This window comes from Plectropomus leopardus, chromosome 18, assembly GCF_026936395.1.
Source record: "Plectropomus leopardus strain MGB_pleo_1.0 chromosome 18, ASM2693639v1, whole genome shotgun sequence".
NCBI lineage: Eukaryota > Metazoa > Chordata > Actinopteri > Perciformes > Serranidae > Plectropomus > Plectropomus leopardus.
Window position 1 is genome coordinate 1,145,809 of NC_142193.1, and position 57,936 is coordinate 1,203,744.

General features: G+C 39.2%; 1 protein-coding gene and 1 pseudogene across 1 annotated transcript; both read right to left on the bottom strand.

The window, feature by feature from the left end:
- Positions 1-583: 583 nt before the first annotated feature.
- On the bottom strand, positions 584-12,253 carry LOC148186408 (uncharacterized; annotated as a pseudogene).
- A 680-nt stretch (positions 12,254-12,933) lies between these two features.
- On the bottom strand, positions 12,934-17,562 carry LOC148186409 (uncharacterized). Its single transcript, XM_088069031.1, has 4 exons — positions 17,050-17,562; positions 16,345-16,500; positions 15,478-15,625; positions 12,934-12,953 (listed from the first exon to the last, which is right to left on the bottom strand). Exons 1-4 carry the CDS (start codon positions 17,560-17,562, stop codon positions 12,934-12,936), a joined length of 837 nt encoding a protein of 278 aa, XP_087925157.1.
- Between the last annotated feature and the right edge of the window lie 40,374 nt (positions 17,563-57,936).

A 57,936-nucleotide genomic window follows, 5' to 3' on the forward strand; every position in this document is an offset into this window, starting at 1 on the left:
TAAGGGTTTTTTCCTTAAGTCTAAATTCTTGCTTGTGTTGTATGTCGCTTTGGATAAAAGCGTCTGCTAAATGAAATTGTAGAATTGTAGAAAAATGTTTTGATTATATAAAATCCCCTGGAAAATACCACTAAGTGACATTTATTCATAACTATTACACTAAATAAAGATTACATGCAAATTCCAGGACCACTCTAACCACACTGCATGCCTTACATACAGTCAGTACAGGCAGGGTAGTAGTGGTGACAGTGGCGGTTCTAGACCAATTTCACTGAGGGGGCCTGGCTGGGGCCAGGGGTTTTGATAGAGGGGCACATTAAACCCGCGGCAAAAAAGACAAAGATTCGAAATCTTATTTGACTTTTTATTTTCATAAAACTTGTTAGACCATTGCAGTCATAACGTTACAGTGACAATGAAAAACAGTATAATAGTCACAGTAGTACTGAATTAAGTGCTGCTAAGAGATTCATATAGGTGCAGGTCTTGTGGGACAGTCTTAAGCTGCCCTACTATTACAGCAACTGTATTCTGCGGTTTTGGTGATTTCTGGCAAACCGATCAACAAATGAGTCAAGATTCAGTGCTTTTGCCTTTTCTTCTTTACATTTGCTGATGTCTGTGGAGAAAGATAAACCGAATATATGTAAACATAAGTTCTGCATGAACACAACATATAGACTAAACTGCTACACTTACTGCTTAGGCACTCAGACACACACAATTGTCTAAACTGTATTTATTTATTAATGCTATTTATTAATTGTATTAATTAATTAATTAAATGTTTATTGCATTCAGTAAATATAAATTAATATATTCTAAAGCCTGACCAGGGACTAAAATTGCAAATACACTGAAGCTAGATGTTTTACATGCATATAATTTTCCCAATTTTAAAAAGCAATGTCTTATTTATTGTTCCTGTTAAATAAACATTAAAATAAAAAGGGTTATAAAAAAAGTTACACACACAAAACAGGATAGTGTTCTTTTCAGCATCACATACCTGATGGTCCAGTGCTTGTAGATGCACATATATTCTCTGTCTGTGTCTCACCCTCCGCTTGCATCTCAGTCTCAGCTTCCTCACTCTCAGGATCTTCATCTGTCTCTCTTTGCTGCTCTGTGCCCTCTCTCTGAAAATCAGTGTCTCCCATGTCCTCTGACTCTCCCTCTCTGTCGCTCTCAACTCCTCTTCAGCTCTCTCACCACCATCATCTGGCTCTGTCTCAATGTCTGCATCATTTTGTGTCTTTTTCATGTAGAAATAGGACGTAATGTCCTTTTTTCTCTTCACTTTTAACTACAGACAAAAAGCAATGAAGAGGAATTACACTTCAGCAACCCCACTGTTGCAGGCTTGCTTGGTTTTGTGTTGTGGTAACGTACGTTAAGGGTAACTAACGTTAGCTAGAACCATACAATCAACTTAAGCTGGCATTAGCACCTGGTGTTCTGGCACGCTGCTATTATAATTCATAAGGTTAGCAAACAACATCTCTTTACCAGAAGTCTTACCTTGACAATATAATAGCGTTCGTTGTCGTGGTAATCTTCGGACAGCTTCTCTACGGGTTGTTTTACGTGTTCGCGCTCGTCTGTTTTCAGTAGTGCAGCGCACTAAAGGGTCAGACTAGAATGTTAAGCCACGCACTTTAGTTCCACCTTCGGCGTCGGCGACTCAGCGCTACTGTATAATCTACGTTCGGAGGGGGGGCCACAGGGGGGTCCAGAATCAGTGCTACAGGGGCACTGGCGCCTGTTGGCCCCTCCCCAGAACCGCCACAGAGTGGTGAGGACACACCGGTCCTGCCTCGCCTGTAGGAGTGCCAGGGGTAGGGATGTCACACATGCTACAGATAAGGATTCTGAGCTGACGTGACAGATTTGAAGAGGGGAGCCTCTACTCTGCCCATGGCTTGATGAGTGCCAGTGCCAAAGCCTGCATACTGTATACTGCTTCCTCTTCATTTGGTTGTCACCTCTCTTCATGGCATTCTCCTTGTGTATAACAATTGCCAACATAAATGAACCTTAGCTATGTTTTACTCACCTGTTGGCATGCCAGAGTCACCAAGCCTGTGACAGGATGATAGCTGTGCATGATATGGGGCAATAAATATGGCAGGCCTGAATGTTGTTACCCATGAAAAGTAATGACATCACCTGATTTAATACACAAACACTTACGTAGGGAAATCCACCCAAAAAATATTTTACTCTCAATCACTAACGTTGGTTGAAAATCACCCAAACAAGTGCCTGTAGAAAAGAACAGGGATGGGAACAGGGAAACACGCATACCTTCGATGATGTCAGTGAGCAGACTGAAGCTACCCGAGGACCCATGCAACTCACACATCAGCAACACAGTGAAAATCACGTGACCATAATCGCGTGGGTGAAAATCACCCGACGTTAGTGTTTTAGGGTTAAGGCTCAGTTCATTAGATATGTATACAGAGATGGACAGCACCCTCTGTTCGTACTCTAAGTTAATGTTGTCTGTATTTGAACATGGTTTCTAAAAAGCGCTTGGATGCATATGAAACAAAGCAGTACCATGGGAAATCTTGGTGGCAGTTCAGCCAAAAGTTCAAGCAAGACATGACCATGGGAAACAATGAAGACATTTTAAACATGGTGAAACTTTTTGAGGAGAGGCTCTGTAAGTTATTCGAGTTATAAACATCTGTATGATGTTACTCCACCCAAGCACAGGGACAGACACTTACTACTTTTTGTTCTCATTGTCTGTGCACTGTCCTATTTAAACAATTTAATGGTCTTACTTTTTCATTCTACTTATCTTGTGGATTTTACTGGAACCTGTTTTATTTTAGACTTTTAAGTAATTTATGGTGATGTGGTCATGTTTTACTGTTTTTTGTGATCCATGATTAAACCACCTCAACTGCCAGCTTGTTGTCATTCCAAACTCTTAAAATACCACCACTTTGACAGTGCCATGGTTTGGGTGTTATGTCTTGGTTTTGTGTTGTATTTCCTGTTTTATTTTGTAGTTTGTATCCTCGTGAGTCACGTTTGTCTTCCTCTCATTGTGTATTTTCCCTCCTTTTTTGATGGTCCTGATTAGTTTCGCCCGTATCTGATTAGCTTCTTGTGTTTTATACCTAGTCCACAAATACATTGTTATTTTTAAAAACATAGCTTTTGGTCACTGAAAACAGACATTCTGAAAAACTCCCTCCAGGATGAAGATATTCAGAAGTTTTCAGTGTTTATGTGCAGACAGGAAAACCAGGGGTTTTCGGCTTGCCTTTGACAACATAGTGTGTGTCTTTTTCTCCACCTGCAACATCCTGCATGCCTGAGCAGTGCATGGTGGCAACCTTGCCGAACCCCAGCGTTGTTGCTGTGACGTTTGTAGAACTGCCTGCTGCTATGAGCTCTGTATTTCCATATTTATGAGCACATATTTCACTCATTTATGAAATCTTGCAGCTCCTGCATTGTCAACAACACAGACCTGCAAATGTTTCACAGTAAAATGCCTTGTTTCAACAACTAATGGGATTCTGTAAACAAAGACGTTGTCAGAGACACTGCAAAGACTGTAGCCAACAGCAATGAGAAGGTAGAAGAAGGTAGAGGGTAGAAGGTAGATTTATTAGTCATTTTTTAAAGAAAGTTTAAAAAACTGAATTACATTTGTCCTTGACCCTACTACATCTCTGGAGTTGAAGGATGAATTCATTAATATCTGCAGCTACTATGAAAATTCCATCCAGTTGCTTGAGCATGTTGCTACTAGTGTCATCATTCAGTTCTTGCATTTTTTGAATTTCCATCAGTCTTGTGTCCTTATGGACGCTGATTTCCTGTTGCTGAGTGAACCTCAATCGTATCTCATCCACTTTATTCTCCTCTGACCGGACATTAGCCAGAGGAAGGCTTGGTAGAGCAACAGCTCTCGGTCCAAGTCGGATTGGCCTCACCCCGATGCCGGCTCTCCTCCCTCTGTCTTCATCCGGCGCTTTCGGTTTCATTTCTCCCCTTTGGTCTGACTCACTGCTCTGCGCGTGCTGCTGGTGGGGATCCTGTCGTGGTCTGCTGCATTCAGTCCAAACCCCACACAACTTTTCCTGATGTTGATAAGTGCTTCTCTATCAAAGAAAAGTCGTTTCAGTAGAAGGGGCCATGGAGTCGAAAAAATAGAATAATAGAATATAAAAAAATAGCTGAGGAGGAGAAAGGAGAAATATTCTGCACCTGTGTGAGAAAAAAGTAAGTTTCCATACCAACAGGGAGTGGACAATTGCCACTGAAGAGCTCAATGGCCAAAAACACAAATGGTGGTTTGAGTATCCTGTGGCGGTTTGGAGCACTGGTTGTGCACATCTCAGAAATTGATTGAATCTGCATGATCCGTTACTTATACAACTGATAGGGGCAGTGTAGTATGGTGACACGATTGGAAGCTATAAAGTCAGGGGTCAGAAAAGCACATAAGAAGTGGCAACAACAATGGCAGAAAGTTTTGAAGACAGGTTAACAGATCAACTCCGCAATTAGCAAGATCTCTACGATGTGTCATCGTCGTTGCACAGTCACAAACATATTTATCAAAATAGCTGGAGACAAATCAGTTCCATTTAAGAAGTTGACCTGGAAACCTGCTAAAATAAATGGAAACAAATCTGAGACAGTTATATCCATGCACGGAGGAAAGTGGTGGAGAACAGAGTGAGGACAGTGTTGATAGCATGTTTTTTCCACTATTCATCAGATGCCTGAGCTTGCTGAATAATTTCATCAATCATCGATCTACTGAGACTAATTTCCCATAATTTCCCATATTGTAATACGATAAGATAACATCTACTTGTAGCATCCAATTAACCTAATGTACTGTATTATAAACAAAATGCAAACAAAGCCATTCATAGCTTAATATTGATGCCAGCAACAACTGGCTTTGAGATTAGGAGCCAAATACTTTAAATTTGACATTTATCAAGTATGAACATTTTCAACTATATATTCTACTATTTACTAAGCACTTTTCTAGATTGCTAGTTTTTTATGATTACTATCTTTGGATGGTTTGTGATTTATACTTGTAACTTTTGATGTGTTGTATTCCATATAATCTTTTATTATAATGGTTTCTTTTCATGGAGACATGTTTGTCCCCCACATAGGAGTGCTCTGATTGGCCCAATCTGATTGTCTCTACCTGAGAGTGGATTGCCAATCAATCAAGCAGATCACAATCACCTGAGAGATGAATATGCTGATGATTTGAAAATGCCTGAGGAAGATCTCTGTTAGTTTGAAACATCGCACAAAGAAAATTTACTGGGAGCTTTTCATACAGTGTGCAAATCCTTTTGATTCTTGCCTTAAATATAAACACTCTACATTCACTTTGCCTGCCAGGCTTGACATCAGACTGTGTTTTAGATGCCAAATGACTCCACCTGCACCGACCCCTAAAACCAATCCAGGACAGTCACCCAGCCCGTCTACCCCAACACCTGATCCCTCCCCAGAGCCCTCCACCTCAAGATCATCAACAGTCCAGAGAAGGAGGAAGTGAGCGCAGGAGACGGATGCTGTGAATGCTGCCATCCTCCAGAGGCCGGCAGAGGTGAGAAAGGAGGCACATGCGGGCCAGAACATTTACAGCAGCTTTGGAAACTACCTCACCATGTTCCCTCAAAATCGGACTCAATTTTACAGACTGATGAAGCAGATTAAGCAGCTCATGGAATCATATTCATAGAAAAATAGAACACCATTTGTGTTAATACAGCGTATTATTACAGTGTGTAGCTAGAATGTTATGATGCAACTGTGGAATGATACAGTTCTAGAATGTTATGATGTCACTGCAGAATGATGCAGTTCTAGAACATTTTGATGGAACTGTGGAATGAAACCATTCCAAAATTTTATGATGGAACTGCAGAATTTAGAAGGTAGATTTATTGGTCATTTTTAAAATCAGTTTTGAAAAACGAAATTACCTTTGTCCTTGATCCTACTACATCTTTGGAGTTGAAGGTTGAGTTGATTAAAATCAGCAGCTACTATGGAAATTCCATCCAGTTCCAGTTTGAATTGGCATCAGTCTTGTGTCCAAATGGCTCCCACAAGGTCAGTCCATCCAGTGCAACAGCTTGATCCGGGATGTTAGGGGTTTAACAATGTCTCTGTGAACATGTGCACAGAGCAGTCTCTGATCTCCCGGTGCTGAGGGAGCCTTAATTGCATGTCATCCACTCCACTATCCTGTGACCGGACATTGGCCAGAGAAGGCTTGGTAGAGTAGAAGCACTCGGTTCAAGTCGGGTTAGCCTCACCATAATGCCAGCTCTCCTCCCTTTCTTTGTCCCACACTTTCAGTTTTGTTTCTCCGCTCTGGCCTGACTTTCCACCACTGGGGATCCTCTCATGGTCTGCTGCATTCAATCCAGAACTCACAGAACTTTTCCCGATGTTCTCTATCATAGAACAAGTTGTGTTTCAGCAGAAGGGCTCATGGTGTTGAAAACAAAAATGGAAAATTATAGCAAAAATGTAGCAAAGATTTGAGGAGCTACTGGCTGCTGCATCTACATGTGCTGCTGCTCTTAGAATGTTATGATGGAACTGTGGAATGATACAGTTCTAGAACGTTATGATGGAACCGTGGAATGATACAGTTCTAGAATGTTATGATGGAACTGTGGAATGATACCATTCTAGAATGTTATGGTGGAAATGTAAAATGACACCATTCTAGACAGTTGTGATGGAACTGTGCAATGATACAGTTCTAGAATGTTATGATGCAACTGTGAAATGATACAGTTTTTGAATGTCATGATGTGACTGCAGAATAATTGTAATGGGTGTGTTTAGGACCCAGATGCAGTACACAACAACGCTCTGGCAGTTGGTAATAACTTTTATTAATACCAACACAATAGAAGTTCAGCTTACAGACTGTGAGTTCGTTCTTCGGGCTGTGAGCCCTGGTAATGTCTCTGGGTGTCGCACGAAGCGAAGAAACGAAGCTTGTACCCACTGTGGCTGATGATGAGGAAGCCCCGTAGCACCACGAGCCGACAACACGTGTGGGAGCGTTGTCAGGGGTCGAGCGGAGGAGTGGTCGGGGGCAGGCAGGGATTCGGTCACCGGGAAGTCCGTCCGCGGAGACAACAGCACCAACAGGGATTAGGCAGAAGAATCGTCGAAGCCGAACAGAGAGGTCTTTACCAGCAGAACCGTCAGTTTTCCGGAACGCCGAAACAGAGCACGTGGTCAGGGACAGAAGGCAGGTAGGTTGATGGGGAGTCAGGCAAGGAGAGCAGGTCGGGAACAGGCAGAGTCGGCAACGGAAGATCTGGCAAGTAAGCGCTGGAAAGACATGCATGATGCAGAGGACGATCTGGCAATGAGTGAGCAGGCTGGAGTGTCTTAAATACTGGGTAGATTGGTGATGAGCTGCAGCTGTGGGGAGAGCAGGCTGCAGCAGTGGGCGTGGCTTGCAGGTAGAGCAGGTCAGAGGAAGGTGAGGGGGAGGAGGAGAATGCAGGAACCATGACAATAACGCAGTTCTAAAATGTTTTGATTGAACTCTGGAAAAAAAAAAACGTTCCAGAATGTTATGATGGAACTGTATAATGAAACCATTCTAGAATTTTATGATGGAACTGTGAAATGATACAGTTCTAAAATGTTATGATAGAACTGCAGAATGATGCCATTCTAGAATGCTATGGTGGAACTGTGGAATGACAAAGTTCTAGAATGTTAGGATGGAAATATGGAATGATACAGTTTTAGAATATTATGATTTAACTTGAATGATACAGTTCTAGAATGGTATGATGGAACTACGGAATGGTATAATTCCAGAATGTTATGATGGAACTGTAGAATGATACTATTCCAGAATGTTATGATGGAACTGTAGAATGATACCACTCTAGAATGTTATGATGGAAGTGAGGACTGACACAGCTCTAGAAATTTGTGATGGAACTGTGGAATGATACAGTTCTAGAATGTTATGATGGAACTGTGGAACGATACAGTTCTAGAATGTTATGATGGAACTGTAAAATGACACCATTCTAGAAAGTTGTGATGGAACTGTGGAATGATACAGTTTTTGAATGTCATGATGTGACTGCAGAATGATGCAGTTCTAAAAAAAAAACATTCCAGAATGTTATGATGGAACTGTAGAATGAAACCATGCTAGAATTTTTTGATGGAACTGTGACATGATACAGTTCTAGAATGTTATGATGGAAATATGAAATGATTCAGTTCTAGATGTAACTTTTGAATGATACAGTTCTAGAATTTTATGATGGAACTGTGAAATGATACAGTTCTAAAATGTTATGATAGAACTGCAGAATGATGCCATTCTAGAATGCTATGGTGGAACTGTGGAATGACACAGTTCTAGAATGTTAGGATGGAAATATGGAATGATACAGTTTTAGAATGTTATGATGTAACTTGAATGATACAGTTCTAAAACTGTATGATGGAACTACGGAATGACACAGTTCTAGAATGTTTTGATGGAACTACGAAATGATACCATTCCAGAATGTTGTGATGGAACTGTAGAATGATACTATTCCAGAATGTTATGATGCACTGAAAAAAAATAACTCATAAGATTTACTTAACAAATATATTGTAAGTATTTGCACGCAAATGATTTAAGTAAAATTTAATGCTGCAATATCAAGTAACATTCACTTGCCAGTATCAAGTAAAATTTACTTATCATAAAACATAACAGTTGTGAAGATATTAAGTAACATTTATTGATAACATCCAAGTTTTAAGTTATATTTATTTAAACAAATTAAGTAAAGTCTACTTGTTTTTCATAGACAGGAACATCATTTTACTCAAAATTTTAAGTAAATTTCATGTGTCTGTAGTATTTGGTGTTATGAAGTAATTTAGTAGATTTTAATTATTTTCTCGTGCTTGACATTTTAATTTACTTGGTTGCATTACGTTACATTACTCACTAAAATTAGGTAATCATTGCCAGTTTTCTTTTGATAAATGTTACCAAACAAATTTACTCTATGCATTTAATATACATTTATCATATATCACACAACTAAATTACAATGCAATTAAAGTGTGTATTTTTCATTTTAAACAGTTCAACAAACAAGTACCGTCAAAGTAAATATACTACTATTGTGGATTGAATTGCCCAATCTTTTATGGGGCAGCCATGAATTTAACATTGGCATGACTGACATAAATTGAACAAATAGACAGTATTACACAGTATACACTACATCCAATATACACTATTGTGGCAAAATATTAGGAACACTGATTCTGTGCCCCCCGCTCGCCCTGATCGTGGTCTGGTCCTGGTTCGCCGATGCCGTGATCTTGCCTTTGGACAACTCCCTTTCACATATGCATGAGACTGTTATCATCTCTATCAACATCATCATAGAGAGCAATTACTAATTTCACACCTACCATTATTGTAATATGACATGCATCTGTTTCTATTGTTCTGTTCCCTACCTCCTCTCTCCCCTCTCCCCCCTCTCTTTCTCTTTCCTTTTTGCCATGATTGTATTTCACTTGCTATTTACGACATCTATTGCTCGTCTGTCCATCCTGGAAGAGGGATCCCTCACTATCCTCTACCGCTCTTCCTGAGGTTTCTTCCTCTTTTTTTTCCCCGTTACAGGGGTTCTTTTTGGGGAGTTTTTCCTTGGGTGATGTGAGGGTCTAAGGGCAGAGGGATGTCGTACACTGTAAAGCCCTCTGAGGCAAACCATGTTGTTTTGTGATAATGGGCTCTATAAATAAAACTGACTTGACTTGACTTGACTGTCGACACTGTCACTGTCAATAGCATTAGATTGTGCAGGTTTCCCAATACTTTTGTACATACAGTACAGATCTGGAATAGTACTTTTCAAATATGCAGTGAAAAAATTGCAACCCTCTGAAACAGATTTTCAACATTCACTACAGAAATATAATACTCAGATAGTCAAGAACGTTTAACACACAAACATGCTCAGAACAACTTCTGGGGTCAGGATAGAAACAGCCTCTTAAGCTTGTATGTATACTCCTATTTAAATGGAGAAAACAGAATGTACAAGTACTGCATTAATAGTAAAAGTGCATTGTATTGTACTGCATTAGAATTTCTACTAACAGTAAATTAAAGATCTATCTACAGCAAAACGTACTGTATTTAAAGAAAGACTAAGTATAATTTTTTTAAAAGAAAAATATCCAAATTTGTATCATACTACTTAAAGGTTGGTATGACTGGTACACAGAAAATACACAGTACTACACATTATACACCGCATCCAACATAGATCTGGTAACATAGTCACTTCTCAAATATGCAATTAAAATCTTACAAACCTACACTCTGAAACAGTGCAATTTCAACATTTAAACCAGTCCTCTAGACTAGTGCACTTTTAAGAATGCAATTAAAATATTAATGAAATAAAATCAACAGAATCAATTAAAAATGAACAGCTTAAGGTGTCTAACCATTATAGATGAAGAATAAAATCTTTACTATAATTAACAGAGACCTTATTTGACACAAAATGAAAAACATTTATGACAGGCAACTTCCCACTAGTAAACCAAGATGAACTGGAACTCAGTGCTGATTCTTGGCATTTCTTGGTCCATGCATGATGATACATCCTCAACAAAGGTCCATGCATGATGCCACATTTTTCTCCTCTAGGATGACAAAGTCATGACATGCATTTAGGAAAGCAACTTCAACTTTAAGGTGTTTACTTTTGGGGACAGTTTAAATCCATCCAGCTCCAGCAAGAGTTTTTGGAAGACCTTAAAAGTGTAGCACAAAGTGGGAGGGTATGCCAAGTTAAGGGCATAAATCAGTCCCATGAGCAGTGAGCAAGCTCTTGCGGTGCTGTTGCACCCTGGCAAAATCTCATGGCCTTCGACAAGGATGGAGACATCAACTGGATCTTCATCAGCACCATGGACGACGAGTATTTTGAGGATGTGGTTACCAACATCACTCCGACTGTCCTCCTGCATACAATGTACAACAAAAAAGAATGTTATTGAGAAACAAATAATAGAATTCATGAATCATTCAAAAGTAACTTCATTATCAGGGAAGAATGAACACAAGAATATGTCTGTTCCTTTGTCTGCTTTCCTCTCAACATTAAATTAACCCGTTTCATTAAATTTATTTTTTAAATGATTAAAATCATGCTATACCAAGCAGTCTTCAAAAAGTTCCTCATCCTTCTCGCCAAGGTACAGTATAAGGCTGCGGATAACGGTTTCACGTCTCATCTCAATGCTCTGTTTCTGTGAACAGATTAAAAACATGAACATAACCATCATACATACACAATGAACTGCCAAGTGAAAACACAAGTGCATATGTTTGCTCTTGTGTTTCAAGTGCATGGACCCAGAGCGTGCAGGGGCACTGAATCTATCAAGTGTGAGACTTGTGCAGTATGTGTGTATATGTGTGTGTGTGAGTGAGAAAAAAAGTAGGCCCATCTCCCTGTAAAACATACGAACAAACAAAACAAGCACACCTGACTCAGTCTGTCCAGGAGCAGCCTCATCTTGACCCCCACGGCACCTCCCTTGGCTTTCATCAGCGTAATAGGTTTTGGTGTGTACTCGTCAAGTTTGCGCATGAAGGTTTGCTCCAGGGGAATGGTAGTTATTCTCCTGAATTCCTCCTTGATCTGGAATGACAAAAGATTCACAAGTACATCAATATTTTTATATAAATTTACATGTTCGAAAAGAAAATTTATTAGTTAAAAAAAATCATTCATTAATTATTGTTGCAGCTCAATAAAGCAAGTAAAATGTTTAAGCGTTATAGATTTACCTACCTCAGCTTCACAAAACAAAGCAGGCCACCTCTCTTTGAAGTCAGCAGCAGCAGGACTATCACTCACAACCTCGAGTCTTCGATAGGAAAATGTGTCGGCCATTTTTTTTTAATTAATTTAGCATTGTTGTTCTTCTTATACTCATGAAGGAGCTCTTGTCTGTCCTTCTCCAGACTGTCATTGGTTTCTCCACTTGGATGTGGAGGAAGGAAGTTTACCTCTGCTCTTTTCGGTTTCTTGCATTTTTTTGCAGGATGTCTCTCGTCTGGGGCCTTCCTTTTCAAGGAATTGATGTGAAGCCCAGGACAAGGGACATTGAGTCTTTTCAGTTTACTTCGGTAATTGGCCATCTTCATTTTGAGACGAATCTGCCACCCATATGTCCCTGAATATGATGTTCCAGGCTCCCTCAAGCATGGGTGCTTGTTAAGTAGAGCTTCTACAACTTCCAGTTGTTGGAGAGCACTGGGATAGGCCTGGTAGTGGTAGATTGCTTCTGCAAGTTTCTCTAGAATGTCAGAGTAGATACTTGGATCCTGAAGGAGTGAGCCATCACGTTCATAAGCTTGATTTCCAGCCTCAAGAATAATTTCCACACCATATGAAAAGATGGGTATCACAAAATTGGTTGGCCAACGCTCTGATCGATACTCCACTGAAGGTTGTAAAATGATGGTGTCTGAGGAGCTAGCTGAGGAACTCTCATCTTGAGAAGGCTGATCCAGCGGCACTAGAGTGGAGGAAGCTGAAGGCTCACTGATAGGAGTCATTGTCAAAATAACAGATGGTTCTGTTTGAACTACTTTGATTGTGTCCTTGTCATTAACCACATCGGTTGATGTTAGTGTGACGAATTGATTATCGAAATCTTTGTCCATGTGCATTACAGTAAAACTCCCTTCAAGTTGAAAATGATTCTGCGCAGCTGCCAAAAGTTTGTCTATAGTGCTAGGAATTCCATCTGGTAGGGTTAACTTGTAAACTTGTATCTCTTCAATAACAACACGTAGTTGAATTGGGGCAGACATGATCACAGTCTTGCAAGCAGAACTGCAAGAGAGAAAAAAAGAACAAAGACATGGTGTGATAAAACAACAAATAATAAACAAAATACATTACTAAAAAACAAATAATATATTTTCTCCCCTGATTAATACATGACTTACACAAACCAGACAAAGTATAAAATAAATATATTTTTTAAGAGGAAACCATTAAAAAAAAATGTAATGATTTTGGATTTAATCAAACATTGTCTGAAAGGTGATAATTCTATCTTATGTTGATCATTTAGGCTGTAAAGAAAGAGTGGTGCTGGTATGCACTATGACATCAATAATAAACTTAAGTAGAACTTTGGGGCAACGTCAACAAAAACAGAAAATAATATTAATTTGTGTCTAATGTTTTTGTTTTGTTTTGTTTTTTTCACAAAAATTCAGTGTGAATACATTAACTAAAGTTAATGCAAACATAAACATAAACTTCATGTGTTTATTCAGTTAAAGGTAAGGTGAACTTTCACATAAACTTTATATGTTCATTCAGTTAAAGGTAAGGTGAACTTTCACATAAACCTTATGTGTTTATTCAAATATAGGTAAGGTGAACTTTCACATAAACCCTATGTGCTAAAGTATACAATAATGATGTATTTCAAATATGTTTGCGTTTAAAATCACAAAGCAACACAGCATGGATCTGACAAATTTATTGGCAGTATCTTCAAAATTACAGTAACTTTTAAATGTGTCTACACCATATGGATGTCACTGTACACCTGTGGCGTTGGCACTTGAACATTGTTTAAAGACACGTCACAGGCACCACATGCCCTGATCAATTCAATCAACACGTGTTTGCCTCAACACAAAGAAATAAGTGAAAGATCATTAACAGGACGCTATCCAGACACTGGGTGCACCGGCACAGTATAACACTATAGCATGAACTGATCTTTAAAATTCAGCACTTTACAACTTTAAAGAACAATCATTTTTGGTATTTTGCTATTAGAAAAACTCAAGGCTGTTAATACTGCATGACAATGAAAGCGGTGGCCATTTCATCAGGTACATTTGTAGAATTTATTGCAAGTAAATGCAACAGCACTGCTATAAATTCCAGCTTGTGAAATTAAAAATGTTTCCGTTTTGGGTGTCCTTCTTAGACTTGTACATTCAAACATGACAAATGAGGACAGTCTGGACTACAGTAGTGGACTACATTATATTAAGTGCTTATAATATTCTGCCTCCCTCATGAGTATAGGAAAAACTATTCTAAACATTTAATTCTATGCTGATGTCATAAAAACTGATCATGAGAGGCATTATGTAAATATTCTTTGGGTCAACATGTATTGGACTGCATTAGAGTGTACAGATGTACCTAATAAAATGGCCACTGACCATAACACTGCATTACACCAGGGATGCAACCACAAAATACATCCCATCAGGAATATTCAAACGCCACCATTTCAAAGTTCAATGCAGTTGGCCTCATCTCATTTAAAAAGGTCAAACCAAAGAAGCTATCATGAAAAAAAGAATAAATCATCCAAGGTAAACTAAATAAATACATAAATAAAAAAATGAGGACTTAAATCCTGATTTAAGAACTCTTTTTGGCGTTACCATGAGAGAGGGCCAAGCAAGCTTAGCAAATTGGCTTTCACATTGAGGTTTAGACAGGATAACACGTTGCAGTTACAATGTGAAATTACAGCAGAACAGCAGTTGAGCTTATGTGGGGTAGGGGCAATCCAACAAAACTGTACACATCCACACTGTATGTGTGTCCACCTGACCCCCGGGGATGCAGCTCCAAATTAACGAGGAGGATTGAGGGAGAAGAGAGCTCCACATAACTATTTAACAAGCTTTGCACACATCAATATTGGGAATGTGATGTAATTTGGTTTACATCGGTAATAAGAAAAGGCATCTTCACATGCTGGATACACATACAATTGTTACACACATAAGAATTGTTTTGATGAAATAACCTGTGATGACTTTAAATAGTCAATTTTAAACATCCTTCAAAGCTTCCAGACTAACGTCGGCTGAAATGTCACAGTCAAATGTCACTGTAACATGATGTCATCATTTTAACAATATTTTCAGAGAAATGCAAGTCTTTTGCTGCTTTCCATCACTAATGACCAAATAACATTGATCAGTCAGTTTTGGTGTCTCTCTTCAACTGGAACATGATAATAATAAATAATGTCAATGAAAGAAATGGCCAAAGGGTCCAGAAGTAGGTTCGTCCAACAAATGCTCCATCCCATCCAACAGCACATTATATGAACAATCCACAATTTCCACAAAGTCAAAGTGGCTGTAAAAGATGAAAAATGTGGCTGGCTCAATTGTTCAGCACCTTAACTTGTGATTTCACTGTAGCATCTTTATTTTAAGTGCTTGGACCTTTGGCGACAGTCGGTTACCATCCAAGTTCATCAGCACTTTTTGGAAGAACTCAAATGTGAATTTAAATTCGTGGGGATAGCTGAGGTTAAGTGTGTAGATGAGCCCAAAAAGCAAAGCACATCCAAAGGAAATACTTCCCAGACTGCATACAAGTTCCACGCCCTCAATCACCAGTCCAACATCTTCTGGCTTTTCCTCATCATTGGCACCCTCTTTTTGGATCATGTAAAGCCCCATGGTGGTCTGTGCGATGTCTCTCTCAGCTTCCTCGGTGTTGACGTTCTAATGGTGAAAAACAATGAGCATTTTGAAATGCAATGATAAAACATTGCAAGACTTAAAGCTCACAGTAAAATGCAATTACTGACCAAGTACACCTTGAGTGTTGCTGTCCTCACTGAAATATGCACAAAGACCTCTGAGTACAGAGTCCCTCTTGACTTCAATGTCCTCACTCTGCAAAGGAATTTATATGAAATATTAAAGCTATTAATTTTTCAAGACATTTTCCAACACTTATCAGATCTTTATCACAAATAACCCCCACAAGAGGTGGAGAGGAAGGTTGTAGAGGTAAACATACATGGACATTGGGAAGTGGAAGGAGTAAGGAAGATGAAGGAGAGGAAGAGAAGATTCAAGAAATAGGGAAGATTGAGAAGAGGGGTGGTCATGTAAAGAAAAAGAGAAATTTTAAGAGATGAGGGGAAGAGTGGAAGGGAGAAGTAGAAATATGAAATACAAAAGAGAGGAGGTTAGAGGAAGATGAAGAAAAGTCAAGTATGGAAGCTGAAAACACCAAAAGATGGGAGGGGGTCGAACACCTCACCCATGAAGGATATACTGTAAAGGATGGAAAAGGAGGGAAAAAAAATTAAGAATGACAGAGTGGAATTGAGGAGGGAAAAGATTAAACATATGAAGGTAGATGGGAAAAGGAGATCTTACACGGGGAAAAAAAACTTATTTGGCTAAATAATATAACAGTTAAATGCACTTGCCTTAGCTGTCGGAGCCATGAGGAGGCGGATCTTCCTTCCAGCAGCCCCTCCTCTACTGCTGAAGACCTTCGTCAAGTTAGGTGTGTATTTTTCGAGTTCTGCCAAAAACTTGGCTTGAAGTGGCAACGTTGTTATTCGCATGAATTCTGCATTTATCTGTAAGAAGGAAAAAATGAGACAAGGTGTTAATGGGAGAAGTGAGAAGTAATAACTTTCTGGCTTTAAGAGGTATCATTTCCTGGGCTAAAAAAAGGACAGACACTTTGTGCCCCAGTGCCAAGTCCTCAATCTGAAATCCAGATATATCACATCTCAATCCAATAAATCCATATTTCAAGGCTTTGTCAAACGTGTAACATTTAAAGTATGTTAAAGTCTTAAGGAACCTGCTCCAGCTTACATCAGGCTCATTGTCAAGCTATAGAGAGCAGTAGCACAAGCCATCAATACCAAAATTGGGCAGCTATAAAAAAAAAGTCTAAATAGTGGCAGCTGATGGCATGTCAATACATTGATATGCCACCACTCTGCATTTTAAAACTTCCCACTGGAAAAATCAGTGTACAGTCTCTTGAGAAATTCTATTGACAAAAACTGCTTACCGTTGTTTTTACTGTATAAATAGATATGTTTATATAGAATAAAATAAACTTTTCCCCCACTCAATTACCTTAACATAATTTTGATGTCATCAGTAATGCTTACCTCATTCACTGTGAACAAGGCAGGCCATCTATCCACAAGCTCAGAGACTAAAGGTGAGTCCTGGACAATCTCTTGACGTCTGTAGGAGAAGGTCTTCTGCATTTTCTCCTCGACCACAGCCGCGTTGTGTCTCTTTTTCACCTCTGTTAAGAGAGCTACTCTTTCATTCTCAAGACTCTCTCTTGTTTCGCCGCAAGGGAGGGATGGGAGAAAGTTGACCTCTGCTTTTCTTGGTTTTTTGATGTTCGCAGCTGCTCTTTCTTGACCTTTGCGCTTATTCTTGAGAGAGTTTACACTGACTTCTGGGTGTCCAATCTTGCACAATTTTGTGCGAAAATTAGTAACTTTTGTCTTTAGATACTGTTTCCATCCTTCATGGCCACCTCGAGTTTCTCTTTGCCTCAAACATGGATGAACATGCACCAAGACCTGAGCAGCCTCCTCAATTTGGGAGTCAATGGGGCATGCTGTGTATTTGAAGATCTGTTCAGCCATGCCTTCAAGGATATCCATTCTTAGCTTTGGGGGAGGGGTTAGATTAGCGCCGTTTGCTCTGAATTCTGCATTTGCTCTTTGAAGTTGAATTTCAGCAAAATATGAAAAGTTGGGAACAATGAAGACTGAAGGCCATGAAGACGTTCTTGACTCTGGAGCTGGATCTAAAATGATAGTGTCTGCACTGCCAAACGAGTGATCAGAGGAAAAACCACCCTCTTCCAAGGATGGAGAGCTGAGGGGGGTTATAGAGCTGCTGCTGTGAGATGTAGTGGGAAAAGTCAGTGGGGTACTGGTGCTGCAAGATGGTAGAGTCCCTGGGATGCTGGAGCTAGTTTCTTCACATGCAAAAAATACCAATTTCAAAGTATCCCTGTCTCTCATTTCACTGGTTGACATAAGATTGACATATTCATTTCCAAAATCTGCATCTTTATACTGGAGTCTGAACTGCTGCAAGTCCAAAAGCAGTCTTTATCTCATGGACAAGTTGATCCACAGACGCTGGTATCCCTGACTACGTTTTTTGGCATCATCTCCTCCAAACACAACTCTCAGGAGGACAGGACTTGACATCTTTCGCTTCATGTATTCTAGGGAACAAATACAGGACACAAAAGGTTATGAAAATAATTACTGCAACTTCATTTAAAAGGGATAGTTCAGCTTTTTTGAAGTGGGGTTGTATGAGGTACAAATGGCCATTAAGTGTACTGTCTGCAGTAGAAAGGTCTCTGCTTCCCCAGCTGAGAAACAACGGCACTGTTGTGAATAAGGGACAATTAATCAGCGTATTTTTGCTGCCAACGAGAAGTCCCGTCTCAAAATAATACACCAGTTCAAGAGTATGATAGAAAGAAAATATTCACAACGTATCAGCAGGTTGAAAAAAGTTTATCTGGAACTAACCAACTCACTCACTCCTCCACATAGGCAGGCTCCACTTCTTTCACACACTGCTAATAGAAACAGCTGCTAAGCGAAGTGATACAGCACATTGTGGTGCCTGCCTGCATGGAAGAATGCTGAGTGAGTTGATTGGTTTCAAATAAACTTCTTTCTGACCAACTAATGCATTGTAATTTTTTTCTTTCTATCGTACTCTACAAATAGTGTGTTATGAGACAGGACCTCTCGTAGGCAGCGAAAATACACTGATTAATTAACCCTCATTCACAACAGTGTATTGCCTGTGTCTCGGTGCAGCGCGATGCGACAGTGTTTCTCAGTTGGGAGGAGCAGAGACCTTTCTACTGAGGACAGTACACTTAATGGCCATTTGTACCTCATACAAACCCACTTCAAAAAAGCTGAATTATCCTTTAAAGAACTTCAACTAATGGCCATGTTTAGTAGTTCATATCTGACTTAAAAATCATAGCTCATAGACAGACAGATGATAGAGAGATGGAGACAGAAACAGAAAGAGATACAGATAGAAATGGAGAGATGTATAGATGTAGAGAGACAGATGTTAGTTTAAATCACATAAAATCATCTAACATTTACATTATTTAAAAAGGAATACAATTTATCAATTTTTCATATGACAATTGATAAAGGTTTTATGTGTTATAACCCTACTTCATGAGACAGTGAGAAAGAAGTTTCATTATAGATCTACCTTAAACAATAATGTGCCTTTTCAAAGTAACCATTCGTTTCACACCCACAGAGTAATCACAGAGTGGATAAGCACCGGCCAGGTTTTCAAGATCAACTAGGGCAACCTCTCTATTAGGAGATGTAGTTAGCTCATAGGCTCTGAAATGCTCATGATAACATGCACACAATACCCTTACAACAAAGCTCAAACTACTTTCAACAATGCAGATTTGAAGGATCTCCGCAAACTCTGGTAGGCCACCAGTGGCTCCATATGGAATTAGCATTCCAACTCTATAGGAGATGCCTTTGACAGTTGCGCTTTTAGCTAGATGAACATCATTTATCTTGGGGTTTTTCTGCCTAAGGCTGTCCACTACTTCCTTGTTCATTACATCCACAGGAAGCACACAAACATTATCAACTTCCAATGCAGTTTTAAGATGTAATGTACTGATATGATAAGCAATCATTTGCTGATGTTTAGTTGCTAATGTGAGTGGAATATTTTTGAAACAATTTAAGTGACGAGCAACTCTCTTAAAAAAGCTATGCTTCGCCTCGAACCTCATAGTCCACTGCCCTACTAAAGGCCCAAAACATTCAGTCAATTGAGGGTAGTGTTCAAGGAAGTGATGCTTTGGTAAGAGTCGTGCAGGACAAAGTTCCAAGAATCTGTGTCTGTGTTCAGTGATTTTGCAGTCCAGGTAAGCAATGGTTTCTTGATTATGAAGAGGGGCAACAACAAGTTCAACTATTTCTTTTAAGTCAAGCAACACAAGCCAAGCAGGCTCTCCCTCTGGAATCAAGTCTCCTATTATAAATGGGAGCAATCTCAACAGATTCCAATTTTCATGAGCGTTACCTCCAAGGGTCCCTCTAGAGGCGTAAGTGTGTGGTGTAATATGAGGTTTTTGTTAGTTCTATCTCCCCACTTATATGGAAAGTTCAGGATTAATTTGTTAAGAGTGTCAAGAGACAGATATTTTTTGGAAATTATTTCCCTGATGCAGACGGCAATTTCAACTGGGACAACAACCTCAAATAAGTCATGGACTATATCAGGAGGGTAGCCGCGGGTAACATGAAAACTTGATAAATTCTTTGTAAAAAAACACTCTTTTCACTCCACAACAGATGGTTGAGTTCTCCCTTGCAAACTTAACATGCGTTTCGTGTAGATCTTTTGTTCGAATGTTAAAATGTCCTGACTGAACTGCCTTATCCTGAATGTCTGATCTCTCACCAGTACAAAACCTGCAGAAGTACACACCAGAGAAGCTTTCAACGAAGCCTGCAATACCATGGGCTCCTAAATTATCTGCAATGACTGACTGGACTGTGGCTTTCACAAACTCTCCAAGACCTGCAATAAAAACACCATGTTTCTCTAAAATGATCAAATCCTGTAAAAGGGGCTCTAAATTTTTTTCATAGCCATACACCTTAACATCAGTACTCTTACATAATACTGCCAAATAGATGGAAGAAAGAGCTGAATGCGATCCAGGTGGTAAATTGTTTAAAATCCAGTACACACCACAAAGTTTATGAGTTTTTCTGGATGTGCCTAAGGGATTGCAGACCTCAAAGTCATCCACATATAATGACACTGATAATTTCAAATCCTCCCCAGTAAAAAAAACTTTTTTGTCTTTAAAGTAAATTCCATCCCTTATTGATTTATAATGCACTACACCCGCTGTACTTTCCTGTGTCTTGTGTGTGTGGAGTACACTTTCTAAAATGCCATGATTACTTAACAGATGCTGAAGAGAAGGCAAAATAGGAATATACTGGAATGTCCTATTTGTCTTAGGGTCAAGGATGTACTCAACCGGGTTTACCACATTGAAATGTTTTTTATAATACTGCTTCCTTTTGTAGGCTGTAGCTAGGGGGCCATCTTTTGCAAAGGCTTTAGCCAAAGGACAGGACTTGCACACAGCTTCAGCAAGCTCCTTGACAAATGACTCATTAACTTGAACAGAACATTTTTTAAGGATGCTACACAGGCTATTAAATGTGATTGGAACAGACACAGAGCTTAACACAGTGTAATTCCTGAAGTAATTTGTCAATAGCTGTAGCTGGTACAAAAAAAACATGCTCTAGCTTTAATAAAATTGAGGCGAAATTCTGCTCAATAACTTTTGGAAGATCTTCAATACTGGAAGCATGCGCATCTACACCAGTTTCAGATTCTACATGTGTGTCTGCTGCACAAAAAACATCAATAACTGAAATGTCTGATTCCTGCAACCTAGACACAACAGTAACAACCTCATCTTTAAAATCATTTAAATGGGATTATGTTTCCTGTTTTTATGGGTATGAAATGTATTGTAAATGCTAGTTTTAAAAGCACAATCTTTGAACATGCATGTTACAGTTTCACATCGTCGTAAATGTTCATTTACATGACTGAAGTAATCTCGTTCATTTGCAAATTTAGGACATGTACACAACTGACATGTAAATATAGATTACTCAGATGGCTCTGAAGATGTTTGAGTTTTGTGAGCACAGTATATATGATTCAAAAGACTGTTCCATAGTCTGAATGTGCATGGACAATTAGAATATGGGCAGAAATGCCTGAACCTGTTTCCATGATGGCCATTTTTTAGCTTGCAATGTTTAAGCAATTCATACCTACTTGATACTGATTTCCCGCAAACTTTACATTTCCACACACCCATTCACATCTTCAACCTACAAAAGATGGGGGAAAAAAATGAAATTGTTATATAAGCTAACATTTTCACAGAAAACACTTAACAATGCTATTACCATAAATTCAGCACTATAAGCCGCTACTTTTTTCCCGCGCTTTGACCCCTGCGGCTTATAGACTGAAGTGGCTTATTTATGGATTTTTATAATTTCCTCAATCGGCCAAGCGGCCACCAGAGGGCACTCGAGCAGCGCAAGGGCAAAACAGGCCGGTTGAGATACTGTAAAGCGCAGAGGAAGACGTTTACTGGTGAGAGCTGCCTTATTCCAGCTGTGTTGCGTGACTGATTTGTTTGGCACTGGTCGGAAAATAAGCCGGTATGGTTACCGGTGTCTCCTTTTACTGCTGTGTTACTGCTGTGTTTAGTAAGCTAATTAAACATTTAAAATAATCTTTCTGTGTACCATAAAGATCTCATGTTTCAGCATGGCCACCTGCGGCTTATGTGTATTTTTTCCTGAAATTTTATGAAATTTGGGTGGTGCGGCTTATAGTCAGGTGCGCTCTGACTATAAGCCGCCGAATTTACGGTACATTTACTCACCTAATTTGAGAAATTGCCCATCCAAAATGAGAGCTGATCTTTGTCAATTTGGCCTTATGATGACACGCCCTAAGTAACAGGAAAAATATTACATTGTTAGTACCCAGTTTGGATGATACACAGCTCAAAAATGTGTGCATGTGTTTGTGAGTGTGTGAGCACATGCAGGGAATGGCACTAGTGGTATAAAGTTTAAGAAGTTTGAACACACTGAAAAAGAACTGTTTATTTTATTTTTAGCAAACAGATCCCTGGAGATAACTATCTGGATCTTGTTAGCTGGACAACACAACTCGGCCACAGTATGTAGCCATATCCGGTCAAGACTCAACACTAATTGATAAATCCAAAAGAAATTAATAATTTATGTATTGTATATGGTGCATATTCTTCTCAGAGTTTTAATAAACACAGCCATGCTACAGCGGCTGGCTGAGCCTTTGGAGCCGCGGCTCGGTTCTCATTAACGGCAATGCGGTCGGCTCGGTGCAGACCTCTCCGTCAGCTGGTGAAGCAGCGGTCTGTTTCAATGTTTCAATATTTTTTAAAAACACTTCAGCCTGGTCATAATTGGACATGTCTGCTGCAGAGCCTGGGAGTTCGCGCCCAACTCCAGCAGCAGGGGCTAGCTGCTACACGCCATGCTGTTAGCCTAGCGCTAGCACTTAGCATATGGCCGTCATGTCCCGGCTGAAGGAAACCGCGACACCCGGCCTCGGACGCAAGGACAACCGAAGTATTTTAGTAAATAACGCGCCTGAGCGGCAGTAGCCCAACAATTTGCTTCATAACCAGGATGGTAGTAGTGCTGCTAGCTCATGCTAAAAGCCACATACAGGCATGTGCTAATCCAATTTAACCACACAAAAATATAAAGGCCAAAACATTCATTCACATTGTCTTTGAGAAATAATAAAAAAAAACTGGATATGTCAACATAATTCTAAAAATATCATATCACTACCATTAACACAATATATTTCAAACAATTAAACTTACCGTATTAAGCACACCCGTTGCCCTCATTGGTCAGGTTCAACCGTTCAACGCATGGTCCGCATGGCAGTGTCAGAGTGAGGGCACTGCACGGGCAGTGTGGGCGAACCATGGTGACAACATGCTGGCACACGCCTACTGTCCTCTTATGTGATCCAGTCAGATAAAGTTTACTCGATTTGTTTACATCCCGTTTGTGGAGAGCATATTTACATAATCTTTACTAATTCTTATTAAATAAACTTTTAGTTTTATGGATTTCAGTTACAGTTTACTTGAAAATATTGATTCATGTTTATTAGGGCCAAGAATCATTTTTTTTGAGTGCATCTGCTTCTGCACAGTGAAGCTCTAACAGTCAACTGAAGCAATAAGCAGAAAAACATGTAGGAAGGAGTTGGGTCATTTTACCTAGTTTGACAAGCAGATGTGGTGTTTCAGAGAAACCATGCGATCGCCTTCCACTGCATATGTAGCCAATGGGTACGTGTCAGTGAGTTGTGACTGCTCAATTACTTTGATTACTCTTGTGGACTTGAAACATCTAAAATGCTCAGAGTACCATGCACTTTGCAGTTTCACTACCACCACTAAGGTGTCATGAACAATGATGATTTGTAGTATTTCAGCAAGTCAGGCAACCCAGCAGTGGAGCCATATACCAACATCATGCCAACACTGTAACTGGTGCCCTGAAATTCTGCCTGGTTGGTCAGATTAACACCTGTCTCTTGCGGATATTTCTGTGATAGAAATTTCTGTACGTTCTCATTTACAACTTCTAATGGAACTCTTGACATCTTTGATACAGACACGGCAGGCTTTTTTACAACTGAAGCATGGAGATGGCATGCGATCATGGACTGGTGTTTGTTTGCCATAGACTTCAAAATGTTACGAAAGTAATTAGTCTGTCTTACAATCTTCTTAAAGAAGCGGTGCTTTGCTTCGAACCGCATTGTCCATAAGGACATTAGTGGGCCGAATGATTTAATGCGCTGTGGGTAGTGCTCTATGAAATGGTGTTTTGGGATCAGGTTCGCTTGTGGAAGGACACTGGTAAATCTCTGCCTGTGCTCAGAAATCAGGCTATCCAGGAAACCAGTGCTTTCATCTGTGTGAGTAGGAGACATAACCAGCTCAACAAGATCTTTAAGTGTCATCAACAAGTGCCATGCTTGGTCTTCTTCCTGTACTTTGGAGCCAATCATAGGTGGAAGTAGCCTCAACAGGCACCAATTTTCAGTTGCATTACCACCAATGGTTTTACGAGATGCAAAGGTTGGTGGTATAGCTTGGGGACAATTTGTCCTGTCTTTCCACTTGTATGGAAACTGTTTGATTATTCTATTGAGCTCTTCAAGAGAGAAATATTTTTTCTTTATCAAAATATCTAAACACAATGCCAGTTCTAAAGGTACAATACCCTCCAGTAAATCATGGAGTACATCAGGTGGGTAACCTGTTGTCACATGAAAATGATTTAATCTTTTAGCAATTGTACACTGTCTTTTAACTCCACGACTATGAGTGTTACTAGCAAATGCTGCTTCAACATCCAACTTGTGATGCTCTTTTGTTCTACCTGGGAATGCTCCTGTCCTGACCTCAAATTCCTGAAACTGGGATCTCTCTCCTACACAAAATCTGCAAATGTGTGACCCACAGCAACTTTCAATAAACCCCCCAACTGAGTGGGCACCAAGGTTATCGGCAATCGCAGAGAATACAGTGCCCTTTATTATTTTTCCTAAACAGGGCACAAAAAGACCATCCTCTTCAAGTATTTTCAAATCACTTAATAGTGGATCCAGCACTTGGGAATAACCAAATTTCTTAATGTCGTCAGCCTTGCACAAAACAGATAAGTAAATAGATGATAATGTAGACCTCAATACAGATGGAATTTCAGCAAACACCCAGTAAACACCTGTTACCTTGTGCTTCTTACGAAAGGTTCCTAAGGGATTGCATATTTCGAAGTCATCACAGTAAAGTAAAAGTGAAAGCCTTAACTCTTCTCCACAAAGAAATGTGTTTTCCTTGAAGTGGGAGCCATCATGAAAACTAGTGTAGTGACATGAAGAACCACAATGACTTACACTTTTCAAAACTCTCTCCTGGATGTCACTAGTTTTCAGAACTTGTGACAAGGATTGCAAAATAGGTATATACTGAAAGGTCTTTCCTTCTTTCGCATCTAGTATATACTCAACAGGCTCAACAATAGAGAAATGTTAAAATGTTAAATAACTGTTTCTCTTGTATGCCGTGCCAAGAGGGCCTTCTTCACTAAAGGCTACACTAAGAGGATTTAACTGGCAAAGGTTTTTTACTAAATCTGTGATCACCCCTTCTTCAACAATGCAGTTATGGTTTTGTAATGTGCTATGGACAATATTTTTAATAACAGGTGCAGATGCTGAACAAGTAATAAACTGAAGTTCCTCTACAATCTCATCTATACATCTATACAATAAGGAACCAAGCTCATCAACAATAACCTGGACTAAGTCTTCACCCTCTTGGACAAATGTCTCATCAGAATTAACTTCACTTTCAATCAAACTACTATCCTCTGTTACCTCACTTGCCTGACTTGAATGTGCCTGGATTATAGTATTTTTAAAATCTTCAATGCAGTGAGGATTGTGCTTCCTACTTTTATGTGAAGCAAAAGTTGAATATATATTTGTACTGTAGTCACAATCTTTAAAAACACAATTAACAGTTTCATGTTTTCTCAGATGAGTCCCGAGGTGTTCAAAATATTGCTTCTCTGTGTTAAAACTGCAGGAATTACATACACGAAAATGTAACTGTCTGCCCAGACTGTTGAGTCTGTGTATGATTTCTAGACAAATGTGCATGAAGTGCCCCCCAGTTTTTAAATAAACAAGGACAATCTGAGTACAAGCAGGGTAGTGACCGGCCTTGACTAGTGTGTGGATGCTTCAACCTGTAATGTTTTATGAGCTCTAAATGTTTTGCAAGACCATCTCATATCACAAGGGGCCTACTCTTTCTCCCTGATGAATTTCTCCTCCTCCCTAGACCTCAACTCCAACTGTCCACAAAGTCCACCGGCTCCTCCAAAGGGCACCCTGAAAATGAAGCGACACAATTTGTGTTATTAAAACAATAGTCTAAAACATTCAGTAGCAATTTTAACATTACGTTATGATGGATGAATAAGGGAAAATAACAAAACATTATATCATGCATACATTTTTTTCTTACCAGCCTAAATGATGAGAATAATGTTCTGTTCTACTTTGTTTCCTGTTAATAGATAGAAAATTAAATTTTAAATAGGAGTTATGGGAATGTATATGAATTTGGGGGAATTTCCTGGAAATTGGGGGGCAATTTAAATAATCTGCATCATGAACAAACATAAATGAATTTTGTTTGTATTATCACAAATTTAAAACAGAACGGTAATGACTTACCTGCGAAATGACGGTTGTAGTCCTACGTGCTACACTTTGCTTGATCCTTCACCCTGTAACATCCAGAGCCAGTCCTGGTGCGCATGCGTCGTGCATGCGTTTCAAAACACAACACTTTCAGAGGAAAGTTTATGCAGTATTTCTAGGTTTATGTTCATACAAATATTAAACATTTAAATATTATGAGGAAAACAAAAATAAAACTCCCCCATAGTTCATGTATTACATTAATACAATGTTTAATTTTACCTAAAAAACTCTTGTTCTGACTGAATCTTAAAAATACAAGGTAGAAATTATGACAGTTATTCTAATAGAATTTACTGCACCAAAAAGTCACTTTTTTCAGTGTGGAACTGTGGAATGATACCACTCTAGAATGTTATGATGAAAGTGAGGACTGATACAGCTCTAGAAATTTGTGATGGAACTGTGGAATGATACAGTTCTAGAATGTCATGATGGAACTATGGAATGATACAGCTCTAGAATGTTTTGATGGAACTACGGAATGATACCATTCCAGAATGTTATGATGGAACTGTAGAATGATACTATTCCAGAATGTTATGATGGAACTGTGGAATGATACCACTTTAGAATGTTTTGTTGGAACTACGGAATGATACCATTCCAGAATGTTATGATGGAACTGTAGAATGATACTATTCCAGAATGTTATGATGGAACTGTGGAATGATACCACTTTAGAATGTTATGATGGAAGTGAGGACTGACACAGCTTTAGAAATTTGTGATGGAACTGTGGAATGATACAGTTCTAGAATGTTATGATGGAACTATGGAATGATACAGTTATAGAATTTTATGATGGAACTGTGGAACGATACAGTTCTAGAATGTCATGATAGAACTGTGGAATGATACCATTCTAGAATGTTATGGTGGAACTGTAAAATGACACCATTCTAGAAAGTTGTGATGGAACTATGGAATGATACAGTTCTAGAATGTTATGATGCAACTGTGAAATGATACAGTTTTTGAATGTCATGATGTGCCTGCAGAATGATGCAGTTCTAAAATGTTTTGATGGAACTCTGGAAAAAAAAACATTCCAGAATGTTATGATGGAACTGTAGAATGAAACCATGCTAGAATTTTTTGATGGAACTGTGAAATGATACAGTTCTAGAATGGTATGATGTAACTGTGAAATGATACAGTTCTAGAATGGTATGATGTAACTTTTGAATGATACAGTTCTAGAATTTTATGATGGAACTGTGAAATGATACAGTTCTAAAATGTTATGATAGAACTGCAGAATGATGCCATTCTAGAATGCTATGGTGGAACTGTGGAATGACACAGTTCTAGAATGTTAGGATGGAAATATGGAATGATACAGTTTTAGAATGTTATGATGTAACTTGAATGATACAGTTCTAGAATGGTATAATGTGAACTGTGGAATGACGCAGTTCTAGAATGTTTTGATGGAACTACGAAATGATATCATTCCAGAATGTAATGATGGAACTGTGGAATGATACTATTCCAGAATGTTATGATGGAACTGTGGAATGATACAGTTCTAGAATGTTATGATGGAAGTGAGGACTGACACAGCTCTAGAAATGTGTAATGGAACTGTGGAATGATATAGTTCTAAAATGTTATGATGGAAATATGGAATGATACAGTTTTAGAATGTTATGATGTAACTTGAATGATACAGTTCTAGAATGATATAATGTGAACTGTGGAATGACGCAGTTCTAGAATGTTTTGATGGAACTACGGAATGATATCATTCCAGAATGTAATGATGGAAGTGTAGAATGATACTGTTCCAAAATTTTATGATGGAACTGTGGAATGATACCACTTTAGAATGTTATGATGGAAGTGAGGACTGACAAAGCTCTAGAAATGTGTGATGGAACTGTGGAATGATACAGTTTTAAAATGTTATGATGGAAATATGGAATGATACAGTTCTAGAATAGTATGATGGAACTGTGGAATGATACAATTCTAGAATGTTATGGTGGAACTGTAAAATGACACCATTCTAGAAAGTTGTGATGGAACTATGGAATGATACAGTTCTTGAATGTAATGATGGAACTGTGGAATGATACCATTCTAGATTGTTATGGTGGAACTGTAAAATGACACCATTCTAGAAAGTTGTGATGGAACTGTGGAATGATACAGTTCTAGAATGGTATGATGGAACTATGGAATGATACATTTCTAGAATTTATGATGGAACTGTGGAACGATACAGTTCTAGAATGTTATGATGGAACTATGGAATGATACAGTTCTAGAATGTTATGATGCAACTGTGAAGTGATACTGTTTTTGAATGTCATAATGTGACTGCAGAATGATGCAGTTCTAAAATGTTTTGATGGAACTCTGGAAAAAAAAATTCCAGAATGTTATGATGGAACTGTAGAATGAAAGCATGGTAGAATTTTTTGATGGAACTGTGAAATGATACAGTTCTAGAATGTTATGATGGAAATATGGAATGATACAGTTCTAGAATGGTATGATGTAACTTTTGAATGCCACAGTTCTAGAATGTTAGGATGGAAATATGGAATGATACAGTTTTAGAATGTTATGATGTAACTTGAATGATACAGTTCTAGAATTGTATGATGTGAACTGTGGAATGATATCATTCCAGAATGTTTTTTTAATATATATATATACTTCATTGTGTCAATACAGTATACAACATTCCTGCAATACCCATCCTGTTATTTAAATAACTTGACACAATATTTCATTTTATAAATATTTTCTACAGTCTCTAGCCATTTATTTACTTTGGGGGCTTCCAATTTTTTCCAGTTTCTTGTTACTTGTTTGAGTGCTGGAATTTCTGAGAATCCAAAATAAATATTCTTCTTCCTTTTGAAGGCCATTAAAACCTATTCCCAACCATAAAGTATGTTTATTAAATTGGCCCAATTTCCCAAACATCTGTTCTGTTGTGTGTATGACTTCTGACCAATAAATTTCTATTTTTTTACATGTAAAGAAAATATGAGTGTGGTCCGCTTTGTCCTCACCGCATTCCCTCCAGCAGCTAGAATTATTCTGTGTATATTTGCTTAACATCACCGGTGTTCTAAAATACCGTATATTTATCTTCCAAGCGTATTCTTGCCAGAAGGGCGATTTTATGTTTGAGAAATTATCTTTAAGACTCCACTCGTCATCTGATATAGATGTTTTTAGTTCTATCTGCCATTTATCCTTAATGTTGTTTATGTCTTCGGTTCTGTAATCCTGAAGTATTTGGTACATTTGTCCAGTTATATTTTTCAAATTCTGGTTTTGATTGGCCTTTATCATATGTCTCAGAAGGGGATGGAGATCTCCAAGAGATGTAATTTGGACCTTTTCCTTCAAATAATTTCTCACTTGCAAATATCTGTAAAAGTGATTCCTGTTTAAACCATATCTATTTGCTATATTTTCAAAAGAATCCATTAAGTCAGTTTTCAAGTCAGTTTTATTTATATAGCCCATTATCACAAAACATGGTTTGCCTCAGAGGGCTTTACAGTGTACGGCATCCCTCTGCCCTTAGACCCTCACATCACCCAAGGAAAAACTCCCCAAAAAGAACCCCTGTAACGGGGAAAAAAAAGAGGAAGAAACCTCAGGAAGAGCGGTAGAGGATAGTGAGGGATCCCTCTTCCAGGACGGACAGACGAGCAATAGATGTCGTAAATAGCAAATGAAATACAATCATGGCAAAAAGGAAAGAGAGAGAGAGGGTGGGGAGAGAGGAGGGGGGGGGGCACAGCAATAATAGAAACAGATGCATGTCATATTACGGTAGGTGTGAAATTAGTAATTGCTCTCTATGATGATGTTGAGAGAGATGATAACAGTCTCATGCATATGTGAAAGGGAGTTGTCCAAAGGCAAGATCACAGCATCGGCGCAACCAGGACCAGACCACGATCAGGGCGAGCGGGGGGCACAGAATCAGTACAGCCACAGCACGAGCACAACCAAAGGCAGGGTCGCAGCATCAGCACAGCTATCACCAGACCTGGATCAAGAGGACAGGGGCCCCTGGGCACAAATTCTTGGAACCCCCCCACACACACACACACACAGAGACCTCTATCAGCTCTGTCTCTGTCCTCCTCAGCTCTGTCTCTCCTCCTCAGCTCTGTCTCTCCTCCTCAGCTCTGTCTCTGTCCTCCTCAGTTCTGTCTCTGTCCTCCTCAGCTCTGTCTGTCTCTCCTCCTCAGCTCTGTCTCTCTCCTCCTCAGCTCTGTCTCTCCTCCTCAGCTCTGTCTCTCCTCCTCAGCTCTGTCTCTCTGTCCTCCTCAGCTCTGTCTCTCCTCCTCAGCTCTGCCTCTCCTCCTTAGCTCTGTCTCTGTCCTCCTCAGCTCTGTCTCTGTCCTCCTCAGCTCTGCCTCTCCTCCTCAGCTCTGTCTCTGTCCTCCTCAGCTCTGTCTCTCCTCCTCAGCTCTGTCTTTGTCCTCCTCAGCTCTGTCTCTCTCCTCCTCAGCTCTGTCTCTGTCCTCCTCAGCTCTGTCTCTCCTCCTCAGCTCCATCTCTCCTCCTCCCATCTTAGAAAAATTTGCTCCTTGCTTTCTTCTTTGCAAACTCCATTACAATCTCATCAAAGTCTAGTTTCCTAACAAGCTGAGACTCAATGGCCATTAGTGACAGTGCACAAAGGCGCTGTTGTGTTTGCGTTGTTCTAAGTTCATTTTTGATCCTTGCCATCTGTGAAAATGATCGTTCACCTTCACAGTTTGTGACTGGCAGTGTCAGGAAAATTCGTAGGGCTACAAACACATTGGGGAATATTGACTGGAGACCATGTTTCAGGAGCACCTGCAGGAGTTTCGGGGGAGACTTATCTTGTTCACTCTGCACAAAGCATCTGAACTGGATAATTTCATCTGCCAGGTTCTCATCTAAATCTGAAGAGTATAAGGCACAGAGTGCATCAGCCTGTTTACAGATAGTGGGCAAATCCTCTGATTCTAAGTTAAGTAGAATCTCAAATCTGTTGGTAATGTTTCTGTATGCCTCTGTTCTGTGGGCTAAGCAGCTGCTTAGTTTGTCAATGATGACATTGAACGTCTCTATTCTATATCGGTCGCGGCCTTTCAGTGTCACCTCATGCTCTGTTGATTTATCAGGAAGTGATTTGCGCCTCTTGACCCTCTGTATTTCATCCTGATATGACTGGCACACACCAGGAACACTCATGGCAGCCCTTTCAAAATGATCAAACTGGTCTCGCAGTGACCCAACCCATGATCTCAAAGACTCCAAGAGACAAATTGCTGTCATCAAATCCAGGTCATCTTTTTGCAGTCGTTCACTTGTTACTTTAAATCTGCTTAAGACACTGTCCCAAAACACTGCCATAAATGACATATCAAGACTGCCAAATTTTGAGCACAGTGCTGCTGCCTCATTGCGTGTGTCATGTTTTTCTCCCACATCTGATGAAATGCTCTGAAGGACATCCCTTATTTGTGCATAATTCCTACAAAGTGCCCTAGATGCATCTGCACGGCAACTCTAACGTGTTGATGATAGGGATTTCAATGTCATGTCAACCTTGATGTCTGCATTATTAAAGAACCTGTTCCATCTTTGAGTAGAACCTGCACAAAAGGCATATAGGGACTGCATGAGGTCAAAAAAATCAGTTGCATTTTGACAACTGCCTTCAATACTGTTGACACCCACCAAATTCAGAGAATGTGCTGCACAGGGTATATAATGGATTAAGGGATTCTTATTCTTTAAGTAAGCCTGCAGTCCATTATAACGCCCAGACATGTTACTTGCATTATCATATGCCTGGCCTCTGCAATTTGCAAGGTCTAAGCCTAAGCTGTCAACCATAGCCATTACAGTATTGGCCAAGCTCTCTCCTGTGTGATTCTGAATTGGCACAAAGCCATCAAATCGCTCTATTATTTTTCCTTCTTCATTCACAAATCGAAAAATAAAGGTCAGTTGATCAGTATGTGACAGATCGGGAGTGGAGTCCACAATCACAGAAAAATACTTGGCGTGCTGTATCTCTGCAGCTATGGTAGCTTTCACTTTGTCGCCCATTTGCTTTATCAACTCCTCATATATAGTGGATGAAAGATAGGATGTGTTTCCTCTTCCTTTTTGACCATATTTATTCATTTGTTCAGCCAGGAAAGGATCAAACTGGGAAATTACCTCCAGAATGCCAAGAAAGTTGCCATTGTGTGGTGATCCAATAACTTCATCATCACCACAAAAAGGCAACCCCCTTTCACTTAAAAACTGAATGACAGCTACAACATGTTTCAACACCTCGCGCAAGTAGTGCTTCTCACCCTCCAGTTGCTGCACTAGTTGAGCGTTCACAGTCCCGCTCCCGCTGACAGATGACCGCCGAAGCAATGCTAGCATACAGCTACAGTGCTCTGTGCTTTTCTCATGCTCCCGCACACGTTCAGGGTGCTTCCAGTCAGAGAAGCCACTAACAAACTGATGTTTCTTTGTTGAAAAGAGCATGCAGGCAAAACAGTAAATGTTACCTGTAGATGGTGAATATGTCATCCAGTCACGAGAAACCCTTTCCCCATTTGGTAGACAGCAGTAGATCAGATCATTAGTGAGGGAGCGCACTTTACCACCCAATCCACCATCACGAGTTGAGGCCGGGTATTTGCTCATTCTATTATGAAATGCAGCAGGTCCACGATCGATTAGCACAGCGCGAGCATTTTCATTTATTTCACGAAACAATGCCGGATCCGAAACCTGGTACATCCACTCATCCGAGCTGCCGTCGCCGGTGTGACTACTTGATGTACTCGGGATGTCAGGCTGGCTATCACCGGTGCTGTGACTGCAGCTAGCAACAGGCTCATCTTCCTCAACCTCCGCGTTAGCTTGCAGACTAACCTCCTCCTCCACAGTGTCATCTTCCTCTTGATGATGTTCCTCGCTCCGTTTGAAGAAAGTTTGGATGGATGGTACACTTCTCAAAAATGCTGCCTCCTTCTCCTCCCTTTCTCATTTACGTTTTCGCTTACCGCAACCGCTTCTTTCACTCATCTTTTCCGCCAACTATTTTCCCACGACCGGGTGAGTTCAGCACTGTCATTTAACGTCAGCGGGGTGGGGGCGGAGGCGGAGCTGGCTGCTGCCATTGGTTTCCACACTTGCACTTGACCAATTAAATCATTGTCTTGAGTAATTAAAAAAACAAGGGTTGTTATTGGTTATATATGGTGTCAATGTCAGTGATGCAGACGGATAAGGACCAAATAAGTTCAGGAGAAACACATTTCACTACCGCTGCGCTGACTGCAGTGACCGCTTGTTTCAAAGATAGCGGGTATGACCAGCGGTGCTGCTGTCGGGTTGGGCCCCAGATGCCCGTGGACCCCTGGGCCTGTGCCCATAAGGCCCATTGGCTAATCCGGCCGTGGCTATCACCACGGTCAGGCACAGTCAAGGTTACGGCCAGGATCCAGGGAAACTAGGAAACAAGGGAGCAGGAATGCTCCCGAGAGGCAACAGGATTAGCGTAGTGCAGTTCAACAGACCCAGGCTCTGTAATCGCGAGCCCCAGGTAGTGAGAGTACCACATGGCTATCACAGAGCTAAGCTAAGCTTGCACATGGCAGTGCAGTTAACAGACATGCATGATTTCTGATGGCGGCATTGAGAGAAGGAAAGGAGCTCAGCGTATCAGGGGAAGTCCCCCGGCAGGTTAAACCTATGTCAGCCTAACTATGGGCTGGTCCAGGCAGCCTGAGCCAGCCCTAATTATAAGCTTTATCAGTGATCTTGAGGGTTGGTAAGGAACTATGAGCTGTGACGGATAAGACGGAGCTTGACTATTTAGAGCTTTGTAAGTAAGGAGGAGGATTTAAAATTCAATCCTGGATTTCACAGGGAGCCAGTGCAGAGAAGCTAAAACAGGAGAAATATGATCCCTTTTCTTGCTTCCCGTTAAAACACGAGCAGCAGCGTTCTGCACCAGTTGGAGAGACCTAAGAGATTTGTTGGGGCAACCAAATAATAGGGAATTACAGTAATCCAGCCTAGAGGTGACAAATGCATGTACTAATTTTTCAGCATCTGTTTGGGATAGGATATGTCTAATTTTTGCGATGTTACGCAAGTGAAAGAAAGCCGTCCTTGAAGTTTGTTTTGTATGGGAGGCAAAGGATAAATCCTGGTCAAATAAAACTCCGAGGTTCCTTACAGTTGTGCTAGAGGCCAAGGTAATGCCATCTAGAGAAATTAAATTGTTGGAAAAGGAGCTTCTGAGGTGTTTTGGGCCAAGAACAATAACTTCAGTTTTGTCTGAATTCAACATCAGGAAATTACGGCTCATCCAGGCTTTTACATCCTTAAGACATGTTTGAAGTCTAGATAGCTGATCAGTTTCATCTGGTTTCATAGATAGATATAATTGCGTATCATCAGCATAACAATGGAAATTTAAGGAATGTTTTCTAATTATGTTGCCTAGAGGAAGCATATATAAAGTGAAAAGGATTGGTCCAAGCACCGAACCTTGGGGCACTCCAAAGCAGACCTTTGTATGTGCGGAGGGTTGATCATTGATGTGAACAAATTGGGAACGATCTGATAAGTATGACTTAAACCAGGCTAGTGACATTCCTTTAAGGCCAATTGAGGTTTCAAGTCTGTGCAGTAAGATTTGATGGTCAATGGTGTCAAATGCAGCACTGAGATCTAATAGGATTAAAACAGAGACCAGGCCTGTGTCAGAAGTGATAAATAAGTCGTTATTAATTAACTAAATAAACTAGTGCCGTCTCTGTGCTATGAGGAACTCTAAAGCCTGACTGAAAGTCCTCGAATAAACTGTTGTCTCGGAGAAAGTCACAGAGCTGATGAGCAACCACTCTCTCAAGGATTTTAGAAATAAAGGGGAGATTAGATATTGGTCTATAGTTAGCTAAAATCTCAGGATCGAGAGTGGGCTTCTTTAGAAGAGGTTTATGACAGCTACTTTGAAAGACTGGGGTACATAACCTGTCAATAAAGACGCATTGATTATATCTAATAAAAAGTTGTCTAATAAAGGTAAAACTTCCTTAAGGAGCTTAGTTGGGATGGGGTCTAGCAGGCATGTTGATGGCTTAGATGCAGAAACCAAAGTATAGAGTTGATGAAGGTCAATGGGGGAGAAATGGTCTAGATAAATTTCGGGCCTTGCTGCCATATTCAGGCTATCTGAGTTTGGGGTCAGGTCAGTTGAGGGCAAGAGGTGATGGATTTTATCTCGAATAGTTATGATTTTATTATTAAAGAAATTCATAAAGTCGTCACTGCTTAGGGCCGAAGGAATACAGGGCTCTATAGAGCTGTGACTCTGAGTCAACCTGGCTACAGTGTTGAAAAGAAACCTGGGATTGTTTTTGTTTTCCTCAATTAGTGATGAATAATAGTTTGCCCTGGCATGGCGGAGGGCCTTCTTATAGACTTTAAGACTGTCCAGCCAAACTAAACGGGACTCTTCCAGTTTGGTCGAACGCCAGTGTCTTTCAAATTTTCGCGATGTTTGTTTCAATTTGCGAATCTGGAGGTTAAACCATGGGGCTAATTTTCTTTGTTTCATTATTTTCTTCTTGAAGGGTGCAACAGTGTCGAGAGCTGATCGCGGTGAGCCAGTAGCATTATCGATGAGACAGTCAATTTGGGCATGACTTAAGTTAGTAGTAGTGTGCTCAGGAGTTGTAAGACATGGTAATGATGTCAAAGCAGAGGGAATTAGTTTCTTAAATTTAGCCACTGCTGAATCAGATAGACATCTAGAAGAGTAGCTCTTACTGAGAGGCTTGTAGTCAAGTAATAAAAAATTAAAAGTTATCAAATAATGGTCTGACAGAGCAGGAATCTCAGGAAAGACTAATAAATCTGCAATATCAATGCCGTATGCAAGGACTAAATCGAGGGTGTGATTGTAGCGGTGGGTGGGTTTATGTACACACTGACTGAAGCCTATTGAATCCAAAAGTGTGGAGAAAGCAGAACTAAGGCTATCACTATTAACATCCATGTGAATGTTAAAATCACCTACGATAATAATTTTGTCTGATTTGAGCACTAAACTTGATATAAGCTCAGAGAACTCAGATAGAAATTCAAAGTAAGGGCCGGGGGCGCGGTACACTATGACAAATAGAATTGGCTGTAGAGTTTTCCAGGATGGGTGAGAAAGACTAAGAAAAAGGCTTTCAAATGAATTATAGTTTAACTTGGCTTTAGTGTGAATTGCTAAGCTTGAATCAAAAATAGCAGCGACTCCCCCTCCTCGGCCAGTGTCCCGCGCAACGTGACTATTTATATGACCAGGAGGAGTGGATTCATTCAAGCTAACGTACTCTTCAGGACAAAGCCAGGTCTCAGTGAGGCATAATAAATCAATATGGTTATCCGATATTAAATCAGTGACTAAATGAGCCTTGGTTGATAAGAATCTAACGTTCAAGAGTCCGCATTTAATTCTCCTGTTATGATGCTGTATGACAGGAGATGAGTTAATTTTTATGAGATTTTTATGTACAACTCCCCTTTTGTTTATTTTAGTATTAAACAAATGAAGTGGTCGGGGGACAGACACTGTTTTTATAACATTTACATTATGGGTGTGTGACTGTGCTAGAGGAAGCTCAGAGAAGCGTGTAAGACTGCGACTCTGAAACCTGGTCCCAACTCTGGTTTGTCATGGCTTTGGGCCTCTAATAAACTCGGCCAGATTCTTAGAGAGGAGAGCGGCTCCATCCAAAGTGGGATGGATGCGTCCCTCCGGATAAGACCAGGTTTACCCCAAAAGGAGCGCCAATTATTAACAAAGCCCACATCATTTTCTGGAAACCACCACGACAACCAGCGGTTGAGTGCTGACATGCGGCTAAACATGTCATCACTGGTCACATTGGGGAGGGGTCCAGAGAAGATTACGGTGTACGACATCGTCTTGGCGTACTGTCATTGCCGCCAACGTGAATAACAATCTTACTGTATTTACGTTTAGCCTTAGCCAGCAGCGTCAAATTTGACTCGACGTCGCCCGCTCTGGCCCCAGGGATACATTTGACTATGGCCGCTGGTGTCGCTAACTTCACGTTTCGCAAAATAGAGCTACCAATGACCAGGGTTGTGTCCTCGGTCGGTGTGTGGTTGAGAGGGGCATACTTATTTGAAACGTGAAGGGGGGGTGGGTGGTGTACCGCGGGCTTCGGCTTACTATGCTTCGCTCGGACAGTCACCCAGCCTCCCGGCTGCACGGGGTTGCCGGGGGACGGCTAGCAGAGGCTACGCTATGTCGGTCCGCACCGGCTACAGGGGGCTCGCTAGCTATCACAGCTACAGAGGGATTATCCACGGTGCGGAGCCGCGCTTCCAGATCGCTAAGCCTCGCCTCCAGCGCAGCAAATAAACTACACTTGTTACAGGTACCACTAACACTGAAGGAGGCAGAGGAGTAACTAAACATCTGACACACTGAGCAGGAGAGAGCAGAAGAGGGAGAGGAGCAGAGAGAAGCCATCGCTAACCAGAGCTAATGCTAACGAAGCTAACCGGCTAACAGTGAGAGAGCGGCTGTGAATACACAGGAAAAACCGCTGAGAGGAGGAGACAGCTGTGAGTGATTAAGTAAAACTTATGTGAGTTTTCAGTCACAGATAGATAAGAGCAGCTGAAGTAAGGAACAAGTTAGAAGATTAGCTGCGGATCGCTCGTAGGAGCAGCTCAGAGACGCTACCAGAGACACAGACAAGATACACCGGAAGTGATGTAACACGCTTACCCGCAGTACGTCAGCACGTCAAAGGAGTGCTTGAGATTACTTCCTCCTTGTACATTTGATAAAATCTTGTGAGGCCCTTACTCTCCCATTTTTTAAAAACCTCATCAATACTGTTTGGCTTAAAATCTGGGTCCCAAGCTATCTCTCTTAGACAAGTGATTTCCTGCTCCTTAACATTAGTTATTTTACATATTCTTCTCCAGATTTTAAATGTATTATCTACTGAGTAACTTTGTGTTTTAGTCTGTGCTTTTTTAGAATCTGAGAAAATCAAAGTGCTGAGTGATTCAGCTAAATTAAACTCGATGAGTTTCCATTTGGGTCTCATTTCATCATTCATCCATATTAAAATAGGTTTTACCTGTGCTGAGTAATAGTAGTTAATCAGATTTGGTAATACAAGTCCCCCTCTTTCTTTTTTTTGTTGCATAATTTTGAGTTTCACTCTTGGCTTCTTTTCATCCCATAAAAATTTTCTAAGCAGCCCATCCCAAACATTAAAACTTGTGGGTGGTATGTATGTAGGCAAATTCTGAAATAAAAACAAAAAGCGTGGCAGAATATTCATTTTAATGATATTTATCTTTTCAAATAAAGTGAGAGGTAAGATTTTCCACCTATTCAAATCCTGCTTTACTAAATTCTCCAGATTCCCGAAGTTACAATGATATATTAGGTCTAAATTATTGGGTATGATAACGCCTAAATATCTCACTTTATTCTGGTCCCATTTAAAGTCAAACTGTTTTTTAAAGTCTCTCTCCAAATGGGTGCCAATTTCCATAGCTTCAGTTTTATTTAAATTTAACTTATAACCAGACAGTATTCCATAATTTCCAACTTCATCTAGTAATGCAGATAATGAATTATGTATATCTGTGAGGTACACTACAATATCATCCGCATACATTGCTAATTTCTGTTCATCTTCCTTAATTATGAGACCTTTTATCTTCTCACTTACCCGAATCCTCTCCGCTAGTGGTTCTATGTATAAGGCAAATAGTTGTGGGGATAACGGATCTCCCTGTCTTGTTCCTCTTTTTAAATTAAAAGTCTTAGAAAGGATCCCATTCACTCTAACTCTTGCTTTTGGTTCTTTATACATATTCTTCATCAAATTAATAAAAGTTTGGTGGAAGCCAAACTTCTCACACACTGCAAATAAAAAGGGCCATGACACCCGATCAAAGGCCTTTTCAGCGTCTAACGTCAATGTTAGCATTTGTTGTTTTGTTTTTATTGTATAGTCAATGACATTAATAGTACGTCGAACATTGTCACTTAAAAGACGGTCTTTGACAAATCCTGTCTGATCTAAATTAATAATTTTAGGTAGTATATATGAAAGTCTATTTGCTATAATTGATGTAAAAAGCTTTTCATCTACGTTTAGGAAGGACACGGGTCCATAAGATGAACAGTGTTTTAAATCTTTTCCTTCTTTAGGTATTACAGTAATAATTGCTGAGTTCCACGAGTCTGGCCAGTTTCCCGTTTGTAGAATTTCATTAAAAACTCTACATAGAATGGGAGAAAGCAAGTACCTGAATTCCTTATAGAATTCACAAGTGAAACCGTCACTCCCGGGACTTTTTCCAGTTTTGCTTTTCTGAATTACCGTTAGAATTTCTGTTTCTCCTATTGACTGTACTAAATCATCATTCAGTTTATCTGTCACTGTTGGGAGGTTTAAGAGTTCCAAGTACTTTTTCATTTCCTGCTTGTCTACTTCTGCTTCTTCTGGGGTATAGAGGTTCTGATAGTAATCCCTAAAACATGAAGCTATTTCCAACTTGCCCCTCTTACTTATGTAGTTTTTATCTATAATGGTGGTTACTGCAGTTTTTTCTCTCTGTTTCTTTAATTTAGTTGCTAATATCTTCAGTGCTTTTGAACCATTATCATAGTATGTTTGTCTACAGAGCATGAGTTTCTTTTCAATTTCTTGTATTTCTATTGTTTCCAAAGGTTTTTTTACTGCAATTAATTGTGTTTGTACATCTTTATTCATCCATTTTTCATGCTCTTCTTGTAATTTCTTAACTTTATTTTCCAACGCTCTCTTTTCTTTTTCTCTTTGCCTCTTTTTCCAGCAAGAATATGCTATTATTTCTCCTCTTAATGTTGCTTTAGCAGCTTCCCACAGTATTATAGATGTTACTCCCCCATTGTCATTTATCTCCAAATCGGACTTCATACTATTTTTTATTTTTTCCTTAAAACGCTCATCCCCAAGTAAGGAGTTATTTAACCTCCATACCGTTTCTCCTTGTTCCCTCTTCAAGTTTAATTCCATTATAACTGGTGCATGGTCAGCTATAGTTATAGGTAGTATTTCACATTTTGTGACATTTTAAATTTCATCTTTGAACATAAAAAAATAATCTAATCTAGAATAAACCTTATGTGCATCAGAGTAAAAGGCGAAGGCCTTTTCCTGTGGGTGTAAGTAATGCCAGACGTCTAATAACCCCAACTCTATTTGAGCTTTTCTCATTAAACTTGCTGCTTGTTGTGATTTATGCTTTACTCTACTTTGAGTATCGACCTTCTGGTTCATCACCAGGTTGAAATCTCCCCCCATTATAGTTATTCCCTTCGCTTCAGTCATTAGCATATCTAGAATCCTTTTCAGGAGGTCAACTTCTTTTCCAGGTGGATTATATACAGCGTTAAGTTAGTTAAGTTTATAAGCGTTATGTATTGTTCTTCTATTTCCCCCATTACAAATACATATCTTCCTTCCTTATCTCTGATATATTTTTCTTTTTTAAACATAAGATTATTTTTAATGAGAACTGCTACTCCTCGTTTAGCTGTTGTGTGGGAGGAGGAAAACACTTGTGCTGAGGCTAATTTCTCTAGTTTTGCATGTTCCACCTTACTCAGGTGTGTTTCCTGTAGAAAAATAATTTCTCCTCCATCTTTCCTAAGTTTTTGGAGTATTCTCTTCCTTTTTATTGGATTATTTAGGCCGTTTGTGTTAAGACATATACATTTAAGTTTCCCCATTACATTGGTTTAGATAACATTTGTTCCATTTATTTATGTATAAAGAGCCTTTAAACCTAGAAAAAAGCCTACCATATTTATGTATAGGAAGCCTTCAAACATGAGAAGAAGCCTACAAAAAATACCTTCTGTGTGCATAAAAAACCCCTGTGACCCAACCAAAATACCTAACCCTGAACTTCCAAATCCTGCATCCTCTATATGGTTACAGCAAATATTCCACATTATTAGGTTAAGTTTAATTAACCCCTGCCACAAGATGGTAAATGTGGCTGCAGTTATGGGACTGCAGCCACATTTATACAGCCCAACTCTCCCCAACTCCCCCACTTCAACAAAACCCCATATCAAAACATAAAACTCTATTAAGTGAAAACAAAACCATTTGAATGGAATTTTAGTTCCCCAGTGTCAATCTAAAGTCTTCTCTCTGAGGGACCAGAGGTACCTAAAATAAATAGATACCCAGAAATACATCCCTTCTTCACATCTTCACATTCCTCTTTTATTTAATGTCCATGTGCAAAGTTCATAGATAGAACTCATAGAACTCATTCAAAAATAGCCTCTTTTCTCTTGGAGTTAATCATAAAATAAATAGTCTTAGCCTCTTCAATGGCATCCATTCTGCCCTTAAGTCATGCCTGCTCGCTTCGATATGGAAGGTGCAGAGAAAGAGAAAAAACAAAAAACTTACAAAAATCCATGAATAAACAAAAAATTGTCCCATTAAGTTAGAGAGAGAGAGAGAGAGAGAGAGAGAGAGAGAGAGAGAGAGAGAGAACCGTCCACTTAGTTTGAGATAACTCCATTTCCTAGTTATAAGTCATTTTCACAGGTTTACCTCCAAGTCTTCCAGAAGTCCGGTTACAGTCTCTCCGTCTCCGCTGTGCTTCTAGTTATGCATTTTCTGGAATGGCTTGGATTGATCCTCCGCTGCGCGCACCAGTGCGTGATGCGGCCTCGGGTTGGTAGTGGAGAGTATTCCCTGCTCCTGTAAGTGCGCTTCTGCATCCTCCAGGGTGTTGTATGTCACGGACGCCCCATCTCCAAAGACCCTCAATCTGGCTGGATATATTATGTGTGATTTCACATTTTTTTCCTTCAGCTGTCTTCTCTCTCCTCCAGCTGATTGATTCTTTGTTCGGCTTCTCCGATATTCCTCACAGCCTCCCCTAGAGTAGAGCAGACTTCATTCACGTCTTTCCGCATTTGTTTCATTTCTGATGAAAAGTTTTCGAAGTCCAACCGGAGTTCCCCAATCTGTTTGGAAATATCTCCTTTGAAGTCCGTCAGCATGCTTTTGAGGCTTTGTTCAAGGCCACTCATTTCCATTTCTTTTGATTTGTTTGTCACGTGCGTTTCTTTTGTCTTATTTCCAGCCCGCATCTCCTGAGTAACTGCTCCAGATCTCAGATTCATACCCCTTGGCAACTATGATTTAAGTATTCATTGCACTTGAGGTCTAATTTGCGCTATTTTCAAGTTATATTTGGAGGTTTGTGAGGAGCCTCACTCACAGTGACATCCACTCGCGTGCAATCAAACCGGAAGTCAAACCAAAAAAATAAAGATATCATTCCAGAATGTTATGATGGAACTGTAGAATAATTCTATTCCAGAATGTTATGATGGAACTGTGGAATGATACCACTTTGGAATATTATGATGGAAGTGAGGACTGACACAGCTCTAGAAATTTGTGATGGAACTGTGGAATGATACAGTTCCAGAATGTTATGATGGAACTATAGAATGAAACCATTCTAGAATTTTATGATGGAACTATGAAATGATACAGTTCTAGAATGTTATGATGGAAATTTGGAATGATACAGTTCTAGAATGGTATGATGGAACTGTGGAATGATACAGTTCTAGAATGGTATGACGGAACTATGGAATGATACAGTTCTAAAATGTTATGATAGAACTGCAGAATGATACCATTCTAAAATGCTATGGTGGATCTGTGGAATGACACAGTTCTAGAATGTTAGGATGGAAATATGGAATGATACAGTTCTAGAATGGTATGATATAACTTTTGAATGACACAGTTCTAGAAATTTATAATGGAACTGTGAAATGATACAGTTCTAAAATGTTATGATAGAACTGCAGAATGATGCCATTCTAGAATGCTATGGTGGAACTGTGGAATGACACAGTTCTAGAAATGTTTTGATGGAACTACGGAATGATACCATTCCAGAATGTTATGATGGAACTGTAGAATGATACCATGCCAGAATGTTATGATGGAGCTGTAGAATGAAACCATTCTACAATTTTTTGATGGAACTGTGAAAACATACAGTTCTAGAATGTTATGATGGAACTGTGAAATGATACAGTTCTAAAATGTTATGATAGAACTGCAGAATGATGCCATTCTAGAATGCTATGGTGGAACTGTGGAATGACACAGTTCTAGAATGTTAGGATGGAAATATGGAATGATACAGTTTTAGAATGTTATGATGTAACTTGAATGGTACAGTTCTAGAATGGTATGATGTGAACTGTGGAATGACACAGTTCTAGAATGTTTTGATGGAACTACGGAATGATATCAATCCAGAATATTATGATGGAACTGTAGAATGATACTATTCCAGAATGTTATGATGGAACTGTAGAATAATACTATTCCAGAATGTTATGATGGAACTAGGGAATTATATCATTCCAGAATGTTATGATGTAACTTGAATGATACAGTTCTAGAATGGTATTATGTGAACTGTGGAATGACACAGTTCTAGGATGTTTTGATGGAACTACGGAATGATATCATTCCAGAATGTTATGATGGAACTGTGGAATGATACAGTTCCAGAATGTTATGATGGAACTATAGAATGAAACCATTCTAGAATTTTATGATGGAACTATGAAATGATACAGTTCTAGAATGTTATGATGGAACTATGGAATGATACAGTTCTAGAATTTTATGATGGAACTGTGAAATGATACAGTTCTAAAATGTTATGATAGAACTGCAGAATGATGCCGTTCTAGAATACTATGGTGGAACTGTGGAATGACACAGTGCAAGAATGTTAGGATGGAAATATGGAATGATACAGTTTTAGAATGTTATGATGTAACTTGAATGATACAGTTCTAGAACTGTATGATGGAACTACGGAATGACACAGTTCTAGAATGTTTTGATGGAACTACGGAATGATACCATTCCAGAATGTTATGATGGAACTGTAGAATGATACTATTCCAGAATGTTTTGATGGAACTGTGGAATGACACAGTTCTAGAATGTTTTGATGGAACTATGTAATGATACCATTCCAGACTGTTATGATGGAACTGTAGAATGATACTATTCCAGAATGTTATGATGGAACTGTGGAATGACACAGTTCTAGAATGTTTTGATGGAACTATGTAATGATACCATTCCAGACTGTTATGATGGAACTGTAGAATGATACTATTCCAGAATGTTATAATGGAACTGTGGAATGACTCCACTTTAGAATGCTATGGTGGAACTATGGAATGACAGAGTTCTAGAATGTTAGGATGGAAATATGGAATGATACAGTTTTAGAATGTTATGATGTAACTTGAATGGTACAGTTCTAGAATGGTATGATGTGAACTGTGGAATGACACAGTTCTAAAATGTTTTGATGGAACTACGGAATGATAACATTCCAGAATATTATGATGGAACTGTAGAATGATACTATTCCAGAATGTTATGATGGAACTGTAGAATAATACTATTCCAGAATGTTATGATGGAACTAGGGAATTATATCATTCCAGAATGTTATGATGTAACTTGAATGATACAGTTCTAGAATGGTATTATGTGAACTGTGGAATGACACAGTTCTAGGATGTTTTGATGGAACTACGGAATGATATCATTCCAGAATGTTATGATGGAACTGTAGAATGATACTATTCCAGAATGTTATGATGGAACTGTGTAATGAAACCACTTTAGAATGTTGTGATGGAAGTGAGGACTGACACAGCTCTAATAATTTGTGATGGAACTGTGGAATGATACAGTTCTTAAATGTTTTGATGGAAATATGGAATGATACAGTTCTAGAATTTATGATGGAACAATAGGACGATACAGTTCTAGAATGTTACGATGTAACTGTGGAATGATACAATTCTAGAATGTTATGGTGGAACTGTAAAATGACACCATTCTAGAAAGTTGTGATGGAACTGTGGAATGATACCATTCTAGAATGTTGTGGTGGAACTGTAAAATGACACCATTCTCGAAAGTTGTGATGGAACTGTGGAATGATACAGTTCTAGAATGTTATGATGCAACTGTGAAATGATACAGTTTGTGAATGTCATGATGTGACTGCAGAATGATGCAGTTCTAAAATGTTTTGATGGAACTCTGGAAAAAATCATTCCAGAATGTTATGATGGAACTGTAGAATGAAACCATGCTATAATTTTTTGATGGAACTGTGAAATGATACAGTTCTAAAATGTTAGGATGGAACTATGGAATGATACAGTTCTAGAATTTTATGATGGAACTGTGAAATGATACAGTTCTAAAATGTTATGATAGAACTGCAGAATGATGCCATTCTAGAATACTATGGTGGAACTGTGGAATGACAGTGCTAGAATGTTAGGATGGAAATATGGAATGATACAGTTTTAGAATGTTATGATGTAACTTGAATGATACAGTTCTAGAACTGTATGATGGAACTACGGAATGACACAGTTCTAGAATATTTTGATGGAACTACGGAATGATACCATTCCAGAATGTTATGATGGAACTGTAGAATGATACTATTCCAGAATGTTTTGATGGAACTGTGGAATGACACAGTTCTAGAATGTTTTGATGGAACTATGTAATGATACCATTCCAGACTGTTATGATGGAACTGTAGAATGATACTATTCCAGAATGTTTTGATGGAACTGTGGAATGACACAGTTCTAGAATGTTTTGATGGAACTATGTAATGATACCATTCCAGACTGTTATGATGGAACTGTAGAATGATACTATTCCAGAATGTTATAATGGAACTGTGGAATGACTCCACTTTAGAATGCTATGGTGGAACTATGGAATGACACAGTTCTAGAATGTTATGATGGAAATATGGAATGATAAAGTTTTAGAATGTTATGATGTAACTTGAATGGTACAGTTCTAGAATGGTATGATGTGAACTGTGGAATGACACAGTTCTAGAATGTTTTGATGGAACTACGGAATGATAACATTCCAGAATATTATGATGGAACTGTAGAATGATACTATTCCAGAATGTTATGATGGAACTGTAGAATAATACTATTCCAGAATGTTATGATGGAACTAGGGAATTATATCATTCCAGAATGTTATGATGTAACTTGAATGATACAGTTCTAGAATGGTATTATGTGAACTGTGGAATGACACAGTTCTAGGATGTTTTGATGGAACTACGGAATGATATCATTCCAGAATGTTATGATGGAACTGTAGAATGATACTATTCCAGAATGTTATGATGGAACTGTGTAATGAAACCACTTTAGAATGTTGTGATGGAAGTGAGGACTGACACAGCTCTAATAATTTGTGATGGAACTGTGGAATGATACAGTTCTAAAATGTTTTGATGGAAATATGGAATGATACAGTTCTAGAATTTATGATGGAACAATAGGACGATACAGTTCTAGAATGTTATGATGTAACTGTGGAATGATACAATTCTAGAATGTTATGGTGGAACTGTAAAATGACACCATTCTAGAAAGTTATGATGCAACTGTGAAATGATACAGTTTGTGAATGTCATGATGTGACTGCAGAATGATGCAGTTCTAAAATGTTTTGATGGAACTCTGGAAAAAATCATTCCAGAATGTTATGATGGAACTGTAGAATGAAACCATGCTATAATTTTTTGATGGAACTGTGAAATGATACAGTTCTAAAATGTTAGGATGGAACTATGGAATGATACAGTTCTAGAATTTTATGATGGAACTGTGAAATGATACAGTTCTAAAATGTTATGATAGAACTGCAGAATGATGCCATTCTAGAATACTATGGTGGAACTGTGGAATGACACAGTGCTAGAATGCTAGGATGGAAATATGGAATGATACAGTTTTAGAATGTTATGATGTAACTTGAATGATACAGTTCTAGAACTGTATGATGGAACTGTGGAATGACACAGTTCTAGAATGTTTTGATGGAACTACGGAATGATACCATTCCAGAATGTTATGATGGAACTGTAGAATGATACTATTCCAGAATGTTTTGATGGAACTGTGGAATGACACAGTTCTAGAATGTTTTGATGGAACTATGTAATGATACCATTCCAGACTGTTATGATGGAACTGTAGAATGATACTATTCCAGAATGTTTTGATGGAACTGTGGAATGACACAGTTCTAGAATGTTTTGATGGAACTATGTAATGATACCATTCCAGACTGTTATGATGGAACTGTAGAATGATACTATTCCAGAATGTTATAATGGAACTGTGGAATGACTCCACTTTAGAATGCTATGGTGGAACTATGGAATGACACAGTTCTAGAATGTTAGGATGAAAATATGGAATGATAGTTTTAGAATGTTATGATGTAACTTGAATGATACAGATCGAGAATTTATGATGGAACTGTGGAACGATACAGTTCTAGAATGTTAGGATGGAACTGTGGAATGATATCATTCCAGAATGTTATGATTGAACTGTAGAATGATACTATTCCAGAATGTTATGATGGAACTGTGGAATGATACCACTTTAGAATATTATGATGGAAGTGAGGACTGACACAGCTCTAGAAATTTGTGATAGAACTGTGGAATGATACATTTCCAGAATGTTATGATGGAACTGTAGAATGAAACCATTCTAGAATTTTTTGATGGAACTATGAAATGATACAGTTCTAGAATGTTATGATGGAACTGTAGAATGATACAGTTCTAGAATGTTATGATGGAACTATGGAATGATACAGTTCTAGAATTTTATGATGCAACTGTGAAATGATATAGTTCTAAAATGTTATGATAGAACTGCAGAATGATGCCATTCTAGAATGCTATGGTGGATCTGTGGAATGACACAGTTCTAGAATGTTAGGATGGGAATATGGAATGATACAGTTCTAGAATGGTATGATGTAACTTTTGAATGACACAGTTCTAGAAATTTATAATGGAACTGTGAAATGATACAGTTCTAAAATGTTATGATAGAACTGCAGAATGATGCCATTCTAGAATGCTATGGTGGATCTGTGGAATGACACAGTTCTAGAATGTTAGGATGGGAATATGGAATGATACAGTTCTAGAATGGTATGATGTAACTTTTGAATGACACAGTTCTAGAAATTTATAATGGAACTGTGAAATGATACAGTTCTAAAATGTTATGATAGAACTGCAGAATGATGCCATTCTAGAATGTTATGGTGGAACTGTAAAATGACACCATTCTAGAAAGTTGTGATGGAACTATGGAATGATACAGTTCTAAAATGCCATGATTGAACTGCAGAATGATATCATTCTAGAATGCTATGGTGGAACTGTGGAATGATACTATTCCAGAATGTTATGATGGAACTGTAGAATGATACTATTCCAGAATGTTATGATGGAACTACGGAATGATATCATTCCAGAATGTTATGATGTAACTTGAATGATACAGTTCTAGAATGGTATTATGTGAACTGTGGATTGACACAGTTCTAGAATGTTTTGATGGAACTACGGAATGATATCATTCCAGAATGTTATGATGGAACTGTGGGATGATACAGTTCTAGAATGTTATGATGGAACTGTGAAATGATACAGTTCTAAAATGTTATGATAGAACTGCAGTATGATGCCATTCTAGAATGCTATGGTGGAACTGTGGAATGACACAGTTCCAGAATTTTAGGATGGAAATATGGAATGATACAGTTCTTGAATTGTATGATGTGAACTGTGGAATGACACAGTTCCAGAATGTTATGATGGAACTGTAGAATGATACTATTCCAGAATGTTATGATGGAACTACGGAATGATATCATTCCAGAATGTTATGATATAACTTGAATGATACAGTTCTAGAATGGTATTATGTGAACTGTGGAATGACACAGTTCTAGAATGTTTTGATGGAACTACAGAATGATATTATTCCAGAATGTTATGATGGAACTGTAGAATGATACCATTCCAGAATGTTATGATGGAACTGTGTAATGAAACCACTTTAGAATGTTATGATGGAAGTGAAGACTGACACAGCTCTAGAAATTTGTGATGGAACTGTGGAATGATACAGTTCTAGAATGTTATGATGGAACTATGGAATGATACAGTTCTAGAATGCTATGATGTAACTTGAGTGATACAGTTCTAGAACTGTATGATGGAACTGTGGAATGACACAGTTCTAGAATGTTTTGATGGAACTACGGAATGATACAGTACTAGAATGTTATGATGGAAATATGGAATGATACAGTTCTAGAATTTTATGGTGGAACTGTGGAATGACAGTTCTAGAATGGTGTTCAAGTGTCCCACATCACATAAGGACATTACAACCCACCATTATCATAAAGACACCACAGTCATTCCCATGGGTCTGCTTCGGAAACCTCTGTATGAAGAAGGTTAAAAGTTAGCATGTCATGATAATAATGGGACTGATATAGCACTTTTCTTGTACTTAAGGTCACTTTTTCACTACGGGGCTGCAGTAGGGAGACTAGAGACAAACAGACCGCGAACACAAGGATGAATGAGTATGAAGAAAGTATGGGTCTTGAGGTATGATTGAAAAACTGCAGGGGCCTCTTTAGTGTTAAATGTCGTAGTTCCAGAGCCTGGGTGCAAACCTGGAGAAGGCTAGATAAATTAAGGGGTAAATCAATGTCTCAGCAGTAGGGCTTGCAAGGAAGGGCCTTGTTCTTACAGTATTGCAAGGTGATAGGAGGTGGAGGTGATAGGAGGAGATAGGTGAAGGAGCTCAAGTGCGCTTGTAGAGCTTATAGGATGCAAGTTGGTGTGACTCACTAACCCTCTGGCAAAGTCATAGTTGACGATATTAGGCTGGTGACTAAAGGATAGCAGCATGTCAACATAATCCCTTGGACTTTCTGCTCTCAGATTGAAATTTACAGCATTCACAATTCCACAAGGGCACATCATCACTGCCCACCCACCTTAACAGGGAAATTGAATTTAAGTAGGAAAAAACATTGACAATAAAAGGATTTAAATTTGAAGCAATAGTACCTTACTGATTTTTTGGAAACACTGGCAGTTAAACACATTTAATTTTCTCAAATGAAAGCCTCACAATTCCAATTTGTGTTTTGCCCAATTTACCAGGTGCACCCCAGACCTTTTGGAACGCCCTGACTCACGCAAGCAGAGAACAAGATCCATTTTTGCTGCACCAGCATCAGCCTGTAAAAACAAGGGGCAGTACATTAAAAAAACAGTTCAAATGTAACAGATTTTGGCAAAATTATATTCAATGTGTTGCTTACACTTAAGTCCGTTACATTATGCCCCATTATCGAATAACAAGTACAGTTTGCTGGAAAAACTCATCTCACCTTTAAGTTTATTATTTCATTTGTTAATCTCTCTTCTATGATGTCCTTCTCTGCCTGCTCTGTTGGGTTTGACGGTTTCCTCCGTTGACCCTTCGAGTATTCAGTGCTAAATACAATGTTACTGGCCCTGGTCTGAGGACTTATCCAAGGTGCCCAATTATGGTGTGACGGGTACACCACACATGGGTTTGCGGCACGACCTAGGTAAGAGCTAAACAGACATGATAAGCATAGATACTAATAATGGCAATGTAACACATAGGGAAATGCACCCCTTATCCTAGAAAACATACAGGAAATTGCCAACTGCCTGCAGAAAGATATACTTAACACAGCACCCTCTTTAAATCCGTCCCAATCATTTACTGCAAGTTGAAAATTTGAACTTACTCTTCACAATGCCTTGACAGAGGACCTCTTTGCTGATAGAATGCAAGAAATCTTCAATGTCAACCTGCCCACTGGATTCTGGTGGTGGCTCATGGATGTCACTCACTGAAAGACCAATTTTTTCAAAATTTCACTGGCCTCTGTAACAGTCCTGTTGAGGGATGTGGTCTTTTCATTTTCCCTCTGGGTTCTCCAGAGCTCAACTTGCCCTATACAAGTGGGGGACACGTCAAGAGAAATTGTTGTATGAACCCAGATAAGTTACCAGAGGGTTCTAAATTAACTTTGTTAAGACTCCCCAGTGGACATCTGCAAACAGGTTCTGCTTTTAAGCCACAAAAAGTGTCAGCCTTTGACGCTTTCCTGCTCAAGATGCCATGAGAGATGTATGTTTTTGGTGATCTCATCTAGTTCACAGCAGGGTGTTAAGACATCCAAATGACCTCCTGGGGTCGCTCAGACATGCAAGAACAGTTGTCCATTACACTTTTTTGACACAATGACTGAAGTTTGGTGTAGAGGACTGGTCCCTCTGATGTCCTCTTCCCCCCTGCCTGTCATCTGCGATGAAAAAAGGCAGGACATGTTATAAACTCATTCTACATTCTTTTGTTAAGACCAGCATTTAACATGACCACGTGAACCAAAATTGTGGATAAAGGTAAACCTAGTTCCCTAATCTTTCTCCTAATAGGTCAAAGTTCATGTCTATGTTTTAACAAGTAAGTAGAACCATCTCCCATGTCTTTATTATTTAATTTAAGGGAGTTAGGTGAAATCATATTTTATTCCTTTTCTGTGATGGAGCCATACTACCATCTAGTGGCCTTAGTTATTTGTAATTTTGTAATCAACTTTATAGTTCTATCTTGTTTTGCATTCATTGTATAATGTTAAACAGTAATTCTATATCTAAGTAATTACCAAGTTCTTTATAGTCCATTGGATAACTTTATATTACGTGTGATTATTTAATAAGGATCTTCAAAGTTGTGTGTTACATTCATAGTTGCCTTTAGGTCTCCTAGCATGTGTTTGAAATTACTGTAAATGGACCATAGGGGTAATAAGATATGTGACTTTATATGTAACAGGTCAACTTGAGTAATTCTTCAACAAAGTAGCTACGAGAAATAAATGTCTAAATCACGTTAGGTTCTCTAAAACTAAATGCCAGATGTGCGGTCGTTCGGCACAAAGGTTTGCTACCCCACGTCCCATTTGCACCCCAAAATTCATAGATTAAAACTAAGTGAGCCCTCAGCTCAGGGCTTCTTTCTACTTCCCCTTTCAACGCGTCCATACTTAATCATTTACATCACCTGTATATACATTACTTTGATTCCTATGCCTTATACTGTACCTTCCTCGATTTACTCATCATTTTATTTGCCTAAATAAAAGATTTCATTTATCGCCAAGTCGTTGTCTGACATTATTAGACATTGTCTATGTTGGACATTATTTTATATATATCATTTATTTTAGAGAAACAAGATCAATGTATACAGGATAAACAGTACATATTGTGAGATTGATTAAAGTGGTAACATGTTTTGAAATTGTTATAATTTAAAATATATTTTTCTCCTAAATGGATTAATGGTGCCCCTTACTTTAAAGAGCGTGAAAATCCAAATTCTAACGTAGTTATTTATAACCGCCACAGAAGAAATAAACACTCACTCAGCATGCTGAAGACTCCTTTTTTGTGCAAATCCATAATCTGACTGAGACAATCTTGGCTTTTTTTATATGGTGAAGGGTTCAGAAAGAGGAGCTTTGCATATGCACACTTGTGTCAATACATCCCCTGTGGAACTAAGTGTCACAGTATGTTCTCTGAAGACTGTAATGATGCCAGGTGCTTTGGAAGGGTTGTTGGCAGGCCTTATGGTACTCTACCATTACCACTAGAACCTCTCCCTCTGGTGTATAGAGAGAAATATTTTCATCTACCACAGGCACTGCCTCAGCAGTAAAGGTCTTCATCATGTTTAGTTTGACCAACTGGTGCAGGTGCCACTTGGCCATGGATTTGTATGGGCAGGTTTTACAGGGTTTTGAGTGAGGACAATGCCATGTTTTTCTGGTGTCATCTTAATGGACCATGACCCTCTCCAGCCTTGAACAACCTTGCCTCCAACACAGAAAAAATAATGTCCCTTCTCTTGGCCTCAGGTCAACTCAACAGTTAATGAAGCACCTTCTGTTTCAGCTGCCAGCATCCTTCTCAGACATGCACTCAATGTTTCCTTGCTCAACCACTTGTTCTCTGCCATCTCTTGGAGAATTCCTTCATCTCAATATCTTCATCAACAATAGTTGGATTGCTGAACCCAGGACAGTATACCAAAGTTTAAACATAGTTGCAGTCAACGTCCACTCTGTCGGACATTTTGCACGATTAGCTGCCGCTCTGCCACTGAACATGATTTTACAGCTTTATTCTCATAATATTCTGAATTTTTTAACATAAAATTACAAGTTGTTTTTTTTTATGTAACATTAATACTTTTTCCTTGAAATTATAACTTCATTCTCAAAATCTGTTTCTTTGTTCTTTAGCATGGCCCTAATCCTATGTTTTACAATAGAAATATGACAGACAGCTTTCTTAGTACTATAGTAAGTACTATAACATAAAAAATTATCTGCAATATCACTTTTTCTGAATAATACAGCTGTACAGTGCTGTGCAGGATGTACAAAAGGGGCTGTGCAAAAGGTAACAGTAGAGCAAATATGCACAATATGCAGAGAAAATAGTTAATTTCCATTTACCATCAAATTGCGAGTAGAAATTGCGAAAATAAAATACGCCTAATGGAAACCCACTAATTTTGAAAAAACACATTTATTGCAAAAAAGTTTTTATGCTTGCATGATGTGGTATTTCAGTGATTGGAAAAAGCCATATTTAACAAAATTGCAATGGAAACACTTTTTGGAATTTTCTTGGTCACATCATGCTATGGCTATGTGCTTGTCGGTAGGAATTGGCTCCCTCGGGCATATTGCAGCAGGTGCTACAAGAGGTGTTAATGCATCACGAAACTCTTCAAGTTGAGCAGATCACCCAGGAGTTTGGAATCCACAATTCTTATGTGAAATCGTGGACTATCACCTCCTAGAAATCCCTCATACATGGCCATTCCCACCTATAAGGAGCCCTTGGTATTACACAACAGCTTACGTTGCACAGAGGCCACTTGAAGAGCAGAGAGAAGGGGGGCAGTAGAGGATTTAACTCTTAGACCTGGAACAACATCAGTTTTCCTGTGCTGCATTCAGACGCCTATCACAGTCATGCCCTGTCCTGGTGATTAAGTTTTTGTTTCTATTCCCCAGTCTTTTAAGTCTTGTGTTTCCTGTTTTATTTTGAAAATATTTTTTATTTTGATCTAATGAACTCGGAGGAGTTGTGAAGTCAAGGAGAGAGGAGGCTCTCCGAGGAGAGGAAAGCAAGAGCAGGCTACACTGAAGTGTCATCGCCACACCGGTATATAAGCTCCACCCCCAGTTCCACAGCTGGCATGCGACAAGCACAACCACTACATAAATGTTCTCACTGTTTACTTAAAAATGTCTTTAACCAAGCATTTTATCAGGGGAGATCAATGATTTAAGCCAAAGGAAGGCTTTTTCTGTACATTTCCGTGGTTTAAACAACAATGTCATGTTAAATCGTTGTCATGTTAAATGCATATCGCAATTGTATGGCAAAGCTCTCAATTATATACAGACTGATGACAAGACCCTCCTTTTATGCCTTGCAATCTTTACGGGCAGAAGGAACTGTGCAAAAAAAGGATGGGAGTAAGTTCAATAAAGTTATCTTCAGTGTACTTCACTTATCTTATGTTTTCGGAATCAGTGATCCATGATTATATATTGGGGCCTGGGTAACTATTCATTCATCCAAATGATAGGCCAAAATTCTGAAGTCCTAAATTCACATGTAAATATCAGAAACATGTCATGACAGTAATTACTTATTGGATGTGGCGAGTAAAAATATCTTGGGTTGTGTTTTGTCGGCTCAGGGAAATGCTGAAGAAGATGAAATTTCAAGGCCTGGTCAGTCCCATACAGATAGCAAAAAATGGGACAACCTAAAAATAAAATACAAGGTGTGGTTAGAGTGCTTTCGCTACAGCTCAGCACCAGGAGATATTTATTCATCTTAGATGCATGGTTCATGTGCTCTAAATCATTGAACCTGTGTATGCATGATCTAATAACTATTCAGCCCCTCTTCACAATGGTTTATTGTGTTGTAGGAGCTAAGATGCCCACCCACTGGGACAGGGACGGACCAGGGAGAGGCACAGCAGCCACATGGCCATGGTTTTCTGCCATGCACAAGGCCATCGGGAGAAGGCCATCTGTAGTGCACAGCCACAGGTGCCAGTGGAAAACCTGGCACCTGTGGCTGCTGTGGCTTTTGATTGTCCACCTGTGGCAGCCAGCCATTCCAGGGAGGATAAAGAGGAGGAGAAGGGCTCAGCCTGGCTCCAGCTGCCTCACACAAGAGGCTGTAGAGGCCCCAACCTCTGCTGCACACTCTACCACTAAAACGAAGCAGGGGCAGTGCCCTCCTGCAATTCATGAAAGAGGAGGAAGCCAGGGAGGAGCAGAAATTTCAGGCCTTTCAGAAGGCTAATGAGGAAGCTGCAACAAGATTTCGTGACTTATCTGAAAAATTGGTGAATAAATAATTTCATTTCACATTAGTTTGTTCCTTTCATTCACTAGAGTAGTTTGGCTTTTTTGTGAGTGTCCCTCACTACATGACACCGCCAGACTGACTTTAGTGCTACCATTTATATATATGCAGCCCATTGACTCAGACAGGAAAATGGGACATTTTATATTTTAATATTTCATATTTTATATTTATAAAGTCCATTATCACAAAACACAGTTTGCCTAAGAGGGCTTTACAGCATATGACATCCCTCTGTCCTTAGACCCCCACATTGCCTAAGGAAAAAGTCCTCAGTCAGTCAGTCAGTCAGTCAGTCATTTTCTGTAACCGCTTGTCCTCGCAAGGGTTGCGGGGGGGCTGGAGCCAATCCCAGCTGTCACTGGGCAGAAGGCGGGGTACACTCTGCCCACAAAAAATGTAATGGGGGACAAAAATGCAAGAAACCTCAGGAAGAGCGGCTGAGGAGGTATCCCTCTTCCAGGACGGACGGACATGCAATAGATGTTGTAAATAAAAAATAAATTACAGCATCAGCACAGCCATCACCAAGATCAGGCGCAGCCAAGATTGCAGCCAGGATCTGGGAAAACTAGGAAACAAGGGAACACGAATGCTCTGGAGAGACAACCAAGTTAGTGTTATGCATTAAACAGACATGAGTGTTTGCAGATGGAGTAACCAGAAAAAAGGAGCTCAGTGTATCTTAGACAGTCCCCTGGCAGATTAAACCTATGTCAGCCCTAAATAGGGGCTGGTCCAGGCAACCTGAGCCAGCCCAAATATATGCTTTATCAAAGAGGAAGGTCTTAAAGTCTACCCTTAAAATTGGAAAGGGTGTCTGCCTCCCTGACCAAAACTGGAAGATGGTTCCATCAAAGAGGAGCATGGTAACTGAAGGGTCTAGCTCCCATTCTACTTTTGGAGACTCTGGGAACCACAAGTAACCCTGCGTTTTCAGATGTATGCACATTTCAAGTCTGGACACACAGATACAGGACCAGGAATGACACACTGAATCCCGCTGATTACAAGAGTATTCTCATCTCATCGTCAGCTCCTCCGCTCGCATCTCCTGCGGGTTGGACGCATAAACGGTGCATTAATTGCAGCACATCGGCCAACAGTTTGAGGCCCTTGCACACGTCCCCGCACATGTGTGGGTGCAATAGATGGGTGTCACATTAGAATTAAAACACCACAGTTTATATCATTCAGTACACTAATCAAGAAGTACAGTGTTGGGAGAGATCAGTTCCTTCAGTACCACCAATTAAAAGCCATAATTAAATCCAAAATTAACATTACCAATAACACATTGCAACCCTCTCAATTAGTTGCAGGAATTATGAAAATCACAGGCTCAAAAACTAATCCCCCCAACCCCAACCTCTAGATACAAATCAATAAAAACATCTTCTCAATGATCACTAATACAAATCTTCAACTCATACAATATTAAATTATCCACAGAACAT

Bases quoted from the DNA above. Each gene is read 5' to 3' on its own strand.
- LOC148186409 (XM_088069031.1), bottom strand. From the start codon at position 17,562: ATGGATATCCTTGAAGGCATGGCTGAACAGATCTTCAAATACACAGCA. The intron at 16,501-17,049 runs GTAAGCATTACT...TCCTTCTTACAG, and splicing joins CCTTGTTCACAGTGAATGAG to ATAAATGCAGAATTCATGCG. The intron at 12,954-15,477 runs GTATTTCCTTTG...TCTCTCTTGCAG, and splicing joins ACTTGTATGCAGTCTGGGAA to TTCTGCTTGCAAGACTGTGA.